Source organism: Dromiciops gliroides, chromosome 2 (assembly GCF_019393635.1).
Source record: "Dromiciops gliroides isolate mDroGli1 chromosome 2, mDroGli1.pri, whole genome shotgun sequence".
NCBI lineage: Eukaryota > Metazoa > Chordata > Mammalia > Microbiotheria > Microbiotheriidae > Dromiciops > Dromiciops gliroides.
Window position 1 is genome coordinate 37,119,022 of NC_057862.1, and position 72,089 is coordinate 37,191,110.

Sequence of the window (72,089 nt, forward strand, 5' to 3'; positions counted from 1 at the left end):
TTCTCTTTGAGATTACCTTATATCTACTTTAAAAATATATTGTGGGGGCGGCTAGGTGGCGCAGTGAATAAAGCACCGGCCCTGGATTCAGGAGTACCTGAGTTCAAATCCGGCCTCAGACACTTGACACTTACTAGCTGTGTGACCCTGGGCAAGTCACTTAACCCCCATTGCCCTGCAAAAAAAAAAAAAAGAAAAAAAAGAAAAAAAATATATTGTACATTCATCTCAAGTCACCTAGCATTAAGTACCTACTATGTGCCAAGCACTATGCTAAGCCTTGGAGATGCAAAGAAAGGCAATGCTTCCCCTCCCCTAGTCCTAGTTATATATGTTATTTCCCATAATAGACTATGAGCTCCTTATGAGTAGGGACTGTTTTTTTTTTTTAACCTTTCTTTGGATCCCCAGCCCTAAGCACAGGGCCTGACATACAGCAAGCGATTAATAAATGCTCATCGACTTTGCCATTATCCTGCTCAGACATAGCTGTCTGTATTTTCTCCCCCATTGGGCTGAGAGGGGGTGATTTCCCCAGCACGGAGTCTGGTACACAGTAGGTGATTAATAAAGATGCCTCGACTCCGAGCTTGTCTTCAGGCCACCCAGTCTTTGGCTGGTCTGTGGTTAGAAAGTTATCTCGTTATCTCCTTCTGCTAATGAGGACACAAGTTTTGCACTTCTGGATAATGGGTCAATTTGCCTTCTTAATGGGTGGGGGAAGGGATGGGGGGGGGGAGAATTAAAAAAAAAAAAATGAACGGCAAATGATCTCCTCCATCAGTGCGTGAGCTCCTTGAGGTCAGGGGCAGAAAACTGCCCTGCTCGTGGCACATACTGGGCACCCGCTAAGTGCTCTTTGCCTCGCCTTGACTAAGTGACCCAGTTGGGGGTGGGGGGTGAAAAACAAGCCAGGGCCGTCCCAGCATGCCCCGGGGCTGCCCGGGGGCGGCACTGCGCGTGCGCCGGAACGCGCGCGCGCGCACGCATTGCAGTCCTCAGTGGAGGGGGCGCGCGTGGCTCTTTGCGCGGTGCGGCCCGCGGACGTCCGGCGAATCGGGCCGGGGGCGGCGCCGGGCGTGACGCGCGGCTGGGTGGGGTGCGGGGCGGCGGCGGCGGCGACGGCGACGACTACGACGACGGAGGGAGGAGGCGGAGAAGCAGGAGGCGGAGGCGGAGAGTGGTTCATAAATGGCGCCGAAGCAGGACCCGAAGCCCAAATTCCAGGAGGGTGAGTGCGGGCCGCGGGCCGAGGGCCCCGTGGGGGCGGGGGAGGCGGGGGGGAGGGCCCGAGGAGGCCCCGGCTTCACCCCGCTGCTCCCCAGAATTGTCGCGGAGGAAGCTGAGGCCCAGGAGACCGCGGCCGAACGGGCTTGGGGCCTTTTTGCATCGGAGAAAGCCGAGGCCCGGCCGGGGGGAGGGGTCCCCCCGGAGGCCGTGAACTTGGTGGAGAAAGGGGGCGTCGCTTTGTTTTCCCGTTGGGCCGGGAGCTCCCGGGCAGGGCCGGCCTCCTGTCTTTGTTTGTGTCCCCGCGCTCCGCGGCGCCGTGCGGGCGTTATTGTTGCTCTTTGTCGCCGCCGCCGCTCGCCTTGTGGCCTTGACCTCTAGCCGGAGCCCGGCATTTCCTCCCGTTGTTTCCGAGCTGATTCTGGCGGGGGTCCCCGGGCTTCGCCAGGCGGCCGCGCTCGAGAACCCCCGGGCCCGGCCAGGCCCCTCATTTCTACAGAGAGGGAAACTGAGGCCCAAAGAGGGGCAGCTACACGCCGCCCGTCCCCTGTGCCTTGGCCTCCCCCGGAGCCATCCTGGGGTTCTTGGCCTTGTCGCCATCCGAGGGCACAGAGTGGGGGGATGTAGGGTTTGGAGGGCCCCGAGAGGTTGCCCCGGCCAGCTCCCTCACTGGACAGGTGAGGAAACTTGAGACCCACCCAGGCCTCCCGGGTGGGCTAGGGGAGGGTCTTTGACCGGGTAGCATCGAGCCGGCGGGGGCGCCCCCTCCTGCGTTCCCCTCTCTCTCCCCTGGGAAGAAAACGGGGAAGGAAAGGGACCGTCGGGATGGGTTTGGAGGGGGAGGGGAGCCCTGGAGCCGTGCAGAAACTGTGTGGGGGAGGGGGAGGGGGATGGGCTCGGCCGGGGAGGAGCGACGATCGGAGCATCTTTCGGCCCTAAGGAGAGGTCCGCCTTGGCCCCCGCCGTTCTCCTCTCCTGGCCCCGTGGGGATGAGAGGCCTCCGCAAAGCTGCCTGCGCTTTCTTCCCAGGCCTCGGGCTGTGGGGCTGCTTTGTAACATGGCTGCCGGAGACACACCTTGAGCCTGATGGCGGCGGCGGAGGAATTGTCAGGGCTGATGCAGCATTTTTAAAACCGGCCTTTTCCGCAGGCTTCGGTGTGCCCTGATGGAGAGAAAGACTGGCACCGGGCCTCCCGTTAAAATGGCTGCTTGGCTTTGACTATGCAGGGTTGCATTTTCAATACGGTATTTTTGAATGTAAAACTTTGGAAATGTGTTTATTCTCTAAAATATAAGCCGTCCAAATCAGCACATAATTTTACCTTTTTTTGTACACCTCAGCTGGAAAAAATATTAGACTGTTACATATACGTTATCTTTTATGTTACCATCCGTAACCGATTAATTACTTTAGTGTAGTATTTGATCGCAGACAACTTTATTTCCATAGCAGAATTTATTTTTATATGTTATCTTAAGGAACTTTTCCTTTCTCAGTAAACATTTGAGAATATACTAGTATGTTCATTCCAGTGCCTTTGATCTCTAGGTAGGCAGTAAAAGAAGTAAGGGAGGTCTTTGGAAAAAAAAAAGATAACACTTAGCTTGCATGATAAGTGCTGCACGGACACTAGAAGTTGGAGGTGAGGCTGAGAGTGGCCAGGAAAGGAAGGTTCTATGGAGGATGAGGGATTGACAGTAGGCATTAACAGCTAGCTGACTTTTACATATTCTTTAAACTTAAACCATTGCTGTTTTTTTCTTTACCGCAACCCTATGAGTTAGATGAGTGAGGAATGAGGTGTTGACTTAGAATTTTATTGGTATTGGGGTTGCAGAGTTAAGGAAGGAAACTCCCACCACCAGTTGTAGGTCTGTGTTGTCTCTGAAACTTCTAGTTTCAGGGTGTTGCCTAGAACACTGAGAGGTTAAGTGACTTTCTCAGAGTCAATTAGATAGTTTGTGTTAGAGGCAGAACTTCATCTGTGTCAGGGAGGGCAGCCTTCTCTGGGCTGTCTTAGTGAGAGAGATTCTTTGTATTACATTCATTAGAACTGAAGCTTCTTGAAAGTTTCATTGTGTCATTTTTGTATTTGAATCCCTAGTTCCTAATGATTAGTATATCTCTGTTCTTTTAGACTCGTTTGTTCTTCATTCTAGAATAGGACCGTGACATCAGGGTGATGCCATGAGTTATACTGAATTGGATTGAAGTGAGGGAGGGCTAGGCAAGACTACCAACCTCACTCTCTCCTCCAGAGCCATCTAGGTTCAGTGGCAAGATATACATCAGTATGACTGGAGATGGCCCTGGATGTTTTAAGGCAGTTGGGGTTAATCGACTTGCCAAGACTCCATGATCATTGCTATTTCCTTAAATCAGTGAAATCACACACTTGGAGAGGGGAAGTGACTAGCCTATGGCTACACAGCTAATAAATGAGGGATTCAGTATTCACAGTCTTCATTGACCAAAATGCTTCTACTTTGTGTGCTGACAGTACTAGTCTGATTAGTGTACATGATGTACATGAGTGTACATATGGGTGGTGAGTTGAGTAAGTCTTTTTGTGTGTGTGTGTGTATGTGAGGCAATTGGGGTTAAGTGACTTGCCCAGGGTCACACAGCTAGTAAGTGTTAAGTGTCTGAGGCTGAATTTGAACTCAGGTCTTCCTGACTCCAGGGCTGGTGCTCTATCCACTGCGCCACCTAGCTTCCCCATCTGTTGAGTAAGTCTTAATGCAGTATTGGATTTACATATTAAGAATTTTGGATTCAACTCAACATTTTTTAATTGAATTGTAGGATATAGGTATTAAATTGAATGCGTATTAATTTGAATTAAATATTTTGAATTGAATTGTAGGATTTATGTACTGTCATTACATTAGTATTTGAACCTAGGCATCTGCACCATAATGCAGAAGGTTTTGAAACCTAGGCAGAATGGTTTAGATTTGTTATCATTTTAAATTGCAAGCTCTTGTCATAAATTAAATCTCAGCCATTTCTTTTGAGAAAGCATGATTAATTTACAGTGAGATAATTTGTAAGAATATCTTGAGGGGAGAGTAGGATCTTTTACTGTCGATCTTAAATAACAATTGTGCATGGATAATATATGACTACCAAAATCAGTTTGCTAAAGCTGGGGAGTTCTGAATTTTGCTAATTGTTTAAAATAAAATAAAAGTTTGTATCCTCCTTAGAATTGGTAATAACATAGAAGATCATCATATTATTTGATCTCAAAGGTATCTTCCATTTTAAAAAAATGTTAGGATCCTGCCTTTGGTACCATGCATTTCATACTGACTTGGGAAAAGCAAAAGGCAAATGCATAGCATTCAGAATGTTAGTAAATTTTCTAATTACAATATAAAACCATTAAATTATATGCCTGAAAGAAAATTACATAGGTAATTTATTCCATTGATTCGCAAATGGAGCACAGGATAAAACACAAGTGAGGGTGACATTCTCAGTATGAGGAGACTAGGAAAGGTTCAGCAGAACAGTTTCTTCTGAGACACGTTTACTACCCTAATGAGTGTGAGGATCAGGTTTCAGTCCTTAATCTACCACTTATAACCTGTGTGATTTTTGCACAAATTGGTTGGTTTCTCTGGGCCTTAGTTTCCTTATTTGTAAAATTAGAAGACTGGATAAATTAACCCTCACATTCTTTTGTCACTCTGAATTTATGAATCTGGGATCTACTGTGTAGAAATTCAGTACTCTTGGACTTGACAAATAGTTTTTGGTAAATGGTCTTCAATACTTTATGCTTCATTGCAGTGAAGAACATTTCAGAGAGAAGAACAGTTGAGCCCAATACCATATCTGGAATTAGTGCTATAAGGACAGCTCTGTGTTACAGTGGATAGAGTGCCAGACCTGGAGTCAGGAGGAACTGGGTTCAAATCCTGCCTCAGACACATACTAGCTATGTGACTGTGGATGTGTCACTTAAGCCTGTTAGCCTCAATTTCCTTATCTGTAAAATAAGCTGGAGAAGGAAATGGCAGACCACTCCAATATCTCTGCCAAGAAAACCCAAAAGATGTCACAAAGACTGAAACGACTGAAAAACAGCAGTGCTGTAATGAAACCAATCCTAATAGTACTGTGAATTTTTAACTGAACATTGTGCTCTAAAACATGGATTCTTCACCTTTTTTGAATCATGATCCCTTTGCCAGTCTAGTGAAGACTGGACTGCTTCTCAGAATAATATTTTTAAATGCATAAAATGCAATACATAGGATCACAAAGGAAACCAAGGTGAAGGGGGAAATAAAGATGGAATTTTTTTTCCCCATCCAAGTTCATAGACCACCTGAAATCTATTCATACACTTTGGGAGCTGGGATCCTTGGATTCCAGTTTAAGAATCTCTTTTCTAAAAGGTCAAGCTAGTGACATGTGTGCATATTAAGAGTTATGTAAATAAACATTTTTTGAGGAGTCTCAGTAATTCTTTTTTTTGGGAGGGGCAATGAGGGTTAAGTGACTTGCCCAGGGTCACACAGCTAATAAGTGTATTCACTGTGCCACCTAGCTGTCCCCTCAGTGATTCATTTTTTAAAATACCTCTATTTTTACATAGTGGACAATGGTCCAGTTTGTGTATTTCTCACTTAACTATTGCTTCTTTGTGTAAAATTGTGATTGGCTTTTGAAAGCCTTTTAAAATCAGAAGCTACTAAAAAATGGTGAAAACTAATGTATTTTCGGTGGTTTGTTTTTGGTTTTTTTGGTTTTTTTGAGTCTATTTGGGTTAAGTGGCTTGCCCAGGGTCACACAGCTAGTAAGTGTGTGATGCTGGATTTGAACTCAGGCCCTCCTGATTTCAGGGCAGCTCTGCCACCTAGCTTTGCCAAAACAATTGTATTTTTAAACCCCTTTTTGATTTAGGAATAGCTTGCCAATTTGAACCACTAGGATTCTTTGAACCAGTATAAACTTTGAAACTTGATCAGCTGGGCTTATTGGTCATTGAACACTAGGTTAACCTACCAGGGAATTTAGGAACAAGGTACTAAAGGTGCACAGACCGGGGTCAGCTAGGTGGTGCAGTGGATAGAGCACTGGCCCTGGAGTCAGGAGTACCTGAGTTCAAATCTGGTCTCAGACATTTGACACTTACTAGCTGTGTGACCCTGGGCAAGTCACTTAACACCAATTGCCTCACCAAAAAAAAAAAAAGAAATGTAAGATTCACCTCTAATCTCCAGCTGACTTCGGGCTTTCAGGTCTCATCTAGTCTTTTCTACACTATTTAGCTTTTTAAATCCTGAGATCTGAAATCATATGGAATGATGCACCCTCAAAAAATATGACATGCAAAAAAAGCAAAAATGAAATTCTAAGTTGAAGGACCCTTAGAAGAAAGACGTTTCACATTCAGGTGATATGCACAGGGAGGATATGGTTTTTTACTCATGCAACAAATTATATAACATATTTCAAGGTATATAAATTGTAAAAACTCCCTCCCCCCTTTTTTATTTTGTTGACTGTTGTGTATCTCAGGTTTCTGTAACAGCTCATTTGTAGATATGTTTGAAATTTGACCCAAAATGTTGATATTCCCCTTAGCCCCTCTTAGGATTATGATTTTGCTGGGGTATAGCACATAGAATGGGTAGTTATTTTATTTCATTGATCTTTATCTCGAACCTATACAATTAAGGATTAATTAAATACTTTGAAATATTTTCCAGGTGAACGAGTGTTGTGTTTTCATGGACCACTCCTTTATGAAGCAAAGGTATGAAACCTCTTTTCTTTAACCAGGTTCCTGAGAGTTAATTCTGATAGTTTTTCTTACATGTGCTTTTTCTTTAGAATTCTCTTTTTACTTCTTTCTTTGGTAGGATACTTGCTTTTTTATCCTTTTTTCCCCCATGTTTCTTTTCTTTTCTTTTCTTTTCTTTCTTTCTTTTTTTTGGCAGGGCAATGAGGGTTAAGTGACTTGCCCAGGGTCACACAGCTAGTAAGTATCAAGTGTCTGAGGCTGGATTTGAACTCAGATCCTCCTGAATCCAGGGCCGGTGCTCTATCCACTGCATCACCTAGCTGCCCCTCCCCCATGTTTCTATACATTAAATAAGTTCTTTCCTTCCAGTGTGTGGATGCTTATTAACCATTGTCCCTGCCAGACTATTGAAGGAGCAGCATTAGAACTATTGGTGTTATAAGGTAGAGACAGCAGAATGGATTTTTTGTGTGTAGAAGAAGCACAGGAACTGTTTTTTGAGAGGAAGCTGCCATCTTTTGTGCTTTATTTTTCAGGTTATAAGTCTGGGTACATAACTACATAAGATCATGTTATTATTCAAACATGTTAGGTAACCATTCATTATACCAGGCTAGATGTAAAGGCGGTGTGTTTAACTTTTGATCTTACATGTGAATCTTACCCATTTTGTGAACTATCTTTGCCTAATTTCCAATTTCAGATCTGTTTTCCCTTTCTTTCAGCTGATACTTTAAGCCCAGTAGAAATGAACTAGTTTAACTAGTAAACTTGAGTGAATCTCATCTGGTTTTTTTTTTGGGGGGGCAGTGGGGATTAAATGACTTTCCCAGGGTCACACAGCTAGTAGGTGTCAAGTGTCTGAGGCCAGATTTGAACTCAGGTCCTTCTGAATCCAGGTTGGGTGCTCTATCTACTGCACCACCTATCTGCCCCCTGTGAATCTCATCGGTATATTTATTCCCTTCAACAGTGCAGATTGCAAACCATTCATGACTTTTCATCCTGTGTGAATTTTGTCCTTGTGCTTCAATATAGCTTCTCTGAGGATTTACCAAAAGAGGGAAGTGGACCTGATTTTGAAGTCTTCCCCTAGATATTTTTCTCTCTCATGGAAAACAGTGCTACCCTTGGACTGTCCATATATTATATCTTGCTCTTGAAACATGATTGACCTGTCTTTTGAGTCACAAATGTCCTTGATAGTATCTTTTGAACCACTTCTCATATGCAAATCATCATTGGTAGGTTATCTCACAGCCCAGTTATACCCACCACATTCTTTCTTCATTGCCTTTTGGGTCATCTGCAGTTATGATTCTTCTGGGATTGTGCTGTTGTGTGATTTATGCCTGTGTAACATTGACAGGAGAATGTAGTGTGGATAGGCTGATCTTTGGTACGTGGGGCTCATTAGAAGTGCTATGCATTTTCCTGGATTGTTGCCCATCTGCAGTGCTTATTCAGGATGTACATTAGCTAACTTGATGGAACATCAACACTATGTCAGTATACGGGCAATGGGCATTTTGCATCCATTTGGTTTTTTCTCTGTAGATGGCTGAGGCCAGTTCTTTTGAATGGCTTTGTATTTCGAGAAGTCAGACCTTCTTCCTGGGCCATCTAGTACAGGGGCGTCAGCAGACTGAGAGCTCACCACCCCTAGGGCCACATTACACAGGAGTTGATACTGCAGGTGAACATGTTGCTTCCCATTTTATGCTTCACTTAATGTTTATGCTCTGGATTTTTTAACAAAAGTCATTGTGTATACATCCTTTCTACAAATCCATGCGTGATCCTTACATTTGTGGTAGAGACCTTATTGGTGGGAGGTTTTTCCCCCCTTTTTTTGGGGGGGGAGGGCGACCAGAGTTAAGTGACTTGCCAAGTGTCACACAACTAGTCAAGTGTCTGAGGTTGGATTTGAATTCAGGTCCTCCTGACTCGAGGGCTGGTGCTCTATCCATTGTGCCACTTAGCTGCCCTGGTGAGAGGTTTTTAAGACCCTTTTGCACTGTCAGATTGGTCACAAGTGGATAGGAAGAGAGCTTTGTGGTCTTCCCATCCCATGACTGTAATCTGCTGTACTCATTATAAAAGTTTCCCATATTTTCATCAAGGATATCCTTAATACATGTATAGGCCATTCTTATAAACATTTCATAGATGAGTAAAGGCTGGGGTTGCTTGTGTTTTTGGTGTAATAATGTTAGCGATTTGGGGATCCTCCCCTCCTATCTTTTTTCATTCTTCTCTAGTTACCTTGAAACTTCTCAAATTCAGAATTATTTGGCTCGAGCATTTTTTCTGTATTTGGTCTGGTCTTCTTAGGCTCCAACTTCTTCCTATAGTAACTTTAGTACTGGAATCTTAATGTGTTGTTTCTGCCATCATTTACCTGAGAAGTCATGTGAAAACACTTGAGGGCCTGCCCCACTTCCCTCTTATTGCCTTAGTGCCTTTGGAATCGTTGGGTTCAGTTTGGTATCATGCTGAGCTTTCTGCACCCTCACTTTCCATTGCCTTTTGCAGTGTAGCGAGGTGAGCCTACCAAAAATCCTACATTCTTTTTCTGGGTGTTTTGCAAATGAGCTTATTTTCTAAGGTGATGGTGTCCTTGGTTACCAAGTCTAAGCTTTATTGTTTACTAACATAAACCGTCCTGAAGAGACATGTACCCTCTCTCTCAATGAGAGGGAGAAAAAGATCATGCTCACAAATAACTGATGAAAGGGAGAATAATAATTACAAAAGAAAAGTCCATGTAAAGGGCTATGAGAAAATTGAGGAGGGGGAAGGGGGGGAAAGGTTGGTGGAAAGAGAGAGACAAAGAGATGCTTGCTAGCTTTCTTTTGGGGTCTGGAGTCCAGGAAAGAGTGGAGGTAGGCAGAGATGAGGGGTAGTGTGAGTACATTCTAGGTATGAGGAATGGTGCGGAATAAAGGCAGGAGAATCGAGAGGCTTGGGTTAGGACAAGGTCAAAGTGAGTGTGTTTGACTTGGTTGGAAGGTTGCATCTGTGAAGTGTAATTGAATGAGATAAATCTGGGATGATAGGAAATAATTGCACTGTTGGCTATGCTTAAGAGCAATTAGGGCTGGAGTTAGTGAGGAGGCCAGAGAGAGAGGAGAGAGGAAGGTGAGCTTCTATTCAGGAGGAGCATTTTAGAGTTTAGGATCTTGAAGGTGGACCAGATGCCTGCAGTGCCGAGAGCTTAAGGAGCAACTGCCCTGCTCACTGACTGAAGTAGGGTGGGAATGGAGAGGTGGGGGGCGGGGGAGCCCAGTTCAAGGAAGTATGAGAATAGGCAGTTAGAAAGCCTCCCGGTTTAAATAAAGTTTAAAAATAATCTCTTAGTATTTTGGCAGAGAAAGGGAAACGCCCTCTATTTCTCTTCCTTCTCAGCACCACCCCCTTTAAAACACAGGGTATTCCCGATCGAAGTAGAAAGGAATGTTGGGTTTTATGCTACTGCTTCTCTCGATTAGTACAGATGTTCAAAGTGGCCTTGATTTTTAACAGGCGTATTATGAGTTTGCCTTTTAAAGATGTATGGGTTGATACAGTGTTTGGCTACAGACAGCATATGCCATGTTAATTCATTTGTTATTATGTGAGTAAAAATAACTTCTTTCTATGTTCATAAATTGTCATATACATAGTGTGGCTGAAGTAATGAGACTAATTTACAGAAGAGTTTCACATGAAAACATCCAAACTCACTGTTTAGTATATAAGTGTATAACTTGTATGCACCCTTAGATTTCTAAAATTGTTGCATTCAAAATATCAAGAGCTTCAGATATTCTAAGTGTTTTTAAATATGTTGTAAGGCATAGATATGTCTTAATGAGACCTGTAAAGTTGATAAATACATATGAGTCCTATTGATTCCTTTAATGTTATTTTGTCAGTTTAATACTGAATTGTGGAATTTTTAACTATGGCAGCAAAATGCTAAATTTTTTTTTTTCAAAAAGACATTTATTTATTTATTTTTATTTAATTTTTTTTTTTTTGCGGGGCAATGGGGGTTAAGTAATCCCACACAGCCAGTAAGTGTCAAGTGTCTGAGGCTGGATTTGAACTCAGGAACTCCTGAATCCAGGGCCAGTGCTTTATCCACTGTGCCACCTAGCTGCCCCCAAAATGCTAAATTTTCAAACTACAGTCCTTTAATTGGAATATCTTTTAAATGACTATCTGAACAGCTGGATCTATCATTTTTTGAAAAAGTTCTTTATCTGAATGTGACAGAAGCATTGTCAGGATGAGAACTTGTTTCTGCAATAGGACTACCAACATTAAAGATGTATTTTTAAAAATCTACTACAGTTGGTGAAATTGTAAATAAAAAGTACCCACCAGCTTTTGCAAAACTCAAAATTTGATTGCTGACTATTTTAAGTCATTTGGAAATAACTGGTAGCCTTTTTAAAAACAACTTTAAAACATTTTAGACTAGGGAATAGTCAAAGGTGTCTTCAAAGTCTTAGTAAAGTTTTGAGCTTTTTTGAAGCTTCAATAGCTTAAGACTTTGGGCACACTATCAGCTTGAGTTAGTAGTATGTGTTGCTGGCTGAGATATCCTAGACAGTTATAAATTGCAGATGAAACTTGTTTTCAGTGAAGCTATGGGTAGTTAAGTTTTTTTTTCTGTTACCCCCAAATAGACCATTAAAATAAGGGAGAAAACCCCCAAACTTATCTGATTAGTAAATTTTTTAAGTTTGTAGGTTTGAAAGGTTTTGTAATCTTTACTAAAAAGAGACATTTACTTAATGAACGTTAAATGTTTTGAAAACTCCTTTTTTCTTGATTTTAATGGGAAAGAAATGCCAGTCTAAAATTGTGTGCTGTTGCCTCTGCTGCCCTTGTTTCCCTTTGGCCACTTAGTTTTTATTGCCTCTTTATCTAAATGAACCACTCCTGGTTTCCAGACATCTGAATTTGTTCTCTGAGAACACAGTGGTGTGGCAATTTTAATTCTTAAAATATTGTTGTCATTCTTGACTTCCTTACCATTTCCGTCCCTGTTACTTGCCCTCGTATTTGCCTGCTTAACTGCCCTATGCTTTTTTTAGCACTACTCTTGCTGTTAACTCTTAATATTTCTGCAGTGATAACTTCTTTTGGGCATAGAACTAGTTATTTAAAAACCAGACTTTTTTGGATAAATCTTTTTCCTAGTCATTCTAATTTTGTTGACTACTTCTGTCTTGACAGAATGTTTTCTTTTAAATTATATGTTTAATATTACACTTTAATTCCCAGTTAAGCATCATTCGTTTAAAAGTGAGCGTGGTGTTTTAGGAAATCAGCATGTTTTTTTTTCTTCTGGTTAATAATGTTAAAATAATTTTGACTTTTTCTTTCATTACATTATTTTAAATAACTGATTTCTCACTGCTGCAGTTAAATTTCACTGGATGTTGTTTTGTCATTTTTGTCCATATTTTAAAAATCTTTAAGCTGACCAATAATTTAGAATTTTAATTTTATTTTATTATCATAAAAGTATTTAATTATTTTCCAGTTACATATAAAGAAAGTTTTCAACATTTGTTTTCATAAGGTTTTTAGTTCCAAATTTTTCTCCCTTCCCCCTCCCCAAGATAGAAAGCAATCTGATCTAGGTTATATATGTACAAACACATTAAACATATTTCTGCATTAATAATTTAGACTTTTTAAAAGTGACGTTTCTGAGTCAATTGTTTTCTTCTTTGTTTCAGTGTGTAAAGGTTGCCATAAAGGACAAGCAAGTGAAATACTTTATACATTACAGTGGTTGGAATAAAAAGTGAGTATTGGAGCTCTGCACACAAGTCTTTTTTTATTTTTTAAAACCAGAGTAAAGTCACGGAAGAGTTTGGGTCATGAACTGGCACAAGCTTGAGTTTCTAGAAGCTTGATGTTTTTATGAGTGATTTTAAGCTACAGTATTTTATACTCCAGAGGTAAACTATAATGTGGTGGAAGAACTTAATAGAAAGCAAATAAGGTCCTTTTAACCATTTCATTTATTTAGAATATGCTTAATTCTTTGGAGCAGGAATTAAATGTTAACTAAACTAAGACCTTGGGTTTCTTGATTGGCACCAGTTTACTTATTAAGAAAGAGTTGGGGCAGCTAGGTGGCGCAGTGGATAGAGCACCGGCCCTGGATTCAGGAGGACCTGAGTTCAAATCCGGCCTCAGACACTTAACACTTACTAGCTGTGTGACCCTGGGCAAGTCACTTAACCCCAATTGCCTAACCAAAAAAAAAAAAAAAAGAAAGAAAGAGTTGCTTGATTTGGGAATAAGTGTGTTTGTCTGTCTGTGTATAGAGTGATCTTTGGTGATGTGATTTAGTAATAGGGAGCCCAGCCTGTGCTGTTCTCTGTCAGATTTTAGTCTTCTAAGAAGTAGACTGCATGTGACTAGGGTGAATATGAAAGCATGGGCTCGTAACAAGATAACCTTCTTATCCTTGTGCAGAGTGCTCCTCTGCTGATTTGGAAACCCAAGTTCCAGTTTTAGCTTTTTGGCTGCCATGCTGGTACACAGGTACTCCACAGTGTATCAGAATTCTCAGTGGCTATAGGTGAGCGTTTCCACTTTGTGCCAGACATAGGCTACAGTTGCCTTTTTCCGGACTATTGAAAATCCTGTGCCATGTTGGGATAACAACCCTGTATTGACAAGGCAGCTAAAATGGAAAAAACAGCTTTCAGTTTGGCCTTGCATCTGTTTCTGTGTAGGTATAGGTTTTGCTGACTAGTGTAGATATGTGCTGCCCCCAGAGACAGTTTGCTATATGTCGTTCATTTCCTGTAGTTTGAAACCCTAATGTGAATTTTTTTTTGTGTTATGAAAAAGGCAATTGTTTTTCACGGGGGTGACCAAAATATAAAAAAAAGATTAGATCAGCCCAAATATGTAATGCTACTATCAGACATTTTCAGAACATGATTTCAAATTTGGCACTTTTTTGCACAAGGCATTTCTAGATCAGGTGTGGAATCTGAGTCACCCAGGGCTGTTTCTCATCTTGAGAATTGGTTTGCTGTGTTGACCTTCAGGGTCATGATGAATGCACCTGCCCACAGATCTCTGAGTCAAAGACCTTCTCAGTAATTTTGGACTTTTCTCACCAGGTTCCAGGATCATCCAGATGTAATTTTTAACCCTCCAAGATGGTGGAGCCCCCTGTAATTTCCTTCTTCATGTGGAATAAGATTGGTTAACTTTAATTTCACCAGCAGGGTTTTGTCCTTCAGCAAGGAATTTGTTTTGAGTTGTTTTTCTGTAGTGTTGGTAGCTCTTATCAGGCTTTTCACATTCCATTTCCTGGTGTTTCTTGGGATCAGCATCATGCTTTTGTAGTCTGTCAGTCTGGGTTCCACTTACGTAAACAATTATTTGTTTGCTTATGAATCTGTCTGGCCTGTGGGCTTCTTGATGTAGACGCTTGGCCTTGTTTAGATGCATATTGTAGCTAGGAAGGCTCTGATAAGTGGGGTGCAGACAGGCTGGTAGTGGCAGTGTTTCCCAGGCACAAAGTGTTTTGCTTTTCTACCTTTTGGTTTTATGTTTCTTTATCCTCTGGTGTTGCCTGGGCCAAACAGGTTTGTTTGGGGAGAGGTGGTAGAATTATTACCTTAGCGCAGTAATCATTTGGCAAACAATTTCGCTTCTATCCCTTTAGCAATTTTTTTGGAGCTCCTGAAGGTACATGTTATAGGCTTAGTAACTTCTATTAATGTCATAGGTAGAGAAAAGGGGATTTTAGTTTTAAGAATGTGTGATTGTTGTCTGTAGTCTAAAAAAGGTTTCCTGGGTGTGACCTGGGAGCCAATTACGTTGCCACCTAAATTCTAGGCTTGTGCTTTGTAATCTTTGTTGGTTTCCACCCACATGTCTTTCTCAAAATGGCTTTCCCGTCAGCAGCTACCTCTCTTGCTTCTTTTAGGGGTTAGGTTTAGCACCTTTCTGGATCATGCTGCTATTTTCTTTGAACTTGCTAAGTACTAGGTTTTTGAGCATGTTAGCTTATATTCAGATTGATAACATTGATTAGGCTAACTTTTCTTTCTTCTCTTTGTGAAGCCAGTCCCAAAGTAATATTTTCATCATTCGAATAGACAATACTACTATTGTACATGTTTTTATATTAGCTTGTGGGTACTATTTGAGATGTCTGAGGATCTAATTAAATGCCTGCTTATTTCTTTGATTAGTGTTTCTTTAATTGGTGTTAAAATATGTAGTTTTGGTTTGTTTGGGTTTTTTTGCCTACACCTTTAATTTCATCAGTATGGTGAATTCTGGTGTGGAGCCTCCCTTCATTAGCATAGGTTTTGCAGCTGATTTGTATGTAATTAATTGTTGCCTAATAGTAATTTTTACTAATTTAATCCATTGAAAATAAAGTCCAGCCAGCAAAACTGAACCTTCATATTTAATATTTTGGGAAATAACTAGGAGCTCCAGTTTTTTGGCCTCTTAGAAATAAGGTTTCTGTGTCAGTTAAACATATGATTCATTTATTTCATGATCTGGCAGAATCCATTTGTTAATTGTTTATCCTGTAAGTCCTGGTATATTGTCTCATATGGTACATGGTTTTCTAGTAGATTGTCTTTTCCTTATTTGAAAATTAACTGTTGATATGTAGATGTTATTCTTTTTCCAGACTTCTAGTTTTCTAGTTACAGCCCATCAGCATTCAGATAGTCAAGAATGCTTCAGATCAACATGAACTTGAAATGAGGTTGAGACTCCCTCCAGAAAAACAAAATTACTTTGTGCTTAAAAATGTGTAAAGGAAACCAAGGAAGAATGAGTAATAAATTCATGATTTTGATTTACTTTCTACACCTTATAAGGTTAATTGTTTAAGTAGTTAGACCTTCTGTCTCCTTAGAGGTGTGAACATAAGAAAATGTTTACAGATTCTTAGCTTCCTGGCATAAACTTGGAGACGGTGGTAATCAGATGTATTTGTGAAGGTTGTCAGCACCAAACTCACTTTTGGTGCTGATTCTTCTCCTAGGAGTAATCATCCAGGAAGCTCTGTATTCTTTGTGAGCACTTGGCACATGCTAGATACACAAAATACAGTCTGTTGTAAGTGTTGTACAACCCAAAGCCACATGGAGGAGATTAGAGACTGGGCAGTGAGATCATATCTGTGTCTTGTAGAATCTTTAGGGGAAGATTGCATAGTGAGAAAGGCGAGTCCAAACTACCAAGAAAAATTAGGGCAGCAAGACATAATTTCAAGTAAACATGCCTGATTAGGTGTTTATTTTGATTGGGTTTGCAGTTTTATCTAAAGTTAGGAAAGCAAAGAGTAGCTGCTTTTATTCTAGTTGCTCCCATACCCAGTAAACACTTAGAGGGTTTTAGTTGCTCCCCAAACCAATAAGGGAATATTCAGGTTTGGAGTTAATACTCTAGCATTTTGAACAGATTGCAAGTTAAAGCCAATTTTGATTGCTTTTGTCCTTTAACAAATTCATTCTCATATAAACTTTTCTTCAAAAAAGAATAAAAAAATTTAGATATTAAAGATAATTTTTATTTATCTCTCAAATTTCTTTATGTACATCAACAAAAAATCAGTGCATCTGAAAGAAATAATTTTCCATTTTCTGCCAGTGACTTAGGAGAGAAATAGGAGTATATATAACTTCAGAAAATTGGTCCTAGATTTTCTTCCAGTTATCATACTGGAGATTTCTAAATTAAAACTGATTTGAAAAATTCTAGCCCCAAAGAAATGTTGTACTTCCATCTGTAGGAAAACTGGTTTGGGTTTTATTCATTATTTACTAATCATTTGTCAGCTACTCGTCACTTTAGAAAATTGGACTTTGAGCAATATATTGGCAACTTGGCATTTTTATCACAGGCCATATGTGTAACCTTTATTTTTCATATTTTAGTTATTAGTGATCAGCTATGCTTCCCTAGTAGTGATGTCAGAACAAAGGATATTTGACTTTGAAATTATTTTTTTCTAATAGCAAGATTATTTAATTTTAAATAAATCAAGGGAAGTATAGCAGTAACCTTATTTTTGGTTGAAGTTTGAAAATAGAAAAGATGTTTATATTTAAAAAAATGGTAATTATTAGAGGGACAATGTGACATCTACTTAAGCTACTAAATTAACTTGATAAAATTTTAAGTTAGAAAGTGTTATCCAGTTATACTTCCTGTATAAATTGAAATATTAAATACTCATTAGAAATGATTAATTATATAATGTAAGCCAAGATGAATACTTTGTAAAAGGCTTTTAAAAATCCTTTGGGAGAGGGGCAACAGAATAACTTAAAATTTTTTTAAAAAGCTTCTTGATGTCAAAACTGCATGATCACATATTGGCAGGTTATAAGGAGGCAAGCAACTGTTAAATTATCTAAAAGAGAATCCTGGTAGATTATTAATTATTAATCCTGGTAGTATTGTCTCATATATTTTAATGTAATTTTGAGGAGGGCTAATGGGGAAGTTATCAGTAGTTGGAAGGTTCATGGAAATAATAATTAGTGGGAAAGTCATGTCTTAATTCATAAGTTGTCTTGAACCAATTCATCAAAATGGGGATAGAATGTTTTCTTTAAGAAGAAAGAGAACAAAACCCCAAACCAAAAATTTGCATTTCCTTTCAAACAAATTAATGTGTAATTTCTTAAAGAAGTACAATAGTTCTGCCAACCCTTTATGCTAAGATACTTGTTCTAATCTAAAGTCTTCCGAACCTATTAGAAATGATTGATTCAGCCATTTAAATACTCCATTTGTAAATAAATCTAAATAAAGCTTAAGCTAAATTCTGCACATAGTTACTGAGATTACTTTGTACTATGCTGTCTACATCAGAAGTGCTGTGAGGCCCAGGCGCTCTGAAAAAACTTTGAAGACACGTGAGGATATTGTAGCCCTTTTTCCTGTTCCTGAAGGAGCTCCCTCAGTACACCACCCCTTCCTGACCGCTAGGTAAATGCATGTTTTAAAGTTTTCTCTAGGCAATCATGTTGAGGATTATGGGGACACCCTCCCTCCTTTTTTCCTTTTTTTTTTTTTTAAGATAGAAAGTGTGTTTTTTTCTTTCTTTTTGTTAATTTTAAATAGGAGGTCAAAGAAGTGGGGAATTAGTCAACCAAAACTTCCTCTTTGCTTAGAGGACACAGCGAATTGTGTTACTAAAGGAGCTCCATCAGCAGGAGAAAAGGCTTACTAACTTTGAGACCCCAAAAGGCTGCACCCCTTCACTAGGGTTTTCCTCTTACTCTGTTTTTTGATTTGGGAATGGCTTTTTGTTTTTCCTTTTTTTCTTTGTAATATCACCTCAGAAACTCTCGATTGGAAGGAGCTTTTAGAAGTGGGGGTGGTTGGTGTACTTGACCGAATGGCATTACAAAATACCTTAGCAGCAACAAGGCGGTGAAGGAATTGTCCTGCCTGCGGTAACATATGATGAGGGATATTTTTATGTTGTGGACTAATGACTGGAATGGTATAGCTCTGTAAGTTTTAGCTGTAGAGTATATGCTAAAAATAATTTAAGCTGACTCCCTGAGCATTTTTGAGAGGGGAAAATGTTCAGAAAACATTTTATAACCATTGTTTGTATGAAAATAACAGACTGAATAATGTCTAGATTGCTTTAGAAATGCATCTGTAGGCCCACATGTTGAGCTCTTTATTAATAATCATAGAAAGCTAATCACCTTTAACCTTGAACAGAATCAGTTTGTAGACTCTCGTGCTTCATTATGGCATTTTAAACCTTTGGATTAATGTTTTGCATAGCGTTGGGTATTGCTTCTGTAAATATCGTGAAGGTGTAGATTTAAAAATACATGTATTTATACACATTAAATACCACTTTATACCAATTGCAAAATATTTGTTTTAAAACTCTGATTTTAGAATTGTGCTTAGAAGTGTTAGAATTACAAGGTTGCTTGGGAGAGACTGAAGAGCTTTTGGGACTCTGTTGGAAAAAGACCTTCAGGTGGGGAGCGTATTTTTAGCTGCTCCTTGACATGTAGTGCCAGTTCATCTAATTGAATTCAAAACAGTATTAATTTTTATCTCCCTGGGTCTCTCAAATAATGATTGGGAACAGATTCTGAGTAATGACATTAATTGTTGACTGATCTTTTAATATTTTTACCCCCAGCTGGGATGAATGGGTTCCAGAAAGCAGAGTACTCAAATACGTGGACACAAATCTTCAGAAACAGAGAGAACTTCAGAAAGCCAATCAGTAAGTTTATTTTGCAAAATAGATATAAGGTTAGTAATTCCTGCACATTAATCTTTGGACACTTGGCTGGAAGGACATTTGAACTCTGCCATAGAGTGGGTGTAGGGTCCATGTTAACCTATTGGCTTCTAGCAGAGACTGTACAGGCAAGACTTTTATTCTCTGCTAAGGAAATGGAGTTACCCCTGCAGGCATCCAGTGCTTGTTACTACTTGAATCTCTGTCATCAGAGCCAGGCTAGAAGCAGAGGAGACAGAAGCATCAACTTCAGTGTAGGTGGAATTTTTATAGCTCATTTTCTTGGGTGGCTTGGAGAGATTATAGATTATAAAAGAAAGTTTCACATAAAGGTATGGGGTGGGGGACGGTAGCAGGGTGGGGTGAGTCATGCATGATTGAGTGGTGTTCTAAAGGTTGTTTCCTAGTGATATGCCACTGTGATCTTTATCCCCCAGGAGCAGGAGGTCCTTGGAAGATTTTTAAAGGACGGTGGAATAATTCTCCCAAGTTCTTGGGTCGCCCCCGCCCCCCTCTTGCATTTTATGGGGAGTCTGATTTAAGTTTATGGTTTTTATGTTTCATATTCTCCCCTCTTAATCTCAGAGTTGAAATACATTTTAAGACATTTTAGATGATAAAATGACATTAGAGGGGAAAGGACTTCAAGTAGTCTTAAAGCTTTGTGCTTTCTGAGAATAAAATGGAATTGTTTCCCAAGTAAACAACTGAGAAACTTCTCTAGTCTCCATTTAATTTATTTTCACTATGGCTTTTAGACTTCTTCCTTTTTTCTTCTTAGGGGCTTTTTATGGACATAAAATTATAGGTTAGATACTCCTTGTATTGATGCTATACCTGAGCGTTAGTAGTTTTGGTGAAGCTTTCTCACAGTAGGTCACAGAGGACAGCTTTATTTTTCTTCCATTTGAGTGTAGTTGGCATAGATGTTTTAGAAATAGTTAAGCCAACCCAGTTTCTTTTTCTTGGAACACTTTAATTTTAAGATAAGTTTTTTTTTTTTTTTTTTTTTTGAAGGGAGCAGTATGCAGAAGGGAAGATGAGAGGGGCAGCTCCAGGAAAGAAGACATCTGGTCTACAGCAGAAAAATGTTGAAGCGTAAGAAGTTTTGTCTTTTATTTAGTGTGAGGGATTGGCATTTTACATATCATCTTTTATAGATATATACACATTCAGCTTCTTTGCATAAGCTTTTTATCATTTAAATTAGATTTGATACAAATAAAACTCTGTGTTTTGGAACAGTGAGAATAAATTCCAATGTGCATCATTAATATATTAAAATTGTTGAATATGGCTTATGCTAAGCTGTTTTTCCCATCAGTTTTTTTTTTCTTGGCTGTTTTTTCTCTGTCCCCTTTTTATTAGGGTGTGTACACATACATATATGTGATAACTTATCTTTCACGTACAAAAATGACACTACTGCCCTAACACTTGTAGGGATGAGCTTTCAGTCGCTTATTCAGCAGTGGCAATGTCAGAGCCATCCATACTCTTACCTATGTCCCTTCGTAACCAGTGGCATGAATTTGTCAGGTGTCTGACTGGAGAGTAATGTTCAGAAAAAAAAAGTAAGAGATTTTCTTGGGAAAGCAGAAAGCTAGTTTAGGGATTAGAACCGTGACTTTAGTTTCATTAAAGAGAGTTGAGTTAAGTAGGATAAAGACAGATATTCCTATGTCTCCTATTTCCATGCACATGTGCATGTGTGGCTTTGTATATGTGCATGTAAGAATGTGGAAGAATGAAACTTTTCTTTAGTAAATGTACTTTGATATGAATGACGGTTACTAAGCACAGAACAGAGAGGACCATTATCTCTTGGAATAGCTTTGGAATTTCATTCTTTCCTACGTTAAGAGTATAGTGTTTACAAACCATTTCTTTTGAGTTTTGTGTAGAAGAAACATAGAGTAACCATCAATATCCACAATTCATACTTGTAAGCCATTTCAAAATTCATTGTAAGTTTTTCATGTAACTTCCAATTCACACAGTTTTTCAGACATGCACAATTCCTGTATTTGCTATTTTTGGGGGTTGAATTTTTTTTATTTTTTATTTTATTTTATTTTGGTGAGGCAATTGGGGTTAAGTGACTTGCCCAAGGTCACACAGCTAGTAAGTGTCAAGTGTCTGAGGCCGGATTTGAACTCTGGTCCTCCTGACTCCAGAGCCATTGCTCTATCCACTGCACCACCTAGCTGCCCCTTGGGGGTTGAATTTTAAAAGGTGGTTTTATTTAATAAGGCCAGCATTCCATATTTATGTAGATTTTCCTGCCATATTATCAAAGGGCCAATCTTCATGCTCTAAGCTATGCCTTTTCCTAGAGAAATTAGTGCAATATTTTTAAAATTAAAAGAATTGGTGGTATCTTTCATCACATCCTGTTGATTCTAGTTCTCCTTAGAATTGCAGAATTAAAATTGAAAATGCAGTTGATGCATGTTAGAGCTTTTCATTTAAGTTGATTCATTTTGAAGTTATAAGTAATATACGGCTAGTTTTGTATTTTGACATTTAAAAAGATTTGCCTTTTATTTGTAAGAAGATAAGTGGTGGCATTTTTTTATTTTTTATTTTTTCTTAAAATAGTATTAACTGGTGGTCTTAAGTCTTTAGGTACTCTTAATTACTGTTTAGTTGGCATTTAATAGGTTTCCTTTGTTGCATGTGTTAACATTTTAGTGATTTGGTTCTTTGGGAAATTAGTCTGTGTAGTAGCATGCAATAAGATTGGTAGCAAATGAGATTTTAAAATGCAGTAAATTTCTGATTCTATAGAAATTTAACATTAAAGAAATGTTTTGATTTACATCAAGTTCTTTAAGGACTGTGTGTTAAACCTGGGATAGAAATGTAATTTTCAAGAAAAACCTCTTTACTTAAATAAATACTTAGGAATTCAAAGATACCATATAATATCCAATTGAACAATTTAATAAATAGTAAGTGCCTACTATATAATATGTATTTTTATATTAGAATATAAAATATTTGGTGGAGTGTCAGCCACTAAAATATAAGGATCATTAAGAAAAATCTACAAAGTGAAGCTTCCTTATAATACTTTGGGGGAGAGTTCGAGTTGTTGAAGCTTACACATGGGATAAATGCTTTAAGGCTTATGTTGTTTTAGGAACCCTGTGCTGAGAATATTAGAAACAAGTGCAGTGAAATATAAGGATGGAGTTCATTATAAAGAAGTTTCACTGTATAAAAGTTAATTTGAAGACACACCCATATACATCTAAGTTGTTTCATGGAGGTCATATGGAAATAGCTTCCATTTAAGAAATTTTTTGGTTTATTTTGGAAAGTAAGGTTCATTTCTTTGACGACTATACATCAGGTCTGACACTCTGTCCTTACCATAACCCATTGTGCCTAGACTTTTTCAGAACAGATGGATCACTCGCTGTTTGGAGACCTCTGCAATATCAATGCGGTGAGTTAAGGATGGATTGTCATACCAGATTTTCATCCTGATATCCATGTTCCCTTGTTTTTGTAGGTTTAATAAGAGTATTCTTAACCATGCATAATTGTAGTCTTACAGGCTTTATTTTGGATTTTATCATTGGTAACTTTGTTTAGATGGGTGTATTTGTACTCGGATTTTTTTTTTTTAAGTTTAGGAAATAACCACTTGAGTTTTACTGAGTATTGTTTGCTCAGTTTATTACCTTTGGAAAGTTTTTCATCTCTTTTTCAATATAAATGTAATTATTAGTAAACTAAATTGTCAACTGTTCGTACATATTTTCATTATGTAGCTCCCCAAAAGATCAAAATTAAGTTGTTAAGAATACATTACTGTAGGAGTAGCCTAAAGGTCTCATTAAAATTGCGCTTGTAATGAGTTTCAGTTAGAAATTGATTCATAATGACCAATATTCTCTGTAGTCAAAAGGTATACGTGTAGCATTTCTCCTTTTTGCTCAGTTGGTCTTTTTAAAACAGGTTAGCAAACAGGTTAGCAATTTGATTCCTAGTTTAACTCTACCTATGTCGAGTTCAATTTTGAATCAGTGTAAAGGTCCATCCTTTGATTAATTAAGTTCATTATCCATAAAGTGTCAGCATATACCATTATTTGAATAAATTATTGACTTAACTCTATTACTTATGTCCCAAACCTCTTGTGAAGTTGCGATTAATAAATTCATGATCTGAGTCTAGAACTAGAGAAGCAAAAAAGTGAGTTCATAATGCTGCATTTGCAATGAAGGCCTTTCCTTCCTGGTGAGCTTTATATTTTCTGGTGCCATGACATTCACAATATTAAAAGAAGCTTGAGAACCCTGGGCTTGGGTTCTTTTTTATTTATTGCACAATAGCTTATGTTTATATAGTACTTTAATGATTTAGAAGTTGCTTTACACAGATATTTTTGCTTTCTAATATAGCATCATTTTAAGTTATAGACCGTTTTTAAAAATAAGAAACTTAATCATTTCTAGTCTGTTTAGTACAGTAAGGTGTTTATAATAGTTTTTAACTCTCCAAACAAATAGTTATATAAACTATGGGGGACATGGGACACTTAATAATTGTCTTATTTGTGACATTAATTTCATGAATACTCATGTAAAACATTTTAAAATGTCTTTGGGTGATATACTCATGGGCCTAATATCTACAGTGTTTCATTGTAATTTGTCTTCAATACCTGGGCTGCTGTTAGAACTACAGAATTTTTGCCTATGTATTTTCTTGGTGCCTTTCCTTCCTTTCTTCCTGGTTCACTTTTCAGTAATGGCCTATCCAGCTTTATTTATTGAATTATGTTTTCTTATCCTTCCTACCTAATCTGGCCTATAAGTATCCTAATGAATTATCTCAATAGCTACTAGTTATTCCTGTTCTTTATATTGAAGTAACAGCCCATTTTCCAACTAACTCTTTCTTCATTGTGTTCATTCACCTGTCATCATTAACATTTTCTTTTTTTTAAACAATCATAATATTTTAGTATTTTCAGTGACACTAGAGATCTTCTCATCTTACATTTGTGGGGATTGAGGCCCAGAGAGGTTGTTATTTACCCAAGATCACAAGATTTTTCCATGGCGCTGTAGGTAGGAGTCTTGAAATGTGTGATGTTTAAAGGTTTTTGAAGTCAGGGGATGTAATGTAGGGATGAAACAGGTGGGTATAGAGACAAAGGGATATGATTTCTGTAGCTCTATCTCTTGAGTTATTGTCAGAGTTAAGATCTCAGGGTGGGTAGAATATATGATCCCTGGTACTTTCTTGTATCTTTGGGGCACAAATAATACCTGTCCTGCCTTTCCAGCCTGGTAGATGCCCCTGTTAGAGGAAAGGGAAAAAAAATATCCCCATGGGCCATTGAAGCTTGGACCCGAAAGACTGCTGAGGAAACACCAGGAATCAGGTTGTTCTGGCTGAAAGCTTAGGGTGTGTATGTATTTAGGATACCCTGAATTACATTTTGGGATCCCTACTTAAACATTTGGTAATTTGGAAAAAGTAGCCATGAATACTTGAAAACGCTCCGTAAAAACTGTTGGGTAAATTTAACAAGAACTTTGGAGGGCTTCGGGATTTGTTAGATGATTAGGGTGAATAGAAACTTACTATCTTTGGAAATCTTTCATACTTCATAACAGTATATTTCAGCACTTTGCTGAAATTAGAGCATCACTATAGATGTGTTTCAGCAGAAGAATTGAGCTCTTCCCTTTTTTAGCTTAAAACAACAAAAACACCTCCTAAAAGCCTATGATGTGGAATGGATTCTCTGGGTACCAGAATGAAACACATTTTATTTCTCATACTGGTAGCCTTTTAATGCCTGAAACTTTTAGAGGGTTGTATAGAAAGGAAAAACATAGAGCAAAGGGGAATTAAGTAATACATCTTTGTTACATTAGGAAACATGATTTTTTTGTTTTATTACATATATTGAAGAATCTCACATTTTTATTCAAATGTGAATAATTTAAAGCTATTTCTCTCCCCCCATGGATTAACTGAACCAACCATGAAGATAGTCAATAATCCATAATCAATAATTCAGAGTAAATTTGTTTTATTTTCATTGAATTCATCAAGTTTCACTAAGCTAAGATGTTCTTGTAGCATGTGTGATTTGACAGTATTGAGATGCACATTGGCAGTGGGTGGTTAAGAGTTTAGTTGGCTACAAAAACGTGATATCTTACCATCTGATCCTGAATACAGAAATATAGAATCAGAACACAATAGATTTAGAGCCAAGGGGATCATGGCACCAGGAATCTGGTCCAGACCCTGTATTTTACAGATGAGGAAGGTGAGGCCTTGGAATCAGAACCCAGAGTTCCCCATGGCCACACTGCTTTCCAGTTTTTTACATGGTCTCATAAAATACTCTGTATTGGTTGCTTATTAGTAAGAAGAATAGCTGACAGTGTTTTATGGTTTACAAAATGTTTTATATTCACTATCTCCAAGGCCTTATGAGATAGTAACCACAGGCATTATTTACAGATGAGGAAATTGAGGTTCAAAGGTCATACAGTTAGTGAATATCAGAGGTGGGATTGGCACCTATGCCTCTCTAGACTCCTAAAGCTAGTGCCCTATCTAAAATATCCATGTTGTGTCCTAAATGCTCATTGTCGAGTAATCATTTCCCTCTTACTGAGTCTGAGTGACAGTATGTTGTGTGGCACCATCTGGATTAACAGTTGTATCCCCACTCTGGAATGTCATTAGTGGAATAGAAAATTTAAAATAGAAACAGTGACCAAAAGAGGCATTGAGTGATTATCAAAGTAAATATTTTGTGGGCTCTCTTGCCTCATCCCAGAAATTAGCATGTGCTCTTTGCTTTCAGAATAAAGAAGGTATATGACGCTGTCAAGGATGCCAGACAGTTACTGATTACATATGGTTGGTATGACTAAGCTTGTGAATGACTGAATGAAGCAAAGTTATGGGTGATTTTCAGGCCTTTGATCTCTAAAACTAGTAGGTGATTTCAGATGTACCTTCATGGTTTTTATGAGTGGTAATAAAGTGATTGGTATCCACTGGATAATTGGTTCTCTTTTAGATGGCATCTTTTCATAGACCTTGGGGAAAAAAGACTGGAGAAATTAATTTTTGATCTGTGCCATGTAACTGACTCAGAATGTTGGAGTTGGAAGGGACCTTAATGTCTACTGCGACACCCTTGAGCTTTGATAGAACAGATTTACTGAATGTTTAGCTTTAAGTTATGGTAATAACGTGCCAGTCTAGAACACCTGATAATCACAAGGCACATTCACTTGTTTGCTTTTCACAGCCACAGCCACACGAGGGCAGGGAGAGTGAGCATGGAGGCTTAGGTTAAGTTACTTGCTGTGCTAAAACATGACAGAACTGGGAATTGAGCCCAAGGCTTAGGATTCCAAATCTAATGTTCTTTCTACTGTGCGCCTGCTGATTATTTAAGTGGGGGGAAAAATGTATATGTTTATGAATGAGAGATTTTTATAATTGAAATTTGGTTTTCAAAGACCTCTTTCATGTAGTAGTTTAAAAAAATAGCCCATTGTCTGGCTAGTTATAAGACCTGAACATTCATTATAAATAGTTTGTTGCACAGATCACTTCAGTGAAATTACTATGGGCTTGATATGGATGACTTTTTTTTTTTTTTTTTTTTTTTGTGGGGCAGCGAGGGTTAAGTGACTTCCCTGGGTCACACAGCTAGTAAGTGTCAAGTGTCTGAGGCTGGATTTGAACTCAGGTCCTCCTGAATCCAGGGCCAGTGCTTTATCCATTGTGCCACCTTGCTGCCCCATGGATGACTTTTGAAGTTCCAGCTGTAGGAGCTCAGTTCCTAAAAAATAAATGTTTTTCATTTTTTAAAGACCTTATTTAATATCAGTTCTCTTTGAAATTGTACAACTAGGCACTTGGGATTAGTAAATTTGAATTCTAAAGCTAATCAAATTTCTATTATATTTTTTGTCTAGCCATAGTTAACATTTGTTAATTGAACATTTTCGATGTCAGGGGTTTTTAACCTGCACTCTGGGAACTTGTTAAAATATTTTGATAACTATTTGGTTACAATTGGTTTCCTTTGCCGTCCTGTATTTTATGCTTTTAAAAACATGCTGAGAAGGAATCCATAGGCTTTAACTGTACTGTTTAGAAAGGTCCATGTCAAAAAAACGGGTAAGAACTCCTCTTCTGCATTCCTTCTATTTTGATGAAAACTAATAGAAATTATGCCCATTCAACCTCTTAAGATATTTTGATATCTGGGTCTTATTCTTAATATTTCAGTACTTCAGGGACCCAGGATTTATTCTTCTTGACCACCCCTGCCACCTATAAACCAGGATAGGCAGATCCTGCCGTTTTGCTATCCCTTAGTAGGTATTGGCATTCACTTTCTGCCATGAATTCTTTCTGCACACACCTGTGTGTGTTCTCTGGTGACAGAGCCATCTGCTCTCTGCCTTTCTGGCACGGGTAGAAGCCTGTCCCTGATGTAGCCTTTGAGAAGGCAGGGTCCTTTCTTGGCTGTGATGAAGCATTGGAAGAGGTTTTGGTTAATGCCAGAGGGAGTTCACATGGGGGTTCTATAGACAGATAGTCTTTACCATCTGATGAAAATGACATTTACGTAATGCTTTCAGGATCACAAAGTGTTTTATATAAGTAATACATGTAATTTTATATATGTCATTGCATTTAGTCCTTACAACAGCCCTGTGAGGGAGGGAGGTGTACCACAGATATTATCTTCATTTTACAGATGAGGAAACAGTTTAAATGTTACCCATCTGGTAGGTGTTAGGCTCCAAGTCAAGTCCAAACAATAATGCCGCCATTCTGCTTTTGGTGTAGTATAAATGGAAGACCATAGGTTAAATACCTTTCTTCTAAGTATGGTAATGGGAAAAAAGTGGTCTCGTGGGGTATTCCGTTTACACTGGGGCTACACAGAGGATTGTGTACTGTGACGTTGATCTCTGGTGATGGGTCTCCTACAGAGCCAGTGAAACTGAAGGAGCTTTGGCTCAGAGGAGGGCAGTGAGAAATGGACAAAATGAAACCTCACTACTGCTCACTCTGCTGACGGGATTTAAGATCTCGTTTTTGCCACCTATGTGTTAAAAGCTTTTCATTTAGGGTGAAGAATGAGGCCGTCTGTAGAAGCATCACTTATGTCCACGTGAAACCAGCTTATTTTCCATGAAAAGGTTATTATGATGGTTGCTTTCTTCTTGTTTTAGAGAGATGCTTACGTAATACAACTGGTTTTAATGATTGAAAATCTTGAAGTATTCATGTTAAATAGACCATGGAAAAAGAGCTCAGTATTTTTATGGCAGCCTTGATAATGATAATGTCAAGTGGCAGCCTCTCTAGTGGTCTTGGATCTCTTCTTTCTCATCATCCTTTGGGATGTTCATGTCGCTCTTTAGGTCTGAACAGGAGAACATCTTTATACTCCTGTATCCTGTGCAGATACTGTCATTGCTGCATAAACTGACCATCAAGGTTGAGTAAAGGGAAATGACATTTTTTTAAAATTAGGAAATTACATTTTACTTAAATTAATTTTTTGTCTCTTCTTTTCCATTCTGTTCTCCTCCCCACCCTCTAGGAAAACCAAAAAGAACAAACAGAAAAGTAAGGACATTAATTTTCTTCCTTAAGACTTTGTTTTCATTTTATTAGAGATCTAAAATTTGAATTCATTATTTCAATTAATTTGTCATTAATTTATTGTAATGGAGTAATAATGTTCATTGTAAAAATGGCACATTTTATGTATGATCACTTAGGAAAGAATTTTGTTTGAAAAATACCTTTCTAACATTGTAATAAATATCATTTCAGTATAATGTGCCAAGTTTTGAACAGAATGTTCGTAGAACTCCACTAGCCTGGGACTTGGAATCTCATAATTTTATGTGCTACTTCTTTATTTGCCTGGTCCATTGTTGAAGCGAGAAGGCTTATCTTAGTTTTCTTTCCCTGACCTTGTTCTAGAACGTCTTGGTCTTGGCCTTCCTCCAACTCATTTCCACCTTCGCAGAATACAAGTCAGCTATAAAGAGTATAAGCTAATGATATGACCATCCTTTATGTCCTCTATGAAATTTAAGTCAGCTTTTATATTCCTTCTCCCTTGCCTATTTCTTAACTCAACTATTGTGAGCCAGAAAATATATTTGTTCTATCTTCTTAGGTAACTTATTTGTTTAAATATTTATTTTATCACTGCCTTGAAAAAAACGAGTAACGGTACATGTGTTCAAGGGAAAAACATCCACCTGAGTATATGATGTGTTAAGAAAAGTAAAACACACTTCCTCCTAATGAATAAGTATTTTCTGAAATTTGACTTTACTTTTTGATATTTCTTCAGAAAAGTATCTTCCAATCTATTTTTATATAAAAACCTTTTAAATTGACCATTACTAGTAGAGATACTCTTTGTTTAAACATTCTCAATCTGTTCCACAGTGAACTATAACTGTTTCTATAAAAGAAATGCATGGTATATGATTGCAAACATTCTGTTTCAGTTCAAAACATTTTATTAAGCATATCTAATATTTCCAAGATATTTGAAACAAAGTAGAACTGTGTCCCTTAATACACACTTTTAGAAAATACATATTTTGGTGTATTTTCAAGTTTAAAAATTGAACTTGTTGGTTTTTACATTATGGTACTTGTTCTAAGTACTTTGGGGCCCCGTGTCATGATTATAGTCATGCATACTGAAAGTGTGCAGGGTGTCGATTTTCAACTGTTCTGGTTTTATGATTCCCTTGTTTTGTCACAGTGTGACCTCATAACACTTTAAAATTATTCTACTGAATATGTTTATTAAAATTTGTTCAGCTTTTTCTTGAAGATATTTCCCCCTGCATCTTTATCCCACCCCCATCAGTATTGTAAAACCAAGTTTAGGAAGTACTAATATGAGGTCAAGGTGGGGTGATTTAAATGAGTGGAAACAGGGTAATAATAATGATAATAATTACAATGATCATCATCACAATAAGAGCTAACATTTATATTGCACCTATATGTGTCAGGCACTGTGCTAAGCACTTTACAATTATCATCATCTCATTTGGTCCTCACAACAATCATGAGGTAGGTGCTATTATTCTCATTTTACATATAAAGAAACTGAGACAGTGGTTAAGTGACTTGCCCAGGGTCACACAGCTGGTAAGTGTTAAGTGTTTGAGGCCAGATTTGAACTTAGGTCCTCCTGACTCCAGGGCTGGTGCTCTATCCATTGCACCCCCTGGCTGCCCCTGCCCCAGTATGTGATAAACATAATTGGTATCTTACTAGGCGTTTCACTAATTAATTTATTACAAAAAAATTTCTTGGGAAGAAAATTTGAAAACTAAAACAGCTATTTTCTGTCACTTTTCACTGATTGATTATTTTTGGAAAGGGGTTAGTCCTTAATGTTGATACTCTCAAATGTTTGTCTTTCACCTGCTTTTCTTGTGTGTGTGCTTACTCTCCCTTGATGATGTAACTCCTTTAGCTTTGACTCCCATGCGGATCAGTATCTAGCCATAACTTGTCTCTGGGGCTTCAGATTGGCATCTCAGGCTCATCGTAGGTTGTTTATACCTGGATGCCCAACCAGTGTGACAAATTCTGTGTCCCAAACTGAACAACTGCTTTCTTCCAAAAGTCTGTTTTATCTTCTAATTTTTAACTGCTTAACCAGTCAACATGTTTAAAACCATACTATCATATTTGCCTTTTTCTTCACATCTCCTGTGTCTAATCAGTTGTCAAAGTGTTATTCCCCCAATATATTCCACTCATGCTTTGCTCTCTCATCGCACTGTCACATTTAGGATGCTCCCTCATTTTATACAGCCACCATTGTTGTAGTAGTCTCTTTAATTCAACATTCTGCTTTACTTTTTTTTCCTCCTTAAATATCGGGATAGGGAAATAATTAAGACAGGTCTTCTCGCCTAGCATAGTGATTAAGAAGTGCTTGTTGAAGCTGCTGAAAATAGTCATTAGAGAAAATGGGATTTAATTACAAATCAGTAGTCTTGGTTTGTTGGATTTCATATCTGTTAAATGGAGTTAATGCTTTTTGTCAAAGAGATTTAATGAGCCCCAGGAAGGTAAACATATAAATACAAGATGCTAACGTCATTACATTTTGCTTATGTTATTTGAATAGAAGAGATATATTACAGTTCTCTAAACTTGACTTTGAGTAACTGCTAGATAATGCACATAACATTAAATGATTGGAAAATAGAAAAAATTCTCATTGAATGACATTTTCTTTAAAGTGTTAAGTTTCTGATTAGCAGAATGTTTGTTAAAATCATTTTATATCCTTTATTTTTTTCTTTTAGCTCCTGGAATTGGAGAGGGTAGTAGTACCAGTGAGACACCTCAACCACCTCGAAAAAAACGGGCCCGAGTGGATCCAACGGTTGAAAGTGTATGTTTTTTTTTTCCCGTTGATTTAAAATGAGATATAAATGTAACTCCATATCTCTTCATGGTGTGTATTTATGTTGCAGAATTCTAAAGTACAAAAAAAGGTCTTGATAGCATCAAAGTATTGTGTAATTATGTTTGACACACTTAGTACCATGATGCTTCTCATTCATAAATGGCCAGTGTAGCTAGTTGTTTGATATGAAGTTGAATTTCTTAAAGCCTAAAACCACTTTTGCATCTTTTTCAAATGGGAATTCATTTACTAAGCTTCCTCCTTGCCAGAAACTCTGTTGCTAAGATATGGCACCTCTATGTATTTGGCTGACTACATTTTAAAACCTTTTTTTTGGTGAAGTGGCTGTAGTTGGTATCCTTTTCCTTTGCTCTCAAGACATTTGATAGCTGAACTGTGCATCTGTAATCTGACAGACCTTTAGTTGTAGACCACGTGGATAGATTGTGTTTAACCTGGCCAACAATTCCATAACAAAAAAAATTGTGAAATAGTTAATCTTATTATGTGTATAAATATTAGCTTATATAGTTCTTTTGAAATTATTTTAAAGTGTCATTGCTTTTGGTTGACCACATACTGTGAATTTGATGATTCTAACGTTTCCATGTTTGAATTATAAATTGTATATTATTGTTGTATAAATTGTAAATATTATAAATACTAGCGTAGGCTAGAAATTGCTTTGTCTGCAGTTACTCAAATCTTAACTAGAAATCAAATTGTAGTTAGTATTTAAGGATGTTCATATATTTCTTACTGATTGAGATGTCACCAATAAATATGAAGCCTCAGATCTATATTTAAAATAATTCTAAGATTTAAGGATATGTTACAGATTAGTTTTATTTGAAAAGTTTTTTTTCCTCACTCATTCAGAATAAAATTTTTTCTCAAAGTAGCTGGGTTCTTTGATTTCATTTGAAATTTTTGAAGTGTTAATACCATTTCAGTATATATATATGTATGTGTTTTAAAGTGAGGCAGTTAGGGTTAAGTGACTTGCCCAGGGTCACACAGCTAGTAAGTGTTAAGTGTCTGAGGCCGGATTTGAACTCAGGTCCTCCTGACTCCAGGGCCGGTGCTCTATCCACCGTGCCACATAGCTGCCCCTAAATATATTTTGTAATCCAATAATTTTTAGGACCTAGAAAAATCATGTCTCTTAGGACTTATTTTTTCCATAGTGAAGAAAATATTCTTTATCATTTGTTTGTTATTCAGGAAGAAACATTTATGAACAGAGTTGAAGTCAAAGTAAAGATTCCTGAAGAGCTGAAACCATGGCTTGTTGATGACTGGGACTTGATTACCAGACAAAAACAGGTGATTTTTCTTTTAACTCATTCTTTTCAGGTAATATTAATTATTTGTTTTTATCTCAAAATGGGTTAGTGGCCAGTGTTGCTGTCATGAATATAAATAAGGAGATATTTTTAGGTATTAGCAGCAAATCTGTCAGTCAGTGTGAAAACATTTCTGTAACTCCTTTTGGCTTTTCCTGTAGGTGCTGTCCCACCTACAGCATTTACATTTAGCCATTTTTTTTTAGTCCTTGGCCCTTTAGAAGTTAACCCCTTACAGGTGAGTTGGTGCCATTTATTTGTTAATAACTATAAAATTAACATGTAATATTTATGAAGGACTTAAATAAACAAAGAATTTATTTTGGGCCAGCAGATGGACCTTCTTTTGGTTTTTCCTTTTATACCCTGGTTCTTTATTTAGTACAGTTGACTTAATTCATTTAAAAAAAAATTTTTTTTGGTGAGGCAGTTTGGGTTAAGTGACTTGCCCAGGGTCACACAGCTAGTAAGTGTTAAGTGTCTGAGGTCGGATTTGAACTCAGATCCTCCTGACTCCAGGGCCGGGTGCTCTATCCACTATGCCACCTAGCTGCCTCTAGTACAGTTGACTTAAGAAAACTTGCCTTTCTTTTAGACTCCATTGGTACTTAAGCCATCTCTATATCAGATGTAGTAAAAAGTACTTAGAAATAGAGAATAGGAACTGGACTTGTGATTTTTTTTTCCACTGGTCTGGGCAATTTCAGGGTGATCAAACTTCCTCTGCCATCGTATGGCATCTTCTTTGCGATTTATAGTATTAGAGAATTGCTTTAAGTAGACGTGTTAGCCACATGTGGGACACATTCAGGTCAAACCAGATTAAAATGTAATTGGGAAATATTTAACCAAATTAAAAAACAAAGGTAGAACAGTGTTAATATGTGGTTTCTTAAGTTGGTATGTGGCTGGCCTACAGGCGGATATCCTTACCTACATATGCTTGATTCTGTTGGTATTGCAAGCCCCTGGCCTAGAGCACTAAGGATTTAAGTGACTTGCCTGGGGCTAGTATGTGCTAGAGGAATTCATAATCCTTCGTTAACTTTAATGGTGGCTAAATTCATGACACTCATGTCATAATTTGGTTTTTAAAAGTTTTTTGGGGGGTTTTATATCACCTTAATTTCTAAATATATACATATACGTATTCCTTCTAAATATCTGTATATCTATCTATCTATCTATCTATCTATCTATCTATCTATCTATCTATCTATCTATCTATCTATCTATCTATCTATCTATCTATCTATCTATCTATCTATCCCTTCCTCCTCCCAAAGCAGAGTCATCCCTTATAACAAAAAATAAACAAAAGAAAGCAGGTTCACAACACTTCCCCTGCCATGAGCTAAGGCTCATCATATCTACAGTGCTCCACAGCCACGGGTCTCTTTGTCTCATCACTTTTATGATGCCATATTGTACTTACCAAGGTCTCATCTGGGCCAGTCACTATAATGTTATGTTACTGAATTAGGAGAGACTCTCCCCTTGGGAAGTGGGACCTCTTTCAGGTCTCTGCCCACCAAACCTTGGCAGTATGAAAGAGAATTCAAATAATTGAGCAAGGTTGGAAATGGTGTATTGACAGCCTTTCAAGGTAAAAACAAACTGTCCTTGACTAGGCTCAGCTGTGAGAATAGAGAAAACAGTATTGGTGAGATCAGTAACTTCACACCAGTAGTCCTGGGCCTGGGTTATTGGGTCTCTACCATCTTGAAAAGGTCAGAAATGGCCACAACAGTTGGCTGAACAACTTTATTCAGCTTCTTATAACCTCCTATAAACCACTAGGTACCACCTGCCTTCTTCAGCTCATCATGAGGTACTTTAGCCTCCTTCATCTACATTACTAGGGAGAAAATAGCTTTTCCACATCCCAGCACCCCACTTCCGTTCCATCTCTGGGACCATATTGTTGAATACTGATGTTGCACGCAACTCTAGTGACTACCATATAGCTCCAGTAACTAGCAAAGATGCTACCCTAAATTCTCTTGCAGTTAGACTCCTATGTAATAGCTGTACTCCCTGTTAGCCAATACAGCTGACCCAAATGGAATCTTCTGCCCACCTTATCTTGAGCAAGAAAGCCCTTGATGGTCTCCCCCAGCTGAAAAAAATAAACAGACAAAAAACCATAACAAAACCCTGATAGAAACTGAGGTATGGGCCCATTGAGGTAGGTCCCTGATAGAATCTCTGCCTGCAAGTATTTGGCAGCCCCTTATATATTTGATGTGATGTTATACCTCCTTCCCTGGATTACAGTGACTACATCATATGATATCTAGTTTCTCTGAGGTCTTTTAGTTAGAATAGCTGGATCCTTAGGGAATCTCTGCCCTTGCTTTATGGGGACTTGTTGAAAAAAAAAAACCCTCAAATTGAGTAGGATTTTTAAGAACTGTCTTAAATTTAGGTGTGGCAAAAGGCCTTTTTACTCCTCAAGTCCTTGAGGGGAGGTAGAAATGGTCCTGAGAACAGAAATGGGCAGAAGGGCTGATGAGACCAAGTGTATAAAGAAGAGCCTTGTCCTAGAAGCAGCACAAAAGAGCACAGATTAGCTTCAAAGGATGGTCACACAGCATGTGAATGAGGAGAAAGACACCAGAAGCCTGGTAATAACCTAAGAAAACCCCAACACCCGCTGTCCTGCGTGCCTGCTTGGCCATCACCCCAGCATTTCTGAGAGTCCTTCACATGCATGTGCCGAGGGCATTAATAGGGAACAGGTGCGCCTTCACAATACTATTCCACAGTACACAGTGTCTTTATGATCACATAACTGACCGAACAAGGTAGAGAATACACAGTCCCTTTCTACTGATTGTTGGTCATAAGAAAATAAGCTTTAGATTCGGTGGTGCAAAACACTCTCTTACATGCAACTTTTCTATGTAAACATTAGTAAAGATTCCTTGAAGAGCATAACACAGTGAACTTTGATTTATGGGCCTCTGATGATAAATATTAGGTGAGAAATCATAATAGGAAGTTACTCTGAGAGAGGAGATCCAGCAGAATCCCAAATTGAAGAGGGCTTCCCTTAGTGAATGGTGTGATGGTTCTGTCAAGCCCCAGAACATTGTAGAACCTCCTGGAAGAGACTTAGAACCTCTAAAAAATCCCTGGCCTAACCTAACAAAGGGAAAACCGAGTAGATAGAGCTTGTCTGTGGCGCAAGTTAGGACATGAAGTCTGTGTGAGAACCTGGAGAGTTTAGCCATCAATTTAAATGTCACCAGTACAGATGACAGGCAGTAGAGATAGGTCACAAGCATATCGGTGTATTAATCAGGAGGAGGCCAGCAGGCAGGCCTTTCAGGAAATTCCAGAACTTTCTTGTAATGACCTCAGACTTGCCCCAGAAACAAAGGCCCATCTTTTTCACAATGAAATTCTCTGGGGTACTGTTTGTAGTGAGTCACTGAACCCTCTAGTATCCAAGGAATTAAATTTGAGTGTCTCGCAAAGGGTAGTGGAGACAGACACGTAGGTGTGAATGGGCTCTAACAGAACCAGGTAGGGCACTTGGAAGAATTAAAGGATACCAGGAAATTAAAAAGAATGGGTGGGGTACCTGATGAGGGGAAGCCAGCCCATCAGGTAGACACCTCCCAGGGCCCATGGATGAAGATCACAGATCTGTCTGTCAGAGTACTGTGGATATGATGGGTTAAATTTCATATGCTGGATCCTTCAATACTGATGTTGGGATAGCAGTAACATTTTAGGCTTACAGCCTCCCTCTCAAACTCATGTTCTCTTCAGTTAATAGTTGAGGGGAAAATGACACATATAGCCCACAGGATAGTTGTGGAAGCATGAAAGGTGGCCCCTCCCTATGATTTTATTAGTATATGGAACACCCTCAACCCAACCGAGTGAACCAGTACAGCTCAGCAACTCGGCAATATCTCAGAGGTTGGGACTGGTGGGGAGGGGAGGGCAAGGCTAAGTGACTTCCCCAGGACTTCATGGCAAGTTTGTGTTAGGGGCAGGACTGGACCCCTGAATTCAATCCTGGCCCTCTATTCATGTAGCCACACTTCTAGACCAGCTCCTGCAGTATGTTAAAGGAATTCTGTTAGATTTGTGATTAAAAACCCATGCCTATAGAGAATTCAGAGCAAGCAGGCAAAGTTGTGAATACTGAAAAAAAATAAATGATTATTTTTGATTATTATAATTCTCTACCAAATTTTGTTTTAATGGCAAAACAGTGATTCTTTTGATTCCACTTTTTTATAATTGTATTTTAAGGAACTTCCTAGATCTTTTAGGAATTACTGTTTTTCATGTACAGATAAATGGCATCTGTGCTTTTCTCAAAAAATTAATTAATTTAGAATTTTCCCCCCACCTTACATATAAAAACAAATTGTATCATCGATTTTTAAAACTTTTGTGTTCCAAATTCTCTTCCATCCTCCCTATCCCCCCCTTAAGAACTGAAGCAGTGCAATTATAAGTTAAACATGTGCAGTCATGCAAAACATATCAGAGAAAAAAAAACTTTAGAAAGGAATTAACAACAACAAAATATACTTCCATCTATATTCATATACTATCAGTTCTTTCTCTAGATGGATTGCATTTTTGATAAGTCCTGCAGAGGTGTCTTGGAACATTGCATTGCTGAAAATAACTAAGTCATTTGCAGCAGATCATCTTACAACATTGCTGTTATTTTGTATAGGGCATCTATACTTTGAAGAAACCTTTTTTTTTACCTCACTCAATCCATCGCTTTCAGGAGTATAAGAACAATATTGTTGTCTTATAATTGTTTTTTGAACAGTGTTTGATATATAGGTTTCCATGAGGAAAAAATCATCTCATCAGATTTATGTAGTTTAGCTATTCTTTTGTCCAAAATTGAAATCCCATTACAAGGGATGTAGTTACCTTATCCATCCTATTAAAAATGGGGGCCACAATAGGCATCAGTAGGTCACCATTTTTGCCACAGTAGTCTACACTGCTGTGGTTTGGTCAGCAGATGAGGGAACTTTTTAAAAGCTTTCTTACTCCTTTCTTGTAATGACCTTGATTTGCGTTTTAATGCCTTAAATCTACCCAGTGGGTTTGTTTTTCTTAATGAGTAAGACTTTTGGTGTTGAGCTACATTTTGGCTTTTGTAGCTTTTTTATCTTCCTGCCAAGAAGAATGTGGACTCCATTCTAGAAGATTATGCGATTTACAAGAAATCCCGTGGAAACACAGATAACAAGTAAGCACATTCCCTTTTCTTAAGGGATTAAAATGGCTATCCAGAGAGAAGCTGAGGTGTAAATTGTGTGCAGTGAATACAGCTTTATGGCTTCTATTTCTAACTTAGATGGGTCACCTGGAGTTTCTACTTTAGCTTAAATATAGACATCATCAGAGCCTAGCCAGTTAGTATGGTCTACATTTGAAACTGATAGAGCTGGGCTCTTCTTTTTTAGCAAGCTTCTCTTTTCCCATTCTTCCTAATGCCTGTTCTCATAATGAACGTCCCTGCAAAAGGGAGTACCTTGTAGCCATACTGTAGAAACCTTTTATTTAAATATTTACTCTACCAACCATATAGAATTATTTGTATATTCTGTAGTCACTGTCTAAATCAGAGACAGACTCAGTGATGTCCAGAAATTGGACATCGCTGGACTTGGGCATTGGCACTTGCTTTTAGGCTGTGTATATGGTACTTAGTAGCTAGATACCCAGACTTTCATAAAATCTCTAGAAAAACATCTCCAAGTAGCTATCCTATCTTTTGTATACTATTTGTAGAGATTAATTTGCTTGCTACTGAATTTTGTCTGTATCCACTGAATATACTTAATTGTGCAGTAGTGAGGCAAAGTCTGGGTTTCATGTGGCTCAGCCCTATTCTTTCTTGTTCCCTTACCACAGACTTCATTCCTGGCTTTAGCTTGTCCTGGGGTGAGGTTAGTGGTCTAACTGGCCCGGAACAAAGGGTATGGCTAATGTAACCTATGGCCTTGTCAGTAGTAGTAGTCAGTAGTAAGAAGATGGTAAGAACAAGAAGAAGAGTTAATATTTATATAGGTTTGTAAAGTGCTTTACATTGTTTTCTCCTTTGCTCTACCAGCCCCAGGGCTGGTTAAGCACACTTAACACAGTCAGGTAACTATCTTAGGTTGAGCCTTTTGTGTTGTAATATCTGAAGTCACCTGAAAAATTGAATTTATCTGCTGTTGGTTTTAATTCTCTAAAATAGAAATGCCAGCTAAGTCTCAAATACCTAAAGACAGTTCTCACCAACCTAGGTCCTGGAGAGGAGGTTCTAACTTATTATGGGAAGTTTCCCTCCAGTTTTGTCAGTCTGATGAAACAACAGATGACAGTCCTTCCTTGGGGCAGGCTGGGGGATGCGCTGGTAGTCCATTGGTAATGCTCTTGTAGTCTGGTTAGGAAGACAAGACACAGAGACATGAAAGATCAACTCTGGTAAGCATTTGAGTGAGGCCATATTTGGGCACGCTGCCCTGGCCTGCCTCACACAGGAAGCTCTGTTTCTCCCAATTTGTCACAGTTATGACAAGGGTCTCTGCATTCGCTCATGCTCAGGGTGACTTCTGTTTGTAGGGAGTATGCCGTGAATGAAGTGGTGGCGGGCATCAAAGAATACTTCAATGTTATGTTGGGCACTCAGCTGCTCTACAAATTTGAGAGGCCACAGTACGCTGAGATCCTTGCTGATCACCCTGATGCACCAATGTCGCAGGTCTATGGAGCGCCACACCTGCTGCGGTTATTCGGTAGGTGGCCATTGTTCCCATGCCTCTCAGATACGCCTGGACACCTGAACTTGTGTTCCCACTGCCTGCCACAAAATAGGAATTTAAGCAGTGCTTGCCTATTTGACTGAGACTTAATGATAAATGTGAAACGGTTGTCTAAAATGGGTGATGATAGATAGCATTCTGATTTAGACCTCTATGAAGTGTTAACAGGCATGGCCTGGAAGAGTCAGAAGTGTTAGATTTTCTCAATCCAGACTGAATAGAATTTCATATAGTTAAGCTGAACAGCTGTAGCTTTATTTTCAGACACGACAGGATGTTACTGTATAGTTTCAGACTGTGCCTCCAGTGGAGACATGACTTTGATGCTAACAATCTGTTCTTTTGTTTTAAATAGTTAGAATCGGAGCAATGCTGGCCTACACGCCCCTTGATGAGAAGAGTTTGGCTTTGTTGTTGAACTATTTGCATGATTTCTTAAAGTAAGTATCTTAGTGTACTTGATGGAAGCTAGGGTGGGTTTCTGGTGCTAAAGTGGGAGGCCCGCCGGGCTGCTAATGGGGCTCTGCCACGGATAGATTGACTGGTTCATCTTGGTTCTTGACCTAATTGGCCTCGTTTGCAAAATGTTGGGGTTGGATTAGATTTTCCTCCGAGGTCACTTCCATGTCTGAGCTTCAGTTTTGGGAGCTTTGAAAGTCTGTTCCTATCTCTAAGACTTGATGTTGCAGAGAAGGTGCTGACCTGCATTGCTAGAGGGAGTCCCCTGTATTAGTGAAGTTAGAGACCCTTATTTCAGATCTTAATTTTTTTGTTTGTTTGTTTGCTTTTATTCATTTATTTATTTAGACTTTTCCCCACCTTACATGTAAAAACAAATTGTGACATCGATTTTTTAAAACTGTTCGAAATTCATTTAGCTGGGGTTTCTAATACTATTGTTACATGTGCAGTCGTGCAAGATATAGTAGACAAAAAAAACTTTAGAAAAAGGAACTGACAACAACAAAATATACTTCCATCTGTACCATAAGTTCTTTCCCTGCAGATGGATTGCATTTTTCATAAGTCCTTCCTTCAGAGTTGTCAGATCTTAATTTTTAAAGTGTTTGCACATAACTTGAGAAATTGCTTTGAAAGCACTTTTTCACCTCAGATGTTATAATGCTAGAATTCTATAGTCAGACTTTTGATACTTTGTGTCTTTAGCCAGGAGCCAATTCCACTCCTGTACCTTCTGATCATTGTTTTTTTTTTCAGTTTTGTGGACCCACTTTTTGTAGTCTTTAAATAGCTAAACTACATGAATTGTGTTTCCAAATTTTAAAGTAAATGAGAGTGAGAGTAGTTGGGAAAATACTGAGTAGAACAGGAAGAGACATAGGAGAAAATAATCAAAGTGTCTTTTCCTGATTTTAATCTTTGATGGCTAAACTCAGATCTGTATGTTAAAATGAGGATTCTTTGAACAAAGCTTTGTTTAAGGGGATCTTTAAAGGGAAAAAATAATGTTAAATACTTCTGAATATCGATTATAAGCATTAGTGGGAGAGTGGGACTGAGAGTCGTGGTTCCTGCTTGTTTCTGAGAGTATATGGATATTTTAAGTGTCACTTTTTAACCGCAGACTCTTCTCCTTGTCTAGATATTTGGCAAAGAATTCTTCGGCGCTGTTTAGTGCCAGTGACTACGAGGTTGCCCCTCCTGAATATCACCGGAAAGCCGTCTAAGGAGTCAGATGCTTTTTGTTCTGTTTGGGTCTCTGTTAACCTATCTATATGTTCTATTAGTCCCTCTCTTGCACAGATATTGTACTTTAAAATTGTGTTTATGTAAAACAGGACTGATGTTTTAAATGGTCTGTTTTGTTTGAAATAGAAAGTGCAAAGGGCGGGGTGTGTTTCAGCCCTCCCTTCCCTTTCAGAGTTGCTGCCAGTGTGTGCAAGAACGGACACAGAGTGATATGATGTATATACGACGTCTCAGTGTATATTCAACAAAGCTGCTTGAATTCTGGTGGTTTCATTCCTTTGACACTAAGCACTTTGATGATCCCTGTGAATGCTAAGTGACAAAACACCCTGATTCCTAGTGCCAAAGGTTTAATTCATATATAGCTCATGACTCATTTGTGCTCCTATTTCTTCTTAGTGCTTGAAGTAAACATGTTGTTCCTCAAGCCTTTTTCTTCTTACCCACGTTGTTGAAGAATGGTGATTTGTGTTACCGTTTTCGTATTTTGATTCTAATGCACATTCTAACAATAGAAAAGAAGCATTATTGTGTATCTATGGTTTTCTGGGAAAGTTGATCTTTCAGGAGCTGTTTTACAAGTCTTGGAAATAAATCTTTTTTATTTAAAAATAGTTTTGTGTTTGTTTAATGTGTTTCAAATCTACAAAGTTTACTTTGTGTGCTCTCTGGTATAGGTAGTTACTGTGTAAAAGTTTGCTTCAAATGCCAGGAAAAATCCACATTTGCCTTCCTGGTTATCTTTGCAAAAGTCCTATCATGGCAACTACCTTCACTTTGTAGGATTCTCTTAATTACAGTGTTTCCTTGCCATAGGTTCTTTTCTGTCTGTTAATTCTAAATATTTCACTTTCACCTGTGCAGTGGCGCATTTTCTGACAATCCCATATTGTTCATTTTTTAAGCAGATACTCCAGATACTAAAATATTTGTCGCAGGGACAGTTAAATTGGGTCTCTTCAGGTTGCCATGGATACTGCAGTGCTCTGGAAAGCAGCTTTGATTCCAGAGTCCACCTGACTTAGAAGGTTACCAAGCTTATTGGTGAGATAACAGCAGCTGTCTGGACCAACCCTAATGAGGTTAGCTACTTTCCAGATGTCCTTTTCATAGGATCATTGGGCTCCAGGAGACATGAGAGATCACTTTGCTTTGCTGCCTTAGCAGTTATATTTGCTAAAGTCCATCTGACCTGGCATTATCTTAATCTTCAAGAATTAGGTTGAAAATGACGTATGGAGTGGTGGTGTTAGGTGGCTCCTCTATCAAATGCCCTCTCCTTAAACAAAAAATAAAGAAAAAACTTGCAAAGTTAAATTTGTCTGAACCTGAAAAGTGCGATTTGATGACAATGAAGTTTTGGTGTGTAGGCACGGGTAAGCTAGAGGTTGGTGTCCAAAGACACAAGAGCTTGTGAAGATGAATGAGTGAGAAAGTGTTTAAGTGCTCTCCAGGTACTCAGTTCACAGGGTTGGTCTTAAGATCAAATGAAATACTATCTCTGTAAAACACTGCAAACCACAAAATATTAGGTAAATATCAAATGACACATAAAACGGCCCTTTATATTCTCAAGTGAGTGGAAAGGCTGGCCCCTATTTTTACTTGCTAGTGTAAGGGGCTAAAATTGTAGCTAGTCTGTCTAAAATATCTAAGTGGTTGCCAATAAATTATAAACTTTAACAAGAGTTAGACTTTTTTTTTTTTTTTTGCAGGGCAGTTGGGGTTAAGTGACTTGCCCAGGGTCACATAGCTAGTAAGTGATAAGTGTCTGAGGTCACATTTGAACTCAGGTCCTCCTGAATCCAGGGCCAGTGCTCTATTCAGTGCGCCACCTAGCTGCCCCAAGAGTTAGACTTTAAGCATTTCTTAAGGAGAATAAGAATTTGGTGAAGAGAGAGGCCTAGATTCATCTATCTATCAAAGGGAGAGCGCATTCTCGCTCCACTCCCATGAGAGTCCTCATGAAAGAGTGAGCCACCCCTCCTTCATCCCACAAGCCTCCTGTGAAACTGGGAACATCCCATCTACTTGCACACATAGCTGCAACCTAATTGGCTGGTAGCCTCGATTGACAGTACCCACGAGCAAACGTCACTTCCTGACGCCAAGGAAAGCTGCATGGCTTGTCCCTCAGATGCCTTCTCCTCATGGAGAAGCTTTCCTGTAGTAACTCTCCAGCAGGTGGCGTCACTCGGACCGTTACACCTCCCCATCCATCAAGGCTCCATGTAGATGTTCTGGAGGGTAGGGGACCTTTTCTGGTCTCATCCGCCTTGGACCACAGAGAGCACTTTGTTCCATGCTTTCGTTAGTTATCTCTTCCTCTGGGCTTATTGGAGAGTCTCAGCGGACTGTTCCTGTGGCATCTATCCTTGAATGACAGGGAGTTGTCCTTCAGGACATCCTTTCTCCAACCCCTCCACAAGAGCCTGTTACCTGTTCCTTAACATACCTGTCTAACCTGATACTATCTACTGTTTGACAAATGGCAGGCAGGTGGTACAGTGGATCGAGTGTGGACTTGGACTCCCTGCAACCCTGGACAAGTCACTTAGCGTCTATTTGTTTCAGTTTCTTCATTTGTAAAGTGGAGGCAATAACAGCACTGATCTCCCAGGGGCCATTGTAAGGACCAAATGAGATTGATCTCCACAAATCTTTAAAAAGTGTTCTGTGCATTCTAGCTGTTTATAAATGTAAAATATTCTTGGGTTCAAAAAAATCACCTTCCCCAAAACATAGGATTGGGGAGGCATGAGCACTTTTTTTGGGGAAAGATCTGGAGATTTTAGCTAAAAGTTCAGTGTGCATCCCACAATGAAATACAGCCAATAGCTGGAAAAGGTGATGAGGCCTTTGTGTTAAGAAGGCAGAGCATCCAGGTGGGTGAGCCTGCTGTGCTCTTTGCTGCTAAGGTCACAGCTGGAATATTGGATTCGATTCTTGGTGCTACATTTTAGGATGGATATTGAGAAATTGGAAATTGTCCACCAGAGGAGGGCAAACAGGCCTCATGTGACCTTGGGTATTTGCTTCCTCTTGGGGCCTCAAATTCTTCCTCTGTAAGTAGATGAAGTTGCTCAGATGGTCCTTACATTCTTTTAAGCTATTGATCCATTCTCTTTGTGTGTAAATGTTGGGATTTGGGGAGGGCCTAGGATAATTGAGTTGGACCCAAAGGGACTTTGTGCTGATCGATTGAACTGGGCAGAGAAGAGTCTCAACAAACATTGAGTAAACGTTTCCTCTGTGCCAAGCACTAGGCATATGGAGAAAGGCAATTTCCCTGCCTTCAGGGAGCTCACCATCTAACAGGGCAGGCAACGTGCATAGAGCTACAGGTACAAACTGTACGGCATAAATAGGACGTGATCTCAGAGGGAAGGTGCTAGTGGCGGGGGTGGGGGGGGGGCAGACTAGGAAAAGCGTACTGAATCAATGCGGAACTGAGGCTTTAAGGGAAGCTCAGAGGCAAAGGTGCCAGGAAGGAGCATTCCAGGCGTGGGGAGAAGTTACTGTCATAGGAAAGGAATTAGTCTGGTTCTGCTTGGCCCCCTGAGGGCAAAACTAGAGTCTTGGAGATGGGAGTGATCTCACTGGCCACTGTCTGCTCCAAGCCTACCTGGGCAGCAAAACTGACTAGCTCTGGCTCGAGGTGTAGTATTCTTTGCACTGGATGGTGCCACCGCCCCAGCAAAAGACAGCAAGAAATGTGGAAATCTCCAGAAAAAGCTATTAGTCAATTGAGAAGCATTCATTAAGAGCCTACTACTTGTGGAGCAGGCTCCCCAGTATCCCTACCATGATCTCATCCATCAGCAGGTAAACTCCTTCCTTAGACCACCAGCTTTAGTTCCTAACCCGTCAGTCATCATCCAGGGGGAAACTACCCCTCACAGGTTCTGCCTGTCCACTGCTTGCCCACGTCTTCATCCCCAGCTACTGAAAACCTCAAAAAGAAAGTTTTTTTTGCATAAAAGTTTTTGCCACCCAAGTCTTGGTCCTGTCAAATGGTCAGCAGCAGAGCTTAATTTGATGTTATCACAGGGGATGGCATTAAGGATGATTCATTACCATGCATTTCCACAGCAGCCTTCCACAGTGTCCTTTCTAGCTGACCTGCCACTGACATCCCCATGTATTAGAATGTGAACTTGAGAGTGGAGGTTTTCCATTCATCTCCCCAGCACTTAACAGACTCCTTTTCACATAGTAAGCACTTCGTGTTCATTCATTCCTTTGCTCTTACTTTACAGGAGCACGATTTTCCAATCAGCTCTGCTCCCACCTCTTTCTCCTTTTGGATTCATTCAGCAATCATTTTTGTCATAGATAAATTGTTGCACTTGGAGTCAGATGAGATCTGGGTTTATACAGGGCCTCTAACATTAGCTATCACTCTGGGCAAGGTGTTTAATGAATTGTGCCTCAGGCTGCTGCCAAAATTTCTATACAAAGTTATGGATAGGCTGTGATTTACTTCTGTCCAAAGCTGCAGCATAGGTGGATGCAATGAAGAGAGCTCTTAAGAGAAAGATATGGTTCCGGCCCATCAGGGACTCTTTGGTGGCCAAGAGAAAACAATCTCACTTGGTGTGTGTGTAGTAGAGGATTGGGAAAAAAATATGTTTGCCTCTCACTTATGCTTAACCAAATCTGTCGTACACTCCTGGAATTGGCTTCCTTTCCTCACTTTTCCTATCCCTGTGGATGCTGCTAGTCACCTAGACTGGCAAAGTCAGTCTCAGTTTCCTCACCTATACAATGAGAGGGTTCGACTGGATGATCTTCAAAATCCTTTCCATTTTGATCTGTGAGGGGGTTAGGGGTGAGGTGGGAGGATGGGGCAGAGCATGGGTTTTGTTCTGCCAGGGGTAGGGAGCCACCGAGAGCAAGCAATTAACACAATCCCAGAATCCCAATCTCTGAATTCTGGGATTGGGAAAGGGTCAGAATGGACCTCAGAGGCTTCTTCATTCAACCTGTGCCAGCAACAGGAATCCTCTCTATGATATCCCTGACAAGTGATGATCCAGCCTCTTCTTGAAGATTATAGGGGGAAAACATGCTAATAAGTGTATTCCCTCTTCCATGTGACAGCCCTTCAAAAACTCAGTTCCTTCAACTAATCCTAATGCAGTGTGTTTTTTAGTCATTTTATAATGCTAGCTTGTAAATATCCCGCCCCCCCCCAACCCTTTTAATGAGATTCGAAGGATTCTAGGCAAATAGATTAGAAAAAAGCCAAAAAAAAACCCCCAAAACACTAGTGTTAGGTTTAGGCTATGGTCCAAAATTTTAAGTCTGTTCATAATTGCTATCTTTACCAGGGGTTTACTTCCCAAATTTGCATTTTGATTCTGCAGAACTTGCGTTCCATCAGTGGAGGGAATGAAAACACCACCTGTGTTTCTACATTCATCCATTTTTTTTTTTTTTGCCCAAAGCATCATAATCCTGAAGAATGATTAGCAATGCTTTCTTGATTCCTTTGGTAGCTTCATTTTTGCCCGTGTTAATTACCAAAGGTGAATGGTAGTTACCCCTTTGGACAAGTCTTGGGAGACTGTGTTTTTTTCCCCTGGAAACATACTCCAGGAAGGCAGCAGACCTTTGTGTGGTTAATGACAAGTCAACAAAAAGTTACCAGAGTACCCCAGATCTGGGAGTCACCGACCCCCACGACTTGTTTTTCCCTCAAAGCCCACCATCCCTAAAGGCGTTCCCAACCCACATAAGCCTGTTGGATCATGGCTCATTACTGCTGTTCTTTCCCCAGGGAGAACACATCAATAAAGAGGGCAGGAGGTCATTTCTTTGTCATAGTAAACCTTTATTAACTGCCTGTGTTTTAAGTGTTGGGAATTAGAGATACCGTGCCATCAGATTGAGCCTGGCTCTTGACAAATGCCTGCCTGGGAGGAGGATGCCAGGCAGAGAATGTTTCTGTAAAGATGCTACCCTAGGTTACCCATTTTCTAAAAAAGCCAACACAAAAGTGTCCGTCTGTGTAAAACAAATGCATTTGCCCCACTAGTAACCACCCTGAAGTTGGATAGGGAAGTTGCTCTAGCCATAAGAACCTGTTTCTATTTCTTCCTTCCAGAATGAAAACATTTCTTCATTCTGGCCATCTTTGGTGTTTGGCCTGCAGAAGTCCCTTAAAACTCTACATGGAAGCTAAAAACTAAACAAACAGAACCCAGGGCATTTTAAAAGATGTACTGCCAACTGCTAGCCACTTAGACCAGTCTCCTGTTTGCAGAACCATTGTCCATGTTCTGCCTCCCATGCGTAGGTGTCCCTTGGGGCTTTATTCTGGCCCTCCTTTCTCTCTGTTTCTCTTCTCTCTGTCTCTATCTCTCTTCCTCTCCCCTGAGGTTCTGTGGCATTTAGAGTTTGAGAGACATAATTTCTGGGTAATTGGTCACTTTATCAATAATGCTACTGTTTTAATAAAAGAGGTCAGTGGCATTCTCAAATGCCAAAGACAGTCCTGGTGGTAGACTCACTGTCTTTCTTAAATGCCCTTAGAAGAGGGGTGTTCCTGAGGGTGGCAATCAGTTCTGATTGGTTAACAGTTAATGAGAGAATGAATATCACAATGAGAGGCTGGACCTATTCTAATGAACTTTGATTATGTCTTTTACTTCTAAATTGCCCATCCTTGGGCAATCTATTCAAAGAATTTATCCCCACCCAAATCAGAGTTGAGCACAATGAGCTCCCCTACCTTTAGATTTAATTTCCTTGTAAGGTTGCATGGGGTCTGATCAAGATTGAGGAGATATAATTCAATCTCATCACCAATGTCCTTCAGGAGACTGAACTTTGAAATGACTATAATAAAAGGGGGAACTCTAGATCTCCCTAAATCATTGGTTATTAATCATTTATCTCAGTTCTCAGAGGGGTTAAGTAACTTGCTCAGGGTTATAGATTTTCTGTTTCAGAATCCATAGCTCTTCAGATTGGGCCATGACACACACCATGATGCTCCTTGGCCTCTCCCAAAGCATGGGGACTTTTACACAATAAGTGCTCAATAAATTCCTATTGAATTGAATCCCATGGTCCCATCTGCCTCATTCAGAAGGCAGAAAGCCTATCTTCCTATGCCAGCAGCAGAACAGGCTCAGGCCTGGTAGGTAACTCTAATCTGTATCCTGCCGACTGCATCTTAATGGGGTTGCTGTGTTATCTCTTGCAGACGGCACGTGGGATTCTTAAAGGTCTGCCCTGCTTTTGGAAGGACATGCCATGGTTTTTTATCATAGGCCTGGGAAAAGGGGACCGACCATGTCTCCCTTCTGCTGCCTGACACCACCTTTTCTGAGATTTGAAATCATACTTTCAGAGAAAGGTCTGCGATTCAGGCCATCAGCTGTTCAGAAGATAAATAGAAGAATGAAATAATCAAAGCCAAGGTGTCTGGAACTGATTAGATTATTTCAGCTAGTGGGGAGATAATGTGGAGAGAATCAGAAAATGGCCAAGATGAAGAAAAATATGATAGTATCCTAAGAGGAGATTTGAACAAGCTATGTGTGTTTGGCTGTGAACTTCCTAAAATCTTTGGCAGTCAGAAGTAATGAGACCTTGGTGATCAGTCATAGGACTCACAGTGAGAGACTGCAGAGCCCTTATCAGATGTGGTTGTACCCTTGGAGTCAAAGGTCATGGGATCCTTGTAAGTAGAGATTGGGGGACTCCTAACAGCCACAGGGTGTGGGGTCCTGGAAGTCAGAGACTGTGGGATCCTCAAGTCAGAGATTATGGGACCCTGACAATATGGGTCCAAGCTCCTGGCAATGGATGCTTTTTTTTTTTTTTTTGCCTACATGTTGTCTTTCAAACAAAACACAGCCTGTTGATCTTTTCAGGGCTAGTTTGGTGAAGGGTCAATATGTGCTGTCTCTGTTCATGTGATATTTCATCTTAGGAAAAGGCAGAACAGGACAGTTGATGAGGGAAGTGGTGGTGTGCTCCAGGAAAGAAGATCCCCAGAGCTATTCTGTCTGGGAGAAGACTTTCTCATACTCTCTTCCACTTTCTCCTATCATCTCACCCATAGTCACATGTGTTTGTATGTCTAGCCTATTTTTGCTGATTTCATGTACCTGTCCCTTTAAATTTCCATGTGCCTTTTTCTGTTCACTTTTTTGGAAGTACATGGGGCTTTCCTTCTCAAATTTATACTCTGGCTAACAGGCAAACAGGGAGATATGAGGACATTTTTTTTTCTTTTTGAGATGATTTTGGGCTTTTATTTGAATAAACCAGAACCAAGTCATTCTGAAGACTGAGCTAATAAGATAGTGTGTGTGTTTTCATTTAGTAAGGTAAATTTTGAATTACATTATGGAGATTAAAAATACCAAACCCCGGGGCAGCTAGGTGGCGTAGTGGATAGAGCACTGGCCCTGGATTCAGGAGTCCCTGAGTTCAAATCCAGCCTCAGACACTTGACACTTACTAGCTGTGTGACCCTGGGCAAGTCACTTAACCTCCATTGCCCTGCAAAAAAAAAACCAAAAACCAAAAAAAAAATAACATTAAAAATACCAAACCCCCTTATATTCCCCAGGAGTTCCCCTTAGGAAAGTTACTCATGAATTGGGATTCAGGTAAACCGAAAGTGAAGCCAGGAATGAAAAGAGAAGGCATATCAAACTGTGTTTTAGGTGGCATAAAAAATTATTTTAGTTTATCAGGAGATCAACCATTGTGGCTGGTTTAATTTAATTTAATCATTTAATTTCCAAACACTGAGAGATTTGAAAATAATCCTGAGCTACAAGCACCCCAAAGACTTGCCTTTTTGGCATCTCTGGAGCCAGAAAAGGGACTTGGAGTCCCTAACCACAGGGCACCCGGGCAGCTTCTATCCTCCCCCACCCCCCACACTGCCTTGCTGGATTAGTCCTCAGCTAAGCAACCAGCCCGAATTGCTTCTCTGACTCCTCCGCACCTTTTTCAAATCCTAACACTATGCCTTTCTCCCCCAAATCCCTATGTGGATGTCCTCTTAAGCCATCTTGTTATTGCTCCCCAGCATCTGGTCACAGCTCCTCCTGGTACTGCACTCACCCAGCTAGGCAACCAGGTTGTGACGCCACAGCTGAGAACATAGAGACAGTGTTCCCAACTCCTCTGGCAGATTCCTCTTCTCCTGTGACGCCCCCCGCCCCCCCGCCCCCCCATTTCAGCCCCTGATGCTTCTCTGTCTAAAAGACTGTCTTTTACTCCAGATGCTTCATGCTCCAACTCTCCCCCTCTCCCCCTACAAGAGATACTCACTCATGATCGCAGAGGTGCTATAGTGTGGCTCGGACAATACAAACCTTTCAGTCCCAAAGATTTAAGTTTGTGGAAACAAGATATTCCTAAATTTTATGAAGATCCCACAACAGTTATACACCAGTTTAGGGAAATATTGAGGGGATTCCAGCTCACTTGGGGTGATATTACAGATCTCATGGAAACAATATTCTCCCCAGGTGAAAGAGCTGATATAATAGAAGCAGCAAACCCCTTAGTCACATTAGGGGAAGCTGCTACATGGTGGCCTTTAGAAGATCCTAACTGGGACCCCAATATCCCTGAGCATTTTGATAACTTGCAAGAGGCAAGGGAAACATTGTTAAAGGCAATAGAATCCTGTGCTAGCAACACTGATAACAGGCAAAAACTTAGAGATACCATTCAGGAACCTAAAGAAAGGCCCAATAGATTCTATGATAGATTTTATAAGAGTGCCAAACAGTATGCTGGACTAGATCCATTAAATCCTAGAGATGCACGTTTTAATTTCTAATCACTTTGTTCACCAATCCTTGCTGGAAATAACAGAAATATTTTGAAAGGCAGTGTCCAGGTTGGAATGCCCTGAGTACAGACAGAATTTTAAAATAGCAACATGTATTTACGAGGAAAGGAGAGGGAAGAAAGGGAAGAGAGGGACAGACAGAAAGAGAAGGGATTGCAAGACAAGACTGAGGAAACAACCATAGCTTAGAGCATTTTAGTTCCACTACAGGAAACCATGAGGCAGCGAGGCCAGGTGGCTGAGAATCACCATCAACCCTCAAAACTTTGCTACTTCTGCAATAGATGGGGCTATATTATGTAGGAGTGTAGAACAAGGCAGAGAGACCTTAGACAGCTGATAACTGGTGAATTTAGAAACTCAGAGGGCAGAATCAAAACAGTTATAGATCCTCTCAAAGCAATACAGAGGACTGATGGTGCAGGGGAGGGGAAAAGATGGTGGAATCTGATATTGTGGAATGGATCGTCATGAGCCACCTTTGGTCTTAATAGTAATGGGCACAGCAGACTTAAGGAGCCCTACATCAGAGGAGCAAGAAGCCCAAATGGACTCAGGAATATCAGAAGGGATTTCAAATGTATCCCCCACTGTTTCCCGAGTTTCCTGAGAGTGTCTGAGATCAAAATTGGCAGCAAGTGGACAGTATCCTTTGGCAATTTCAGGGAAATGCCACCACCTGGAGAACAAGATATGGTTTCTCTAAGTTTACAGAGGAGGTCATGACCTAATAGATTTGCAGGAGAGTTGGGCATAAGGAGAAATGAATGTTCTACTGTTAATGGGCCCATAGATACCATGCAAGGGGTTAATTTTGCAACTGAGTTTTCCCTGAGACCCCAACTACATTTAGAGATCCAATAGATGTACATTCAGGGTCAGGTTTGCTCACTAGGACTGATCTTGAGGCTCCTGTATCTAATAAACAATCATAATGTGATCCCAACCCTAAGGGTTACATGGGGTTTATTGTTTTGGGGAGGTGAATGGACTGGCAAAAGAGGGCCGAGAATCTTGGGGTCTGGAAAGATAAAACCTTGCCTCTGAGCTGTGGCTACCACTGCTTTCCTGGTAGAAAAAGCCTCTGATCTGGTCCTAGGTAACCCTCTAATCATACAGTGCCCTCATGGAGTTGAGGCTCTCTTATTGTGTCACAGAACACAGGCTTTTTCAGATCAAAGGCTTACTAGGTATGAAGTAACCCTGCTAGGGAATGAGAGAATCACTTTAAAGAGTTGTACAGTTGAGGGGCAGCTAGATGGCGCAGTGGATAAAGCACTGGCCCTGGATTCAGGAGGACCTGAGTTCAAATCCAGCTTCAGACACTTAACATTTACTAGCTGTGTGACCTTGGGCAAGTCATTTAACCCCAATTGCATCACCAAAAAAAAAAAAAAAAAGAGTTGTACAGTCCTTAATCCAGCAACACTGCTTCCTGACTTGCCATTCTCAGGAGAGCCTTTGCATGACTGTACCTCCTTAATTGATATGGCTAAGAAAGCTCATGATGATCTCTTTAACACACCTTTAGAGAACCCTGATTTTATTTTCAATACTGACAGGTCCTATTTTATACATGAGGGAATCTGCTACACAGGTGCTTGCTGTCGTTTCTGATTGTGGTACTGTCTGGGCAGCTTCTCTGTCCTCCTATCTTAGTGCGCAGGCTGCTGAACTCATGGCTCTCACACAGGCCTGTCACCTAGCCAGAGGAAAGAATGCTACTGTTTACACTGATTCCAGATACGTATTTAGTGTCTGTCATGTTGTAGTAGTATTAAAGCTGCAGAGAGGATTTTTAACCTCTGCTGGCAAAGTCATTGCTAATGGAGAATTCATTAAGGATCTTCTATCTGCCTTGAAGCTTCCCTCTGCTCTAGCTGTTGTATGTTGTCCCACCCACACAGGGAAGAATGACCCTATCTCAAAAGGGAATGCATGGGCTGCTGCTGCTGCTAAGCTTGCTGCCTTGGAAGCGCCTGAACATGTATTTAACCTCTTGTCTTCTGATGATGTTTCCATTTCTCTTACTTATGATAAGTCTGAAGTAGAGAAGTGGAAAAAGAAACTTAAGGCTAAACAGATCAATAGGGTTTGGATGACTGCAGAGGGAAAGCCACTTCTCCCCCAGAGTTTCTACCACCAGGTATCTATTCACAGGAATGGCCACTTTGGCACACAAGGAATTGTGGACTCAGTCAAAAGGGCTTGGATTGTCCCAGGGGTTTCCAATGTAGCCTCTTGAGTGTGTGCCTTTTGCTCTGCCTGTCAGACTTATAATCAACATTCCTTCTATGCTAAAGTTTATGGAGGGCATCCTTTAATGTATACATCTTTTTTAAAAATTTTTTTTAATTTTTAGTGAGGCAATTGGGGTTCAGTGACTTGCCCAGGGTCACGCAGCTAGTAAGTGTTAAGTGTCTGAGGCCGGATTTGAACTCAGGTCCTCCTGAATCCAGGGCCAGTGCTCTATCCACTGTGCCAACTAGCTGCCCCTCATATACACCTTTTGAACATCTACAAATTGACTACATTACAATGCCCAAGACAGGGCTTTATAAGTTTTTTTCTTGTTATTGTTGATCAACTTACTGGGTGGGTGGAGGCTTTCCCAAGCCCCCGGGCCACTGCTGTATTTATTGCCAAGGTACTCCTGAAAGAGATTGCCCCTCACTTTGGTCCACCAGCACGCATTGACTCTGACAAGGGTACACATTTCACTGATTCTGTCCTATCCCAAATCTGTTCTTTCCTGGGAGGAACTCCACAGTTCCATATACCCTACCACCCACAAAGCTCAGGCCAGGTGGAATGTATGAATAAAGAGCTTAAGAGCATGATTGGAAAATTGTGCAGTGAAACTCATTTGAAGTGGCCTGATGTTCTACCCTTGACACTATTCTATCTGTGCAGCAGGCCAAGAGGAGAACTACATATATCACCTTTTGAGATACTTTTTGGCCACCCCCTCCATCCAAGTAAAACCTTTTCCCCTAATATATACATCATTACTGGGGTTGGGGGGGTGGAACAAGAATTACAAGCCAGGCTATGTGAAGGCTCCTTGCATGATTTAAACCCAGGAGAGAGGGTGTATGTCAAAAATTTTCAGTGGACTAGTGGGGCCCAGCTAGCTAGGGAAGGTCCATTCCAGGTATTGCTGACAACTCCAACTGCCATCAAGATAAGGAGGGATCCACTGATCCCACATAAAACCAGTATCAATACCTGATAAGTAATGCTTCTGTACTTTAACCTTAGATATTCAACATTGCTCATAACTAGTATACATTCAATGACATTTAAAATAGCTTTCTCACTTATGTACATGATATCATTCTTTGGAATTTTACTCTTAACCCTTGGTGGCCTTTCCAAGTCCCTCCTTTTATGATGGTTGGGCAAAGGATAATGCTATCATTAGGCTCCATAGTCATGTGGGACATACATTACATAAAGCTGGGGCTATTGGGTCTCATGGCTGTTGGGTCTGCCATCAACTCCACTGGACCTCTGTTCTTTCCTTTGTACCTCTTCCTGTACACCCAAATGAAACATTACCACAACTTGCAGGTTGTGACAGTAACCACATGCTCCTAAATAGGTCATTTTCCCGTTTTACTTTTATTTTTTTGTGACATTCCTAGTAATAATCAAAACGACTGTTCACACACTAGTGTTCACAACTAGTCTCAGTGACTTTTAAAGTCCTTAAGAATTTCCAATTTTATGTATCATTTAACATATCATCAAAGGTGACTTATAGATATTGGATCTCCCCACTCACACTAGCTAAACCTCTTCCCATTTTTGATGTGTGTGTTAAGAAAGATAAAGGACCAAGTGCTATTACATACATGGGTGACCATGTAAAATGTAATCTTACCTATCCATTTTCTGTGACAACGTTTGCATGTGCTAAGGGAGACTCTGGAAACATAACTTACCAGACTGTGACTGTTAATTCAACATTAAGCCCAGATTATCCTTGGGGATTGATAACCCCAGGACAACATTACATCTGTAATATGTCAACTTATTCCTCCCTTCCCCTGGGCTGGTAGGACACATGTGGGATTGCCTATGTGTCAGTATTAGACTGCTCTATAGGGTCGATTAAAAGGGCAACAGCTAGAAAGATGGGTGCCTGGTGGTACATGTGACAGAAAAGATCCAGACCTAATTAAGTAGCCACCTCAACTGCAGCACAGAAGTTCTTTTGGGCCATAGCACCCACATTTGGTATGATGGCAGTAATTGACTCCATCAGAAATATTTCTGCTGAGGTAGAGAGGTTGGCTCAGGTTACAACTCAAGCCATTGCTCAGACAACTAAAACTATCTTTGTCCTTGGGGAAGAGACTGACTCATTAGCAAAAACAGTCCTACAGAATAGATTGGCCTTAGACCTTCTCACTGCAGCTTCAGGAGGAGTTTCTGCCCTCATTAATTAATCCTGTTTTTCCTATATTAATAGACCAGGGGAAATTGTTACAAGTGTTCATCAGGTTCAAAGAATTATGAATGACACTCAGCAAATTGCATGAGAAACCCATGAGACACTTGGTAAGAGCTCATGGTGGGACCCCTCTTCATGGTTTGTTTGGCTACAGGGGTCCAGTTTGTTAGTAGTTTTAATTAAATGGGTTTTTATTATTATGGGGATTGTTATTCTTTTGAGATTGTGTTTTAACTGTTGTATTAAAATATGTTCTGATTTTTCAAAAAGGGAAAAACTTTTGCCAGTTCATACTGCTGATACAGAACATGTTGATGATTATAGCTTATAAATAAGGGATTCATGGGCAGATTACATTGACTCCTGAAGTGATGTGATTTTACTTTTTAATGCATTAATAGAAATTATGTAATAATGAATAATGTTGTTAGTCATTTACATTTGTCATTTCTTTTCTTTTTCTTCCCCCCCGCCAATAGCAGGTTTATTGTCATCTCTGGAGGTCCCGTGGCAGACAGCTGAGCAGGGCCTTCAGGTGTGGGGGCTCACTTCTCTAGGGGTGCATAGTTCAGGAGCTTCTCAGTCAGGTCCACACGCACCATCAGCATCCTCTGGCAGCAGTAGCACTTCAGACCCAGGAAGGCCTCCCACTTGTTGCCCACAATCTTGCTGCATGTGAAGCAGCACACTGGGATGATCAAGTCAAAGGCAAAGAGGTGGTGGCACCAGCATTTATTTTCTATGTAATCGTGATTATATACTTGTATTATTTGGAATTATTGTATATTGCAATTATATCCTGAGTCATGAAGCAAATTCACATGCTTTGGTATCATCCTCCTCCTCAATAATTAAATCCATATGAACCCTGGATTATGGGAACTTAGTATTTGAGACATTAATTACCTTTATTTTAAGTCCACCAGATATGATCATACTCCCGAGCAGCCCTGGTGCCAGACATCCATGAGGGGATACATGCATGAAGAGCAGGTGTTAAACTGTCCTGGGAAAGGCCAGGAGAATGACCATTGGCATGGCTGAGGTTGGCTTCTTTTGCTTTAATTTTCCCATCAATTTCTTACGTAGCGTGGACACTCTTATCCCACCTATCTGATTTAGGTGGTGTGGACTCCCACCCCACCCATCTAATTTTAAGTCTGGCACACTGCATTTGGTTGTCTGCAGAGTCACAAAGTTTGGAAATGCTTTATCTCCTGCACTTCTCCCTCCATTCTTTTGTGGCAAATTCTTATAATTATCTCAGATGTCATATGATGGACATGGTATTGGATTTGGCCTTGACATCTGTTACCAGTTATGTTAGATTCTTTAATTAGTTATAATGGCATGAGTATAATTAGGCACATGATGAAAAGAGTGATGAAACCAGGATAGAAATCCTTTTTTTTTTTTTTTTTTTTTTTTTTTTAGTGAGGCAATTGGGGTTAACTGACTTGCCCAGGGTCACATAGCTAGTAAGTGTTAAGTGTCTGAGGCCAGATTTGAACTCAGGTCCTCCTGACTCCAGGGCCGGTGCTCTATCCACTAGCTGCCCCTTTTCTTAATTAATATCACAATTGTCTTAGCCCTGTATTAAAGAAGGGTACATCAGCATAACTTGTGGAGTCTTTTGCAAATGCCTTAAAGAGACATCCGCTTTTGTTAGAAGTTATTATAACTGAAATTAATCTGACAACTTCTCAATTTATTTTCCACATGGAAGATAACAGCAATATTAAGTAAAAATTGTGTTTTAAGTTTTGTTTTTATTATATCTGATTTTCATATGTAACAACTGATCAATACATAATTGTAAAATCTCTAAAAGATTCTGAATTTCCTTACATATATTTTTTAGAACTCTCCTTGTTTGATTTGGTTATTGGAAAAATTATTTAAGGTTGTGTTAAGATAAATTTTGTAGGAGACTTTCCAGCTGAGCATCAAGATTATGAAAAGAACCAGAGAAAGACTTCTCTATAACCACAGCTAAGACTACAGCCAGAATCCAGAGCTGCATCCAGACGACATCCCAAGAATCATCTGAGGTTTCCAGAGACTTAAATGGACATTTTCCTTTTTGTTTCCCTTTTCCTCTTGCGTACACTATTTGTAATAGGGTATTGCCCACTTTAGTTTTTGTCAATGTGCCATGCAAATTTTTTCTTTCCTTTTATTCCCCCTCACATGGTTAATCATCATAAGTCCCATAGTTAAGAACCCTTTATAAAGTATTTGTAATACTAGTATCTGCTTCATTTAAGGAAACCATTCTAGGTTCTTAACAAAACACATGGGGGATTGTGAGAAAATAATTATTAATACTGGTTTTTTCATAGTGACAGCAATATTGTTCAATGAGCAACTGTGAAGGACTTAACTACTCTCAGCAAAACAGTGATCTGAGACAATCCCAAGGGAGTAATGATGAAGTGTACTATCCACTGCTATAGAAAGAACAGATAAAAAGAGCACTTGTGGATTGTACATATATAACCTATATCAGATTGGTTGATGTCTTGTGGAGGGGGGAGAAAAAGGAGGGAGAGAGGGAGAAAAATGTGGAACTCTAAATCTTATGAAAATGAAAGTTGAAAACTACCCTTACATGTAACTGGAAAAAAAAATAAATGTTTGTTGCAAAAAAAAATAATGGAATAATGGGTTTTTGGGGAGACCCAGTGACCCTAACCCCACTCAAGAACTCTGGCTGGTTTCTCAGAGTCAGCCCAGAGTCAGTAGAAATGCAAAAGAAATGTAGATTGTAGATTGACCTTTCTGACTACCTAAAGGAAGTTAACTCACCTGGGCAACACCCCAAGTCATGTCAATCAATGGACTTGAATGTTACTGGCCAATTAGTATGTAATTTAAGATTCCAAATGTGGATTCTAATCTGTTCCCCCAGTTTTTGGGGAAACTGACTAAAAATCACTGATAAAACAAGTTTAGGTTTTTAAGGGTTTATTGGAAAATAGAAAGAAAAAGATTGAGAACAGAATTCTAACAGCCTGGCATTCCTATCTTTCCTCAAATTTCCTGTGAAGTCCTCTGCTGCCACCACCATCAAGTCAGGAAGTCCAAAAAGCCCCCGCGTTCTCTGCGCAGGCTCCCTTTCCTCCTTCCTGTCTCCTCCCAGACCATAGGAGGCTCCTCAAGTTGATTGGCTGGTAGCCTTGATAGACAGCACCCATGAGCAAACGTCATTTCTTGATGCCAAGGAAAAGCCACAATGCCTCTGAGGCATTTTCCTCATGGTGGAGCTTTCCCACAGCAAGTCTCCAGTAGGTGGCATCATTCCAATCATTACATTAGCTTAGATCAATGTGCAGTGACCCACCTCTATTTGAGAGAGGATAAAAATCCTTGGGGAGAGGGGGGTCACTCTCTTCTCTTCTTGCTGGGCCTCTCCTGGATACTGACTTACCTTACCCTGGGGCTGGCTCTACCCAGCCTATCCCCCTTCCTGGGATTCTATGCTAGGTTTACACATGATCAAATTAATAATAAATGCTTGCTGCCCAAAACTGGTGCAATAGCCTCTAATTTATAAGTAGCAATATATAAGAAACCCAAGCTAAATTCCCCATTAATTAATTAATTAATTAAAAAAATTTATTTTTTAAAATGGGGCAATGAGGGTTAAGTGACTTGCCCAGGGTCACACTGCTAGGAAGTGTCAAGTGTCTGAGGTTGGATTTGAACTCAGGTCCTCCTGAATCTAGGGCCAGTGCTTTATCCACTGCACCACCTGGCTGCCCCCTCCCCATTAATTTAGAACAGCAACAGGCTTCCCCCCAATATTTCAAACCTAATCCTAATGCAATTTATCCAAGAAATTAGTCATTGTGACTAAGTAGGATTTATAATAGGAATGCAAGGGTGGTTCAAAATTAGGAAAACAATCGATGTTATTAAACATATTAAATCTCCAAACATCCCAAACCACACAATTCTCTCAATAGATGCAAAAATAATCTTTGACAAAGTGCAGTAGTCTTTTATGCTTAAAGCTCTACAAAGTTTAGGCATAGAGAGACCTTTTTTTATCAACTTGAAAAGCATCTATCTAAAACCGAAAGTAATCATTATATGCAATGGAGATATGATAGAACCTAATAAATATAAGAGTGAAGCAAGTATGCTCACTTTCCCCACTATTATTTGATATAATTCTGGAAATGCTAGCAGCTACAAGACAAGAGAAAGAAACTAAAGTCATAAAGATAGGTAAAGAGGAAATAAAATTTCTCTTTGCTTATGATATGATGGTATACTTAGAAAATCCTAGAGAATTGCCAGAGTTGCAAATGAGAAGAGCAGGGTTCTCAGGTCATGCACAAGAGACAGTTTAATCACAGGATGTTGAGCATATATATATATATAAAACATATCAGAAGGTTGGCCAGTGTATCTATATCAGTGGAGCAAATTTAAGCAATGTAACATTAAAACTTTCACAATGATGATTATCAGGAAAGGAGTATTTTTCTGTTAGCATGACCAAAACACTCTGTTAGTGCATTCTATCTAATCATATGTTATCTTGTTCTTGATAACTTGAACTTCTGTATCTTGGCTATAGCTCTGACGTCATGTTGCTGATCTTCCAACCGATGACACAAGGGCTGTTGCTCAAGTACAGAAATCATACTATATTTTGTTAACCCATTCCAATCTAACTTCTACATCTCCCCTTTTTTATATAGCAAAGAGAATAAATAAAATGCAATATTCATTGTAGTTCGTGGAGATTTCCAGTATAGACACTGGAAAACCTTAAGGATAATAGGTAATAACAGAAGTAAGATAACTGGTATTTCTCCTGTCGTCCAAGACATCCAGGAAGGTTTAGAAAACAAGTTTTGGGGGCAGCTAGGTGGCACAGTGGATAAAGCACTGGCCCTGGAGTCAGGAGTGCCTGAGCTCAAATCCGGCCTCATACACTTAACACTTACTAGCTGTGTGACCCTGGGCAAGTCACTTAACCTCAATTGCCTCACTAAAAAAAAAAAAAGAAAACAAAAAAAAAGAAAACAAGTTTTGTAGCCAGTCAAAACCTCAAACAATTCATTTGCAACTGCTAAGGGCCATTCACATGGTAGGGTGTGCAGTTGTGATTGTACCTCCTTAGCTAAGGTTTGCACTTGTCCCTTCATAATAGCAGAGGAAGACTGATGGAGCATTTCTTGAGCTATGGTCCAATTCTGTGTATTTTATTATAAGGTAAAGGGGAGACACACATTTTTCTATGAAACCCAGGATCAAATAAAATATTTTGTCTTTCTAATATGACATTTTGTTTTCCCCTAAATAGGATGACAGCCTCTGAAGCTTCAAACTTAGATAATATCTGCTCATTTATTTTTGTTTGCTCAAGCATTTCCTATGTCACATTTGTCATTACAGCTTGCATAGTATTGGCAGTATGCACTGATTAAGAGATACAAAAGCAACAGTAGTTGAGGCTATAATAACAAGAGAAGAAACTATTAATGCAATCAATGTAAATAGGAAATGTTTCTTTCTGGGTTTTGATTTACCTTAATTTTCCATTCTATAAGGGTCAGGCAACCAAGACCAAAGAGGGTCTTGCCTTGGGTAACCTACATGTACTGGGACCCATACAGAAGATTGTTTCCTAAAAGCAAATATATATTTGATCTCTAACACAGTGAGATTTTTCTGGATAAATACAATCAGCAAAATAAGAGGTTTCAAAATACAATCTAAAGGTTTCATTATGATCCATAAGAGATAGTTGAAAATCTGAGGCTAGAAGAAAAACAAAAGGATGGTTAGTACAAACAGTTATTTCAGTGAATTTCATAAGAGGGGTCCTAGGGAGAGCATATTTATCAAAAAATATTTTGTAAGTTCCTCTCCCATAGAAGGGTAATCCCATTCTCCAGAATTGGTCATTTGCAGGAGAAGACAGTCTACTTTTAGTATGGGACATAAAAGGTTTGGGAGAGGTAAGCCCTGAGGAGGTTAAGTTGTCATTATTGTTCTGGGTGATTTCCTGCAGCATCTTCCTTTCTCGTGGCTCAAAGCTGAGGGCTGAATTCAGCTGCAGATTGTTCAGCTGTGGAATTGGATTTCTCATGTTGTTGGTCCAGCTCATGATGGAATAACTGGATCCTCTTTTCTTGTCTGGAACCCACTCTGTCTTACCTGTTGGTAAGGAGATACAAGCATACCTTTCCCCCCAAGTTATTAAAGTGAAAGGACCTTCCCATTTATTAGACTCCAGGCTTCTGACTAACACTTTTTGTGCAGGTAAGGTAGCCTTAGGTCCATTTTTCCCATGTTTCTCCATCATTGTCAAACCTTCTTCGTTCGCATTTTTAAAAACTGATAGGGGCAGCTAGGTGGTGCAGTGGATAGGGCACTGGCCCTGGATTCAGGAGGACATGAGTTCAAATCTGGCCTCAGACACTTAACACTTACTAGCTGTGTGACCCTGGGCAAGTCACTTAACTTCAATTGCCTCAGCAAAAAAAAAAAAATTTGATAGTTATTAATGCTTTGCTTATTATTTCATCAGGGGTATGTTGCCGTCCTTCTGAAAGATATCAATATATCTCTTTAATAATTGATGAGATCTTTCAATAATTGCTTTTGTAATAATTGTTTACCAAATAAGAAAATTTAGAAATATAATACTCCCCTAAACAATATTATATGTGTAAAATTTGAAATAAAACCTATTAATTGCCAATCAGGTGATCTTAATTTAGTTGAATGTATTTCCAAATTACCTTGCAAAGAAAATAATTTCTATTATCAATATTCATATCTAAAAACCCATATAAAGTTATCAAGTATGAAGCAATTATATTTAATTAAAGAAATAAAAATAGTTAACTTTCATATTGTATTTTTCTTTTCTTTTCTTTTTCTTTTTTTTCAGGGCAATGAGGGTTAAGTGACTTCCCCAGGGTCACACAGCTAGTAAGTGTCAAGTGTCTGAGGCCAGATTTTTTTTTTTTGGTAAGGCAATTGGGGTTAAGTGACTTGCCCAGGGTCACACAGCTAGTAAGTGTTAAGTGTCTGAAGCTGGATTTGAATTCAGGTACTCCTGAATCCAAGGCTGGTGCTTTATCCACTGCGCCACCTAGCTGCCCCTCACATTGTATTTTTCTTATGCTAAACACTGCCAAGTCTACAATCATGTAGTCCCAACAACAACACTAGCAGGTAGGTTCCATTATTAAAGGAGAGTAAACTGAGGCAAATAGAGCTTTCTTACAGCAAATACATTTCTTAAAGCCAAATAACGAATATCTTTTCATGTCCTAAATTCCTGTAATAATCTTGATACAGAGAGAGAACTCTTGTACCTGTTCTTATTTCCTTCAGGACAGATATTAGCTTAAATAAAATCAAATCTAGATTTATAATCACTAATGGTAATACATTTTATTTCTAAGGCTTAATACTCAGCACTTAAAATATTATTATCATTATTATTATTATTTATTTTTTTGGTGAGGCAATTGGGGTTAAGTGACTTGCCCAGGATCACACAGCTAGTAAGTGTCAAGGGTCTGAGTCTGGATTTAAACTCAGGTCCTCCTGAATCCAGGGCTGGTGCTCTATCCACTGAGCCACCTAGCTGCCCCTTATTATTATTATCATTAATAATAATAAATTAACATATTTCCTTTTCTTTACTTTCTCTAAACATCACATGGTGACAATTTCCCCACTTTCTATAACCTTGTTTTCTATTTCCTTACAGAGCTGGATAAATTCTCAATCCCTTGCCTCCTTTATTTGTCTTTGAGATTTATCTCATAAAAAAAATCACATAAGACTTCACATATCTTTATCTACTTGAATTAGAATGATAATTTTATTATCATTATAATCATTATAATCTTATCATTTATTATTATTATATTAGACTCATACAGACCTTTTCTCAATTTATGCACCAAGAAAGGGACTGGTGAAGAGGTTCAGCGGTTGGCCAGGGTGAAGTGGCTGTGGTCTCTGCTGGAGTTGGGGTGAAGCGCCCAGTTTCTGAACCAGTGGACTGACTCTAGTGGTGGCAGCCCAGTGGGGGAAGGTCACAGGAAAGCCAAGCTTTTGACCATAGAGAATCAGATTTCAATCAATGCTTCTGGGTCAAGATGAGTAAGCAAAGAAAGCAGTGGACCATAGAAAGTTTTTTTTTTTTTGGGGGGAAACATAGACCAGAATACACCCTCAGAAGAAGATAATAACAAAGTCAAAGCTCCAACAACCAAAGCTTCCAAGAAAAATATTAATTGGTCTCAGGCCATGGAAGCACTCAAAAGGGACTTTGAAGAGAAAGTAGGAGAGATGGAAGGAAGATTTAGAGAGATAGAGGAAAGAATGGAAAGAAAAATGAGAGTGATGCAGGAGATTCATGAGAAAAAAGTCAACAGCTTGAAAAGTCAAATGGAAAAGAAGATGCAAAAGCTCTCTGATGAAAATAATTGCCTAAAAATTAGGATTGAACAAATAGAAGCTTAGTGACTTTATGAGAAACCAAGATACAGTAAAGCAAATCCAAATGAATAAAAAAATCGAGGACAATATGAAATACCTCCTTGGAAAAACACCTGACTTGGAAAATAGATCCTGGAGAAATCATTGGACTAACTGAAAACCATAATCCAAATAAGAGTTTAGACATCATCTTCCAAGAAATTGCCAGGGAAAATTGCCCTGATATTCTAGGAGCAGAAGGTAAAGTAGAAATTGAAAGAATCCACCAATCACCTCCTGAAGAAGATCCCAAAAGGAAAACTCCCAGGAATATTATAGCCAAATTCCAGAGCTCCCAGGTCAAGGAGAAAATATTGCAAGCAGCTAGAAAAAAGGAGTTCAAATAGTGTGGAGCTACAGTGAAGATAACACAAGATTTAGCAGCATCTACATTAAAGGGCTGGAGGGCATGGAATATGATATTCCAGAGGGCAAGGGAACTGAGATTACAACTCAAAATCACATACCCAGCAAAACTGTGTATAATCTTTCAGGGGGAAAAATGGGACTTCAATGAAAAAGAGGACTTTCAGGCATTCCTGATGAAAAGACCTGAACTGAATAGAAAATTTGACTTTCAAATACAAGACCCTAGAGAAGCATCGAAAGGTAAACAGGAAAAAGAAATCATGAGGGATATTAAAAGATCAAACTGTTTACATTCTTATAAGGGAAGATAATACTTCTAACTCATAAGAACTTTCTCAGTATTAGGGAAGCTGAAAGGAATATTCTTAGACAGAGGGCACAGGTGTGAATTGAATATGAAGGGATGATATCTGTAAAGCATTTATTTTTTGTTTATCCTTGTTTTTTGTGGGGCAGGCAATGTCGGGTGTCCTATGTCTGGGGCTGGGTTTAGGCTTGGGGCCTCCTGGGTCCAGGGCTGGTGCTTTGTCCACTGTGCCACCTAGCTGACCCATGATGACATCTTTAAAATAAAGTTAAGGGGTAAGAGAAATTCACTGGAAGAAAGGGAAAGGGAGAGGTAGACTGGGGGAAAATTAGCTCACATAAAAGAAACAAGAAAAACCTTATGGAGTGGAGGGGAAGATAGGGAAGGAGTGTTGGAGTAAGTGAACGTTACACTCATCAGAAATGGTTCAAAGAGGGAATAAGATACATACTCAAGTGTGTATAGTAATATATTATGCCCTGGGGGAAAGTGGGAGGGGAAGGAGATAAGGGGGTGGGGAGAGGCAAAGGAAGGAAGGGCAGATTGGGAGAGGGGGCAGTAAAAAGCAAAATACCTTTGAGGAGGGATAGGGTGAAGGAAGATAGAAAATAGAGTAAATATAAAGGGGAGGGAATAAGATGGAGGGCAAACAGTTAGCAATAGTAACTGTGAAAGAACTGATGAGGAGAATGATATCAGAAAGACATATGAAAAATGCAAACCATCAACAGAGGAAGAACTAATGGTATCTGAATACAGATTGAAGTATAATTTTGTTAGCTCCTCTTTCTAAGGTTATTTTGTCTAATGTGAAGATGTTTTGCATAACTGCACATGTATGACATATTGAATTGCTTGATTTCATAGCAATGGTTGAGGAGGGAGGGAGAAAGAAAATTCAGAACACAAAGTTTTAAAAAATCAATGTAAAATTTGGGGTTTTTTTTACATGTAATGGGGAAAATTCTAAATAAAATGAAAATAATAATTTAAAAAAGAGAGAGCCATATCAAAGAAACAGAATAAATGAGGGAGAATCAGAGACAATGGAATGCAATAGCCCAGAGGCTGATAAAATAGAAAACATGAAATACTTAAACGCCTTATTTGAGAAAAGCTCCTGGGAGAACTGGAAGACAATCTAGCAGAAATTAGGCTTAGACCAATACCTTACACCATATTTCATATTATATTTTAATGGATTTTTGACCTTAATATAAAAGAAAATATTATAGAGGAATTGAAATAGAATCACACCTCTCACAGGTATGGATAGATATCTTCTTTTTTATTTTATTTTATTGTTTTTGCAACAAACATTTATTTTATTTTTTCCAGTTACATGTAAGGGTAGTTTTCAACATTCATTTTCATAAGATTTAGAGTTCCAAATTTTTCTCCCTCCCTTCCTCCCTCCCTCTACAAGACAACAACCAGGTTATATATGTACAATCCACAAGTGCTCTTTTTATCAGTTCTTTCTATGGGGGTGGATAGTAAGCTTTGTCATTAATCCCTTGGGGTTGTCTTGGATCATTGCATTGCTGAGAGTAGTTGTCATTCACAATTGCTCATTGAACAATACTGCTGTCACTATTCACAATGTCCTCCCAGCTCCGCTCATTTCACTATACATCTGTTTATGAGTCTTTCCAGGTTTTTCTGGGATCATCCTGTTTGTCATTTCCTATAGCACAATACCATTCCACCACAACCATATACCACAGCTTCTTCAGTCATTCCTCAATTGATGGACATTCCCTTGATTCTCAATTCTTAGCCACCACAAAGAGTTGCTATAAATATTTTTTGTACAATTTTTCTCCCTTTTCTCTTTTTCGTGATTACCAGAAGTCCTCAGATAGATATCTTCTTAACTAAAACAAGTGATAGAGGCAATTACAGAAGATAAAATAGATAACTTTGATTTATTGAAACTGAAAAGCTTCTGTTTGGACACTATGCACTGTACATGTTTTCTGACTTTTTCAAAGTATAGGTCAATTATGTTGATTTTTTTTCCTCTTTAAAAAGTGCTATTTATTATGTGGAATGACTCTCTGCAACTGGTAGGGGGAAGGATACTGGGGATAACTATGAATAAGTAAGAAACAGAAGATATCAGTTGAAACATTAAAAATTTGAATTTTTTCTCCAATGGCTCTCTACTGAATAGAAGGCTTATTGCATTGTGACCAGTAAAGGGTGTGCTTAATATTTCTTCTTTTCTCCATTTCCCTCAACATATGGTCAGTTTTAGTAAATAGGTATGCAGTGCTGAATAATTCTTATTCCCATTCATTAATGACCAGTCATGTATCATATATAAGTTTTCTAAGATTATCTTTAGGTCACTAACTTCTTTCCTTTCTTCCTTCTTCCTTTTCTGCTTTCTTTCTAACTTTTGTCTAGGTCTGAAAGGGGTATGTTGAGTACCTAATTATTATAGTTTTACTATGCATTTATACCTGAAACTTATTTAGCATTTCCTTTAACCATGTCTATGCTATTCCATTTAATGAACATATGTTATTGATATTATTTAAATGTCTATGTTGTTTTTCAGCAAAATGTAGTTTACCTGTTTATTTTAATTGATTCTATTTTTGCTCTTGCCATTTCTAAGATCAAGATTACTACTACTTTTTTATTTTAGTTGAAAGATAATAAATTTTGTTCCAGTTTCTTCTTCTTCTTTTTTTTTTTTTGGTGGGGCAATGAGGGTTAAGTGACTTGCTCAGGATCACACAGCTATTATTTGTCAAGTGTCTCTTTCCAGATTTGAACTCAGGTCTTCCTGAATCCAGGGCCAGTGTTTTATCCACTGTGCCACCTAGCTGGCCCAAGTTTCTTATTTTAACTGCATGAATTCCTTGTCTTTCAGGTGGGTTTCTTGTAAACAACATATTGTTTTATTTTGCTTTCTAATCTCTTCTGCTATCCTCCTCAGCTTTATGTATGAATTAATTTACATTTGTGAATGTTAATTGTGTGTAATACCTCCATCCCATTCTCTTACACTTTTTCCTCTCTGTCCCCTGTTGCAAAAATTTCTAAGACACAGGATTAGATGAAGATAAACCAAAGTCTCCAAGCCATAGAAAATAGGTTTATTGAGAGAGAGATCCTGTCTCACAATAAAGCTGGTCTCAGGTCTAGGATGCAAAGACCCGAGTCTCAGTCTCCATGGGTATTTATACAACATAAGCTCCTCCCACAATATTAACACAATCCAAGTGGTACATGTACAATAAGTATGAAAGAAACCATTGGTCTGCACCATCCATTTGGCTAGGCCAGTGGATTTGGGTTTTTTACCTTCAAATGATGAAGATATAAAGACTTTCCACAAAGTTAATGACCATTGCCTGTCTCTCTGTCTGTCTGACCTACCATACTGACGTTCCAACCTTTCTCCAACTCTTATTGGTCTCTTTCAGTTCAGAAGTTATCATTTTTGGTATTTGACCTTTAAGCTGATTTGTATATGCCTAACCACAATTGGAATAGAGTTGATGTATATCAGTTATGTGGTTTCTAGACCAGTTTAAAATATAACATTTATATTAGCTCCATTAGTATCTGTCTCACTCCATTATTATTTGCTTAAACTACTAAAGAATACCCAAACATATTAAATCACAGTTTGTAGTCTATAAACTGATTATTACCATAGTTAAATCACTTAAATCTAAGGGGTGAAGAAAATTTCACTAACACATCCTCACCCTTCCTTCACAAATAAGAATAGGATGGTGAAATAGAATATGTTCAGCATTGGTGCTCCATGATTGGTGTAATATGCTTCCACCCAGCCTGCCATTTTCTCTTTCTTCCCAAACCCTAATCACACATTTTTCCCTTTCCCCCTTTCCTTTAAAAGCCTTTCATCACAAACCCCACTTTCAGAGTAGAGTTTGTTTTATGTATAACTTATCCTTCGGTGAATCTAGTATCCCTCTTGTCTGATATAAGCTGTGAAACCCTGGGTAAGACCCTTAACCTCTGTCTGTCTCAGTTCCTCAACTTTAAAATGGGGATAAAAATGACATTTACCTCCCAGGGTTGTTGTGAAGATCAAATGAGATAAAAATCTGTAAAGTACTTGGCACAGTACTCTGATACATAGTAGGTGTATAATAATCACTTGTTTCCTTTCCTTTTCATCATTCTTCCTTGTTTCTATAGTGACTTCACCCTTCTCCCTTTCTTCCCAAATGTATTCCTTTTTCTCCCCCCTTCCTTTCTTAAGGTCATCAAAATATAATAAAACAACCTCTAAACACCTTCCTTCTTATGTAACTCCCTCTATGACACCCAAGGACTTAAGGTGACAGAGGGAAACTTTTGTTATCTCTTTTTTTAGCATATAAATATTTCATCTTTGGATAGTCCTATCTGATTTCTCATTCATACTTACTTCTGAGAGCAACGGGAGAACTCAAAAAACTTGAACACTATAATTCAAAATAGAAGAGAAGGAAAATGACTAGGACTTCTGAATATCCAAAACAAAGGACCAATGAAAAGAGTCCACAGAGATCATCTTGAGAAGGAAAAAAATTGTATAGCCTGTAAAATTCAAGAAACATGATGGGAAAATATAATTTGAATGAAAAAGCAACAAATTCTGTGACTAGAACTTCAAGTATAAAGTAAAAGAAGTTGAAATAACATAAGACTATATTCCCCCACCAGAAACTGTAAAAGGGAATAGAATAATATATTCTGAAAAGTAACAGAGCTCTAGATGCTATCTAAAATGATGTCTCCTGTTTACCTGGGATTAATCAGTAATGGAAAACGGACATTCAATAAAAGAGAGGAACTTTAACTACCCTGATGAAAAATTAAAACACCAAATGTGTAAAGATTATTCAATGTGCAAACACCATGAGAAAGAGAAACACAAGAAAGGTAAATTAAATAAAGTTACTACGGGAAACACAAGAAATGAAATAGACTACCATGTATCCAGAAACCACTAAGAAGAGGAAAAAAGTAGAAAGGGAAGGGAACCTATGGGTTTCAACAAAGGAAGGATCATTTAGAGATTTCTTCCCAAAAGTACACAGGGGAATAAGGGAAGAAGCAGAATTTAAAGAAATAGAGGTCATTATGTAGAAACAGGCATGAAATACCATGGACTAACTCTCTATGAATAAATAAATGTTTGCTTGGTGGGAGTAAACAGCAGAATAGGTGTATGCATAATAAGGCAGAGAGAAGGTAAGAGATAGAGGGAAAATGTAAACAATGCAGGAAAATAACTCCTGTAGACTCTCAGGAAAAAGAGGGGCTGTGCCCCAGTGAAATCACAATCTAATTTTTAAGAATGATATAGCTCATGGTATAATCATAGGAGGGTTTTGTGATAGAAGAAGCTTTATATGGAGCTAAAATACATGAGTTCAAATCCTGATTACCCACATATTTGTGTGTCACTGAACCCCTCAGGGCCTTGGTTTTTGCATTTGAAAAATGAGGTGAGTAATGTTTTCACTACTGACCTCACAAAATTCTCATGAGAAAGAAAGGAAATGATGTCTTCAAAGAGCTTGGTAAACCATAAAGTGCTAGAGTCATAGGATCCTAGATTTAGAGTTGGATGGGAACTTGGGAATCATTGAGTCCAAGGGCTTCATTTGACATATGAGGAACTGAAGCCTTAGGGCAAATGACTTGACCAAGTTCATATAGGGAGTCATCAGCCAAGTTCAGCTTCCTTCACAGGATACCAAGCTACCTCACTATGTGCATTGCTAACCTCACAGGATCCTTGCAATAGTCAAAGGAGATGGTGCACACAAATTGCATTTTATAGTATCAAGTGCTATAATCATGATTGTGTATGAGTTTAAAAGTCTGATAAGGATGTGGCTCTTCTCATTATTATCTCCAGACTGAACCTCAGCATAGAACAATTTGGAATGAAGTAGAATTCCATCTTGTAAGGAATGCTCTGCAAGGTTGAATGCTCCCAGTACCATTATCCTCCAATGGGAACACCTGGAAGACCTCACCACCCTAATGGAATCCTTCTGGCTCCTCACCGTGTCAGCACCAGAAAGTGTTCATGAGCACGTGTCTCCCTGATAATAAGGGTCAGAAAGTTGATTCCAAGGGAACTCTCTCCAGAATCTGCATCACTCTTTCTTGTCCCTGTACTATGTATTTTCCATTTGTGTGAAACCAAGGAGCAGGAATTAAATAATAGTAGTGCTGGATTAGGCATGTAGAAAAGTATTAAAGAAATTTGAAACTGCTCTGAAGTTCATGCCAAGTTCCAAAGAGTCCATGGGCAGTCACCAGGGTCCATGTCCCTCCAAAACAAAGAATTTTATCTTAGCTTGAGTGAGTCCATAGTTCAGTCAGGATTCCAGCTCTGCCTCCTATTCATTGCTTGTATGGCCTTGTTTAAATCTCTTCAGATCTCTGTGTTCAAATTTCCTAATCTATAAACGGAGTGGGGAGGATTTGGTAGGAGAAGTGAGGGGAAGGTGTTTGTGGAGAATCACAGGCTCACAGTGGTTCAGTGTTTGAGAACAAGGCCTTATGGTTCAACATTCTCAGTAATTAGGGAAGGAACCTGAGGTCCAGGGATAAGAAGGGACTTGGCCAAGGTCAGAATTGTAACAGGGGTAGTCGGGATGATATTTCTGCTACTATTTTCAAGTCACTTAACCACCATTTGCCTCACTTTCCACATCCGTACAATAGCACCTACTCACTTGGGTAGCTGTAAGGATTAAATGACATAATCTCTTAGCAGAGAGCCTGGGGCATAGAAAGTATTATATAAATATTATTATCATTAGTAGTAGTAGTAATACATATACCAAGGGTTCTGTGACTGAATCAATGAAGGAATTCCGTATAACAATGGAAAAGATAAGGCAGTCATACCTTTTCAGACTAGGCAGCTCTTGTGTGAGTACTCCTAAAAATTCTCCACAGGGGCAGGAT

At 39.0% G+C, this 72,089-nt stretch overlaps 1 protein-coding gene across 4 annotated transcripts; it reads left to right on the top strand.

Annotated features, from left to right (window-relative positions):
• Nucleotides 1-1,081: 1,081 nt before the first annotated feature.
• MORF4L1 (mortality factor 4 like 1) lies at nucleotides 1,082-42,247 on the top strand. 4 transcript variants are annotated; one of them, XM_043981299.1, is made up of 14 exons: nucleotides 1,082-1,231; nucleotides 6,955-7,001; nucleotides 12,728-12,795; nucleotides 17,871-17,987; nucleotides 19,177-19,263; nucleotides 20,299-20,379; nucleotides 22,679-22,735; nucleotides 28,907-28,932; nucleotides 31,668-31,756; nucleotides 32,996-33,097; nucleotides 38,271-38,359; nucleotides 39,724-39,896; nucleotides 40,279-40,363; nucleotides 41,527-42,247. In XM_043981299.1, the coding sequence occupies exons 1-14, from the start codon at nucleotides 1,192-1,194 to the stop codon at nucleotides 41,609-41,611; spliced, it is 1,146 nt and encodes a 381-aa protein (XP_043837234.1). In that variant the 5' UTR covers nucleotides 1,082-1,191; the 3' UTR covers nucleotides 41,612-42,247. The 4 variants fall into 4 exon arrangements, with proteins under 4 accessions (XP_043837234.1, XP_043837235.1, XP_043837237.1 ...); XM_043981300.1 differs by lacking the exon at nucleotides 22,679-22,735; XM_043981301.1 differs by lacking the exon at nucleotides 17,871-17,987 and having other exon boundaries at nucleotides 1,084-1,231.
• The last annotated feature ends 29,842 nt before the right edge of the window (nucleotides 42,248-72,089 follow it).

Excerpts from the sequence above, each read along its gene's own strand:
- MORF4L1 (XM_043981299.1), top strand. The coding sequence starts at position 1,192 with ATGGCGCCGAAGCAGGACCCGAAGCCCAAATTCCAGGAGG. Across the intron at positions 1,232-6,954 it reads GAAGCCCAAATTCCAGGAGG|GTGAACGAGTGTTGTGTTTT; the intron begins GTGAGTGCGGGC and ends AATATTTTCCAG. Across the intron at positions 38,360-39,723 it reads CGTGGAAACACAGATAACAA|GGAGTATGCCGTGAATGAAG; the intron begins GTAAGCACATTC and ends TTCTGTTTGTAG.